Below are 70,349 nucleotides of genomic sequence, written 5' to 3' on the forward strand. Positions count from 1 at the left end.
ATTCGAAATGTTCCATTGCCAACCATCGGATCGCTCGTACGAGCTTGTTAAACTTGTGAGCTTGTTAACGTGTTCTATTGAGCGTACCTTTCCCGTCTATCGCATTCGCATCGACCCGGCCAAGAGACTAATTAAATCTACTTGATTGCTTCACACCGCATCCGTTTTAAGTGCAATTGTCACCAGCCTTTGTTGACACAGCTTTTTTTTTTTTTTCCTAATACATTAGAGCTCAATCAAATAATCAAAATGAAAATCTCTCACTAACCAACAGAAACAAAAAAAATGAAAAAAAAAAAAAAAGAACCTCAAAGATTTCGAAATTGGGTAACTAAAAGAGAGAAAATAATGCAACCAATTAATATCTAATATGCTTATTTTCCATAGCTCCTGCATGTATGTAATTATAATATTAGTTTCTACATGATAATCCATGAAATCTGGATCAAATGTGAAAAGAGTGAAAAGATCCAAACATGAAATGTAGGAGTCTGTATATACTGTAAAAATCAAAGAGTAACAAAAAACGAAATCCGTTGAGGAAGAGAGTACAAAACCTTCACAGGAAATACTTAGTAGGAAGAGGTACAAGGAAATGTTCAAATTTCTAATGATAACTAATTTGCACGACTAAAACTCGTTGGAACTATTTTTTTTTTTTTTTTTCACTAACAAAGCTCATGGAATCGAAAAGCACATGTCCTAAACTGGAGAAAAACGGGGGCAAAATGTAAGAAAGCACCCCTTGCAAGGAGAGTAATCATTCTCTTACCGATCATAGTCTTATATGTCAGCCTCAGTAGCAACTCTTAGGAAAAGACATTTCAAATGCTACTTCTACTTTTTCTCTCTCTCTCTCTCTCTCTCTCTCTCTCTCTCTCTCTCTCTAAATCTCTGTAAATCGATAAAATGGACACCAGCGGTCATAAATGTTCAGAGTGCTAATATGTACAATTTTTTACTTTTTTTTTTAGTTTTTCTAAATTTTATAATTTTTTTGGGAATGTTTCTTCTTCTTTTTTCAGTTTTTACTTTCCTTTCGCTTTTTATTTTCTTTTTCTTCTTCCTCGTATTACCATGGCTAGTCATTAGCCACAGTGAGGTCGACCCTCTCTGAGGCTTAGTGACCAATGAAAGAAGAAGAAAAATTTTTAAAAATAGAAAATTTATACATATTCAGAAATTTTTTCAAATGTAAAAAATTATTCGCATCAGTATGGGCTGTATCAAGTAAGACGACTAGCGTCCACCTTAGTAGTTGCCAACCAAAATTAACCGGAATGACTATATTAACAAATCATCAAATGGTTTAAATTTCAGACGTCCAAATTGAAATGTTTGTGTAAAATAAATCTATGATCTTCTAGAGAGAGAGAGAGAGAGAGAGAGAGAGAGAGAGAGAGAGAGAGAGAGAGAGAGAGAGAGAGAGAGAGAGAGAGAGTGTGTATGTGTGAGAATCATTAAAAACTACATCTTTACTCAAATGGCTTATCATTACACTTTATTAGAGAATGGTATTTATACCTGAATAATATGCATAGGAAAAGAAATAATCTATTCTAATAAGGAAATAGGAAATCACGAAATATCACATAATATCCCTAATATTCAAGAATATCTCTAAGAATATTCTCCAATAGGGAAATCTCCAATATCCATAAATATACTTCAATACTCTCCCTCAAGCTGTAGCATCCAGCTTGGATATGATAAGTGCAACTTTCATCAAAAGTGACCGAGCTTCATGTAAGCCGAACCTTACACTAAACAAGAAATGCAGACAAATCAAACCGGATTCAAGATGACAACAATTGTGAAAGCCGGATCTTACACGACAAATTAAATGTAGTCCATATCGTCACCGGATTTTACAAGCACTGAAGAAACGCATAATCAGAAAATTGACACATCTTTCTCATACAACCTTGATAGAATCGTGTGGAAACCCAACTTGAATTGCGGCAAACTAAATTGCAATAACCCCGCGGCACTTAACTTGAGCTGCTCGATGAAGGTGTGCTTGTCTTCGGCACTCACAACTACTTGGATATTTGACGACCACTTTGCTCATCGATGATGCTTGCATTTGAAAGATGGTACCACAACGAATAACATGGTAACGTTGTTGAGCTTTGACAAAATAGAGATTTTATTGAAGATGAGATGACTAAAAATGGCATAAAGGAAGAAAAGGCTAGAGCTTAATTTGGCTCCTTATCTCTTGGTGGCTCTAATACCATGTAAAATGATTCTGTGATCTTCAAAAGAGGGGGAGAGAGAATCAATAAAAACTACATCTTTATTCAAGTGGCTCGTCATTACACTTTATTAGAGAAGGGTATTTATACCTGAACAATATGCATAGGATTGTACAACTATGTCTCAATACACAAGTCACCCGCCCATTGATGAATGTGTAGAATATTCTTTATACTGATGGTGGATCCAATAAAAATACAAAAGGTGTAACAAAATAATGAGAGATATACTAAAGTGGCTAGAGGATTCTGTTGCTCGGGCGAAGATTGTATTGATAAGTAAAAGTAGAAAAGTAAAAAGAAAAAGTATGACCACCTAATGCGCTACTTTAGATAGTTAATAAAATCACCCTACAAATCAATAATGTTGTCAAGTGAAAGTCAAAATAAGTTTGAATTCGCCAATGGTGCAGGTCATCGCATTACATGAGAGATAGTGGAGGTTCCTCCACCCACCAGTATCCAATCTCCTAAAAGACATACCGCTACAGGCATCTTATGGACCGTCAAGGGCAAAGGAGTTTTGGATACAAACGGATGCCAATGGTGGCAGGATCATTGGGTTTGTCTCGTCTCGATTCGATTGGAGCACATTCAGAATCACATAATGAGGATAAATTATAGCATGTTACCACTGTGGATTACCGTTTCAATGACATTTAATGTGAGATTATCGTAAGCGGTTGCTTTGCATTGTGATGCTTGGTTCAGTTCAACGTGGTCAAACGTAATGTCTTTCGTAAAGCCAAAAGAATGTGATCCCACAGTTCCTTTTTACGTACTTGCTCTAGGTGTCTCGAATCATTTTCGATAATTACTTTAAAAAACTATACCTTGCGATGCAAGAAAAGCATAAATGATTAGAATTTATACTTGGAGTCTCATTTTTTCCCTCCACTTTAGTTTGAAAGAAAAAGATGGGATTGTAGAGCATGCTTTCGCTTTTTCTGCTCCCTCGTTGTTAGGATCAACTCTCATTTTTTGGGTTTAGTTACTTTTCTTCCAGCATAGAGGATTCTCGTTTGAAGTGCTTTTTTTTTCCCTGGCCAATAAAACTTGACATGCTCCTCAGCTGGGGCCAACTTTTCTAAAACAAGCTTGCTTTCACTTTAGACTAGAATAACCAAGTTTTCCTTGGGAGAGAAAATTTGTCTTCTTCTCAGAGATTTTTTTTTTTTTCGGAATTCTATTTTGAGAGCTAATTTCAATGTCTACCTAAATGCATTTCCTATTGTGTTCTTCTGCAAGCGAGAAACATGTAATTGTAATGTTTTTAAATCCAAACAGAAAAATTGACTAAAGTACACTAGAAGTGCCAAAACTTGTGTATGACACTCATTTTAGTGCCAAAACTTTCAAAACGATCACTTAAATGTCAACTCTTTTTAAAAAACGATCACTTAAGTGCCAACTTATTCTAAAAACGATCATTTCAATGCCAATTTCAATTTGAGCTGACATGGCTTGTCAGAAATCCGACACGTGTCATTTTTTTTATTAATATTTGAGTTGACGTGTCTCGATAGAGTTGGCACTGAAGTGATCTTTTTTTTTTTTTTTAAATTGACACTTAAATGATTATTTTAAAAAAAAATTGGCACTTAAGTGATCGTTTTGAAAATTTTGGCAATGAAGTGATCGTTTTTCAAAAAATTTAGCATTTAAGTGATCGTTTTGAAAGTTTTGGCACTAAAGTGAGTACTACACACAAGTTTTGACACTTGTAGTGTACTTAAGCCCAGCAAAATTACCTCCATTGTTAGTGCACAAAAGACAAAATCAAAAGTAGTTGGCCCAACATGACGTAAAAATATTAAGTGTACCATGGACTTTGGTCTAAGATTAAGCTTGAAAATAGATACTAACGGAGGCAAATGATGGGTAATGTAAAATTTTGCGTGATTGCTACTGCCTGTTTTGAAAACCTTAATTATTAGCTTAATGCGTAATTTAATATTTAACTATCCCGACACTTGATTAGAGGATCATTCCAACCATTGACTGTAACAAATGAAATCATATTCGTATGAGTAACTTTAGTCATAACCCGAAAAATAATGTTTCATTTATCTATATCATCCTTCCTGGATAAGCTCATCCACCCCTACGATCACTCCGCCATTGCCCTTGCTGACTTCTCTGATCATCATCATCGTCAACTCCCCACCACCTTGCAATTCATCACGACTTTTCTAGTGTAAGAAATGCATCTCAATTAATTAACAATGGTTCCATTTTCCTCACATAAACTATTCGCACTAAACCTTATCAGGGATTTGACAACCCGACGTGTTTATTTAGACCTAAACTCAATTTGGACGAGAATCAGCAGGCATATTTCTTTTTCAGCCTAGATCCATTCACTTAGGTCCCATCAACCTTAATAGCACTGTCAGAATCTGCGTAGGATGCTTCTTAAATAAGTCTCTCTGCAATGTCTTGATCAACCTTACCTCATATATAGCCCGTCAAATGAAGTGTCTAGTTACATAACAAATCACCATAGGAGCATTAAATCTATATCCGAAGCCATGTTTCCTTCCCCTTTTCTTCTTCCACCACCACCACCTCCTCCTCCTCCTCCTCCTCCTCCACGTCCTCCTCAATGGAAATATGATGTCTTCGTGAGTTTCCGAGGCAAGGACCTGAGGAGAAACTTCATATCACACCTCTTCTCCGCTTTGAAGCAGGCCTCGATTCGATGCTTCAGAGACAACGCGAGACAAGACATTGGAGAAGAAATCAAATCCAAGCTTTTCAAAGCAATTTGGCATGCGAGGTTTGCCCTAATCGTGTTCTCCAAGAACTATGCGGACTCAAAGTGGTGCATGAACGAGCTGGTCGAGATTCTGGAGTGCAAGAAGAGGTATGAAAACCATGGTCACCTAGTTGTTCCTATCTTCCTTGATGTAAAACCAGAAGACATTTCGAAGTTGACGAGCGGAAGCGAATTCGCTCAAGGTTTTGAGAGATTGAGTGGAAACGAGAGAGACGATGGGCAAATACGAAAATGGAGGGCTGCCTTGATAGAGACTAAGCATTTGTCAGGAGTCGACTTGAGGAATGACGCCAGAGAGTACGTATCTCTACTTCATTTTCATTGCATCATAATTTTTGTGAGTCTATCAGCATGATTAACTTATGTGATTAGTTATGTGCGCTTGAAGTCGCTTGTGAGATTTAAACTCTTTGAAGTGTCGCCATTTCTGTGTCAATGATGGGCTCGTACGAACCTTATCCAGAGCCACCATATCAAAGCAAGTAAGTTAAAAGCCGAGAAGCTTAAGGTCAAAGACGGATACTATCCAAATACGTTGAAAGAGAGTTGCTTTTATAATACATTATTTATTTCTAAAGTAAAAGGAGACAATTGTAGCTATTGAGAGATGTACTTTCTTCCTTATCCTCTTCTTCTAGTATTTGCAACTTTCTAGGGTTTTAACTGTCGGTGCATATATTTACGTTTATTTCCCTTGTATTCTTAACTACGCTTAACACCAGGGATGAAGGGGCACTCGTGGACATAATAGTAGACTACCTCGACGAGAAAATCCGTGAAGCACGGCTACTCGACTTTGCGAGTAACGCAATTGGAGTGGAATTGCTGGTAGGCGAGGTGATTTCTTTAATCAAAACGGGCCAAGAAGAGGACGTGCGCGTCATAGGTATATGTGGAGTAGAAGGAATAGGCAAGACGATGGCAGCCACAGTCATCAGCGAGCGCATTCGCCGCGATTTCGAGTGTTTCGTCTTTCTTGATAAAATCGGAGAAGCAGATCGCAACAGTCTATTGGGCCTACAAAAGAAGCTGCTCTATAATCTCATAAAGGTGGAAGGATTGAGGATGTACGATGACATTCAGACCAACATCAACGAAATAAAGAGTAACATGCGCCATAAAAGGACTCTTCTTGTTCTCGATAATGTCACCGGGAAAGAACAACTCAACTACTTCGGAGTCGGAGAGCGAGACCTGCTGTGTCGAGGAAGCAGAATTTTGATCACAACCAGAGACCAAAACTTGCTGAAAGATCTCAAAGTAGATGACAAGTATATCGTCACAGGATTGGACCCGAATGAAGCGCTCCGTCTCTTCTGTCGCCATGCCATAAAGAGAGAAGAACCTCAAGAAGGCTATGAGGAGTTGTGCAAAAATCTAGCTCATTATGCAGGAGGTCATCCATTCTCTCTTGAGAAGTTGGGCTCTTCCCTATGCGGCAAGTCCAAACATGAATGGCATAAAAAACTGGAGCAGTTGAAGAGATGCCCTTATGTCGATTCGCTCTTCCGTTCATTCCGGCCAGTTGGGCCATTTGGAGGTCAAGGCGGTGATGCTTTTGATGACGGGAGACACACTGGCGTGAGGCAAATTAGGATCTTTGGACGGTCAGTTATTGATTCCATCACCGTCGACTATGACCTGAACGGGTGTTTTGTGAGATCCTTCCAGCGGGGTCGAAATGACTACTACACTGACTATGCAATGGTCAGTTTTCTACCACTGTTAAACTAATTAGGCCTACTGTTACTACTTCATGTAACATAGATTATCTTGCCTTTCATTTGCAGAGAATGCGGGATCTGGAAACCTCTCATACCGATTTGCTCGCAGACCAACTTATAGGAAAGAATCGAAACAACCTGATGCCGACACGGGGAAAAATAGATGCCGTAACACCTCTCTAAAACTTTCCTTCTTTTTTCATTAGTGACGAGTACCTAACCGAGTTCGGTTAAGCAATGAGTTTTTCACAGTAAAGGAATTATACTGATCCAAAACGCTAGGCAACATTTATTAGACGTTAGATGGATGTGTTGATGGTAACACTCATAAAACCTTGTGCACTTCTTGCAGCTGGTGAGACTGGATCATCCAAGTGAATACTTGGTATCCGTATCAGGCTATATTGATGATTTTGGAGGTCGTGATGTTGTTCGGTCTCTCAAGCTCCACAGCAACAAGGAGACGTATGGACCATTTGGATCCGAGAGAGGACAGGCTTTTGATCTCTTGCAATTTGGCGGACAGATTATTGGGTTTCACGGGAGATGTAGCAGCCATCTCGACTCAATCGGAGCCCATTTCGGGCCAATTTCTCACACGTATCCATTTGATGTCGTGGGACCATTTGGGGGTAATAGTGGTATGGACATTTGGGACGATGGAAAACACACAGATGTGAGGCAAATTGTCATAGGCTTTGATTCGGCAATTAAATCCATCTCTATCTTATATGATGACCATGGGCGACCAGTTGGTCCGTTCACATATGGCCCAAGTGGAGGAGGAAAAACATATACGGTGAGCTATGATATAAATATTATCGACATTATCTTCAAGATACGATGTGATTTTGTTGATATCCTCGATACTTGGTAAAGTCTATTTTTTATTGTTAAAGTAGATAGTTGCTCTTGAATTCTTTAAGTTATATCATTTTCCTTTCTCAGATTAAGCTCGACCATCCAAATGAGTACTTAACATCCATCTCGGGCTACACTGAAGAAGTTTCCGGACTCACCATTCTCCAATCGTTGACAATCCATACTAATAGAAGGGATCATGGACCAATCGGAACAGCTAACATAGGGAGGCATTTCTCATTCCCACACACCGGTGGCAAAATTGTCGGGTTTCATGGGAGTTGCGATGGCCCCCGTCTCGAGTCCATCGGAGCTTTTTACGAGCCAATTGCTCATACTCATCCTTTTAAGGATTTTGGGCCTTTTGGAGGTGACGATGGAGATTATTGGGACGATGGAAGATACGTTGATATAAAGAGCATTACTGTGTGCTTCTCGGACTTCGTTCGATGTATTGATTTTGATTTTGTCAACATAGATGGTTCTATTGGACACACTAGTCATGGTTCTCAACAAGTTCTAGAATTTGACCTAACTACTGCTCAGGTTGGTAAACTAATTTGCTTCATCATAAGTAAGGATCAGAATTATGGAGTTTTTGATTAGTTAATCGTTTTGTTTTGAAATTGATTGAAGTGATAGTTTGATTCACATCCATTGGACCCCTGAGTGATCTTGCGTAGTGACTTCTAATTTGCAGGTTTACTTTGATTACCCAAAGGAGTATATAACCTCAATTTCAGGTTTCTTCACTGGCGTTATCGTTTCGCTCACATTTCGAACCAACCAAAGAATATGCGGACCATATGGTAGGGAGGAAGGGGCTTACTTTTCATCACCACCGGGAGCTGGGAAAGTCGTCGGGTTCTTTGGGAGAAGTAGTGATTGTCTTCTTCATGGTCTTGGAGTAAGAGTCAAGCTTTACTCCAACGAGCTCTATCCCTTCATGTCTGTGGGGTTATTTGGTGCTTTCGGGGAAGGCTCACGTTGGGATGATGGCAATAAGCATACCAATGTAAGGAAAATCATCGTTGAATTCGAACCAAGTAAAGGGTCAGAGGTTCGATCGATCACGTTTGAGTATGAAGAGGAGGATAGAGAATTGGGGCAGTTGAAGACGCATGGTGGCATTGATGACAGAAAGTTCCATATAGTACGAAACATCGAAATCCATACGGTATGTGCCCGTGCATGCATAAGCTTTTTAAGATCCTTACCAAAACTTGCATAGCCTACGTTAGCAAGAACTCTTTCAAGACTCAAATCATGAGTTTGATGGTTGCTTCTATAATTGCAGATCAAAGTACATGATCCAGATGAGTATTTGACCTCAATATCTGGGTATTATGACATGGGAGGCATTACTTCTCTCACGTTTCAGACCAACAAAAAGACGATGGGACCTATCGGAGGCGAAATCGGACGGCACTTCTCATCTCCTGCAACTGGTGGCAAAATTGTTGGATTCTTTGGAAGAAGTGGTGAGCATCTTGAAGCAATCGGAGCTTATTTTGAACCGATCGCGCATCTCTACCCAATCAAATCAATTGGGCCATTTGGAGGCCTAGGTGGATGTGCTTGGGACGACGAGAAATTCGACGTCTTGAGGGAGATTGAGGTAATGCACGGCGATGAAATTCGTTACCTTATGTTTGTGTACGACAAGCATGGGGAACAAAGTTGCTCAGGTATGCACGGTAGCTACACCGAAGAAGAAGGGGTCAAGGTCACCTGGGTTAGTGTCTTGCTCCCTTTCCCATTCATCGATGTTTACCTACTCACATCTGATCCGTCAAGACGATAATGTGATTTAGTAATCTAAACTTGATAGGTGGATAGATGGATAGATCTTTTTCCGACTCTTGCAAATTTTAACAGGTACTTTTGAAATGGCACAGATTACATTGGACTATCCGCGAGAGTACTTGATATCAATCTCTGGTTACGTGCAAGAGGACGTTGATGGAGGCATCGATGATGCTATCGTTCGGTCGCTCACATTTCACAGTAACAGAGGAATACACGGTCCATTTGGCAAGGAGTCGGGGAAGTACTTTTGGTATCCATCAACCGAAAGCAGAATCATCGGCTTTTACGGAAGGAGCAGGGAGACTCTCAATTCTATAGGAGTGTATGCGGAGCCCATACCGCACTTGTATCCTTTTAAGACCGTTGGACCCTTTGGAGGCTCTGGTGATTTTCAATGGGATGATGGAGCACAAAGTGATGTGAGGGCATTTGAGATCAGTTTCGGCGACGTAATTCACTCCATCAAGATTGATTACGACGGCGATGGTTCCTTCTGCGGACGCCATGGTTATGGCCGTGGTTACGGGCCGCTAAGCGCCTCGGTTAGTCTATCTATCTATCTATCTATCTATCTCTCTCTCTCTCTCTCTCTCTCTCTCTGTGGTTGTTGCTTCTTCTTCTTCTTTTTTTGTGCATCCAGAAGTCATTCATGTATGAAAAACTTACCAAAAAAGCCGTAAACCTATTACACTTATGCCAATTTAATACTAAAAATTTCAATTGTGTCAGTTTAGTCTTAAACATTTTCACGTTTTGCCGATATAGTCCATCCAGCCAATATTGGCCTAAAATCGCTGACATGGATGTCAGCCGTTTTACATGATACGATCGGTGCCAATACGGATAAAGGATAATAATTTTTTTTATTAATTTTATATTTTCCTTTCCTTTTTTTTGTTTTCTTTTTCTTTCTTCATTTACCGATTATCGGGCCTTGGGATTACCGGCGATCGGCCAAAGGCAGCTACCGGCGAGGGGGCGACCTCGCCGAATACCAGCAAGGACCGGCCTTGCCAGCTTTCTCGCAATGTTGCTTTTCATGTACACATGTTGCTTTTCACAATGTTCTTAGCTTCATGTGGCACAGTTTCTTTTCAACGGAGACTGAGGAGGCACTTCTTCTTTTGGCATCGCGAGCCTTCACATGTTTTCCCAAGTAAAACAATGATGCGCTTTGCTATTCTTTGCAGGTCAATCTGGATTATCCCAAGGAGCGTCTAGTTTCGGTATCAGGCTGCATGAGCGAACGTGGGAACACTCCACAGGCACAAGTTTTCATCCACAACTTGAGCATACACACCACGAAGACCACTTATGGACCGTTCGGATCAGAGGACGCTCTCGGAGGGTTAACGGGATTTCGTATCCCGCCGGCGTCAACCGGCGGCAGGATTGTTGGCTTTTTCGGAAGTGGGGGATCATGTCTTAATTCGATCGGAGCGCGTTTGGAACCATATTAGATTAAAAACCCTTTTTCTCCCCCAAGCTTTATTTTTGTTTGTTTGTCTGTTTTTTTTTTTCCTCTTTTTTTTTTTTTTTTTTTTGGGTCTTTGGGTTGAGATTGTAAGAATCGTCTTTTTTAATTTCTTTTTTCTAAAATGATGTTGAAATTTGTCTCTCTTTTTTCAAGCGTTGGTCATAGCAAGTTTTGCGTAATCTAAGTATTAACTATGAAACTTAGCTGAGATTATATTTGGTTGAGATTACTGGTTGTCTAAGATAAGAAAACCAAGAATATAAAGCTCCGTTTCTTTCGCAGAAAATGAGCAGCTTTTGAAAAATGTTTTCCGGGAAGTCAATTTCTAGAAAAATGACCATATTTTCCGCTATTTGGTTGAAATATGAAAAAGACACAAAAAATATTTTCCGTCGTTTTACGGGGAAAATTAGATTTGATTTTCCTTCATGCACACCATTTAATAATTATTTTTATATTTTCATTTTGTAATATTTTAATTACATATATAATTTTTCCTGTTTTCTTTTTCCTGTTTTCTTTTTCCTTTTTTCTCTTTTTTTTCTATGACTTTTTTACTCAGCCACCTGCCACGACGATGGCCTGCGAACAGCAAGAACGCCTTGCCTTGCGCTAGGCTGGCAACACCAAGGGTTAAGGAAAAAAAAGAAGAGAAAAAAATTAAAGAAAGTAATTAAAAATAATTTCTATTCTTTTTTTGTTCTGGAAAATAAGATAATAATAATAATTAAATATTTTTATTCAAAAAATAAATTCATTAAATTTTGAATTTTGAAACAAAAAAAATAGAAAATGAAAAGAAAGTAACAAAATAATTGAAAAAAAAGATGTGAAAGAGTGGAGGAAAGGAAGATGAGGAAAATGTTTTCCTCTTCTTAAAAGAGGAAAACATTTTCATCACTTTTAAAGGAGTTTTTTTCCATAGGAGGAAAATGTTTTCCATGACTAGCTTACTTTTCGCCCCCCAAATGTCGGAAAATCCAAAAAATGTTTTACAGAAAGTTTTTTTCCTTGAAACAAACAAAACCTAAATCACAAATTGTTATTTGAGGTCTATTTTTAAAGTAGAGATGGAGATGCACATAAATACATGGATAGAACTTCTCAACCAAAACATAACCCTTGGATCTATAAAATCAAGGGTTAAACCCGTGATCCATTTTCACGTTTGCTCATGTATTGAGAGTGAAATTATCAAAATTATTAATTTCAAAAATATATTCGTATATACAGCATGCGTAATTTATTGTGGCAGACAATGCACACCTGTCATAATTCACGAGTCATTCTTTTGGAGAGAAGTAAATTTTTTTACTTCTTCAAGTGACTCCAAAACTACTTTTGGAATAATTTTTTTTTTACTTTCTTTTTGCTTAACTAAACGAATTTCTACTCTGTAACTTGCATTAACCAAACGAATTTTTGCCCCAAAAATATTGTTATGTGCGCCCTTACTTTCTGAAATATGTCGGTCATGATATTTAATTTTGTCCGTTGGTTAATCCAAGAGTTACGTGCAAACGAAGATGGAATGGCCAAGGCGCACTCCCGCACTATCCAATTTTAATCTATAAATTATATCTTAAAGTAATAAACTTGAACATAAATATAATCGGTATGAGTCGTTTTACTAAGCTCCTCATCACCAAATTAAATTTACTAGCCATTTCTATTCACAGCTCTAAGGCTAATTTATAGATAGTTTAACCAAAGAGAATTTAATAAATGTGAATTCATAACTAAATAATCATTTTTTATGTCACTATTACACCTTGTGTTTATCATTGATTAGCCAATGTGGAAAAAAGTTATTATTTTTTACCGACTATTTAATTTAAAAGTATCATGCTATAATCATATTTCATGGATAGTAATTATGACTACCTTAAGGGACTGATGGAGTTTAAGGAATATTATTAGTTTCAGCTAATCAGCGTACACAATGTAACTTTGAAAATAACTTTTGTAGTTTTAAGCTTGAATTATTGCTACACTGCACATGTAATCATTGCTAAATTGTAGGGAGTAATCATTTACAAAACTCATGGAATCAAATGAGCCAAGCACGACTCCTAGTTTGACGTAAGATGTGTCGAAAGTGTAAAATATACATTTGTAAGGAGAATAGTTGGTCCTTTGCAAATCATATGATATTTCGTTCTTATTCGTGTGCCCTATTCTATTCTCATAGAATAGTTATTGCATTCTTATCTTATTTTAATTTTGCAAGCTGAAGGTGTTGGTTTCTATGGTCGTGCAAAAGAATTCTTGGACCGAATGTGTGATTTTCTTTTGGCACCTTTAGAAAATGGATTCTGAATTCCTTTTTTGCCCAAAATTTGCTCATCTTCTTCACTAAGGTAAAACAAAGGTTTTAAAAGAACAAAAACAAAAAAAATTGGAAGGATAGGGTCGGGTTTGGGTTTGGGTTGGACCAAGAAATTGAAGGCGACCGGTGAGTAAGGGTGAGCATGGTTTGGGTAGGTGGCTCCCACCCTAAAATTGGGATCAGTCCACTAAGGAACGATTCCAAAAAAACGAGAACCAGATGTCGTCCATTGATTACATGGACCCACTCGGGAATCGGACCTACGGTCCGATCCGATTTCTAATCGGGTCCATGAAATCGATCCCACCAAGCTTCACCGATCAAATGGACATTGAAAATTAAAAAGATTTGGTGAGTAGATTGAAGATTAAGGATTTGAACTTATATCAAATGGAGGCGACCAAGAGCGAGAGACGGAGGTGATGAACGGCCAAAGGCATGGCGGTGAGTTGATGGCGGTAGAGACCATGAGTCTATGAGAGTCAAGAGACGAACATGAAGACGGAGATGAAGAGAACGAGGAGAGACACCCGGAGTCCGAGACGAGAAAAAGTATAGATCGAGGTGAGAGTGAGAGTCCGAAACGAGATGAGTCAATTTCAAATTAGGAATTTAGATTTTTTATTTTTTTAAAAAAAGTCATAATGGAATAATGATATAAATGATCTTTGAACTTTAATTCAATATGGAATGTGATCTTTGAACTTTTAATTTGACCAATATGACCCCCGAACTTTAACCTAGTATGTAATGTAGTCCTTGAACTATAGAAAGATATTCAATGCAATCCTTCTATTAATTCAAGTTCAGAAACAATATTGGACATGTTCTTATAGTTTAGAGAGGGTAAAATGACACTTGGAGTGCCAATATTTATATATGAAGCTCACTTTATTGTCAATATTTTTTTTGGATCACTTAAGTGCTAAATCGAAAAAAAAAATGATCATTTAAGTGCCAATTCAGTTAAAAAATGATAACTTAAGTGTCAATTCATGCCAAACAGTACACGTGGCGTTTTTATTAATTTTTTAATATTATGTGAAATTTTTTTTAAAAAAGTCAGTCCAAATGGCATCCACATGACAATTTTTTAAAAAAAATCAGTCCATGTGAACGTCACGTGTAATACCTTTTTACAAATAAACTAAAATATTTTTTAATAATTTAATTTCATTTTAAAAAAATAGCTAAATAACTAAAAAAAGAAAAAAAAAATTACTAAAGATCTGTTGTAGCGGCGAGGGCGCCGCTACCCACCATCGCCGGCAATGGTTGGTGGATCGGGGTCGGCAACCCCCGGCCACTCTAGGCATTGCTGGCGACGATAGGGCAATGGCGGCAAGGGCTATGCAAGCCGTCGCCACCGCAACGGATCTTGAATTTTTTTAAGTTTTTTTTGTTATTTAGTTTAATTAACAATAACAACCATTGAAGTCCTAATTTTTTTGGGTACTTTTTTAACTTTTTTTTTTTTAGTTTTTAGTTTATTATGTGGAATTTTTTTATTAGTTTTTGGTGTTTTTTTAATGTTATTGGGATCTTCGACAAGCTACGTATGCACCACGCCTGGTTTTTAGCAAGTCTCGTTGGACTTGGTACTGAAACAACCATTTAAAAAAAAAATTGACATTTAAGTGATCTAAAAAAAATATTGACATTAAAGTAAGCGTCGTATATAAATATTTGCACTTCGGATATCTTTTTGTCATTTAAAGAGTAAATTGAACATATTCTGAAAGTTTCGAAATTATATTAAATAAATTGAAAGTTCACAAAACAAGTCTCGCTTTAAAGATTATTTGTGTCATTTTTTCAATTATAATATATATTATTGATCCGGTTCAGATGGACAGATGGGTGGTTCCATGCTTTGGAACTTAAAACCGGGTCGATTTTCTTGAGAACCGCCAGTTCCGAGCCAATCCGATCCGGGACATGCCGAGCAGTTTCCGATTCTTTTGCACGCCCCGTCAGTGGGCTGGTGATGGTTGTGAGTATAAACCCCCAGCTAAACCACAATTTCTGCATCACAATTCAATCCTCTACGCAGTGATCGCATGTGGTGACTCGCATGGCTTCGTCGGAGATCGAAGTCACCGAGTCCTCCGGAGCGGCGAACACCCAAAACCCTCCCAACGAAGCGGCCGCCGTCGACGTGTTCTCTGCCTCTGCGTACGGCGATTTGGAGAAATTGAGGGAGTTCGTTGAGCAAGAAGGAGCCTCTCTCTCGAGTCCCGATGCTAGTGGGTATTACGCTCTCCAATGGGGTGCTCTCAACAACTTCGCCGACGTCGTTCAGTACATCATCGAGGTATTGCTTTTCATCGCTCGTTTCTTCTTCCTTTGCCCGCGTGAAAGATTTTGCCCGCGAATTGTGCATTTCTCGCGACATGGTCCTGAATTTGGTGTGTAAGTTGGTGCTAGAAGCATTTGCTTCCTACTTGTGACTGTCTTAAGGTACTAATTATTGTTGTTCTTCATGTAACTGTTTTTGAAATGGCCATTGAAGCATGGGGGTAATGTGAACGCGACCGACAACGTGAAGCAGACCGCACTCCATTGGGCCGCTGTCCGTGGATCCGTTGCAGTTGCGGATGTGCTTTTGCAAAATGGAGCTTGGGTAGAGGCGGCTGATATAAATGGGTATCGGGTACTTATTCATTCTCTCATTTTCCTTTTGCGATATTGTTGTTATTTAATTACTTACCATAGTTAGAGGAATTATAGCATTGGCATGAAGTAAAGAACAAATTCGATTATCATAGCATTGGTGTGCTAGGTTTTGTCTTGAGTTAAGAAAGGATTTTGAGCTTTTCATAGGTGACTTTTATGCTGTACTGATGAACAGTAATGTGTGATACCACTAGGTATAGTGGTCATTTCAATTTTGGCGAAACTTCCTCTGCCAAAGATCATGTTCTCTGGAGTCGTGATTTAGTATGTTTAACTGTATGTTCTCCATTTGTTTATTGAGAAGGGTTGTTTCTTTCCTTACTTCCTCTAGTGTTAATTTTTTCTTTAATGACCATTCTTCATTTGCTAGCCTCTCCGCTGCAGGCAGTTCATGTCGCTGCCCAATACGCCCAGACAGCCTTCTTAAATCACATTGTTGCAAGGTATCATGCTGATTATGATGCACCAGATAACGATGGAAGAAGTCCTCTTCATTGGTATGTTAAAATTGCTCTGGATGTTAAGAAGCATGAACATCGTGAAACTGCCTTCTGGAAAATAAGTAAACAAAGTTGGACGCACTCATTTCTTGACGTTAAAACTCCATTTTTTTATCATTGATGGGCTCATCCAATAAAAATTCCTTTGATGAAAAGGATCATACCTATGCTCATTGCTTCGAATGCTATTTCTACAGAGTTTCATGACATCGAAGGAGTAAATTATTTGCTTACTCTGCAATGCATATTTGATGTAGCTGAGCATTGTCAGATGTGGTGTCTTATGTACATTCATAGAAATATAAAATGGTAGTTTCTCTCTAATCTCTCTAGAATCTCTTCTGCTTGTGAATTACTTAAGCCTCGTTTTACGGCCTATTACGATTTGAATGTTTAGGAGGTGTGAAGTACTCTGTCGATAGTAATTTGTCTCTGGAATTCATCTTGATCGATTTTTTCCCCCTTTTTTGTATGATTAACATCCTGACATTGTAGAAACCATGGTGGAAGATTGAGAAAGCTGTATGAGGTGGCCATAGTTTGATGAGATGCTCTCATATAAATGAAAAGAATGAATAGTTCGATAAGGTGCTTTGGTGCCTGACCTAATTTAATTATAAGTCGCTTTAGCATAGAAGACCTCATGATTTTGAAATCTCTGCATTGAATTCAGAGTCTAAAAATGTTTGAGAAGTCATTGATGCGAATTAGTTTTCCAACTGAAACTTTTTTATGTCTTGTTTATGGAGGTCGCAAGCTGAACTATTTCTAAACAGTACTGCTTGCTTGTCTGAATGAGTGATCTATGATGATTATAGATGGTTCAAGTTGAAGTTCCTTGTTGTAATGAGGGATGATTGGGAAAAAATTTAGTTTAAAATGATGTGAAAGACAGTTCCCATTTCATTTCATATTACTTTAACATGCAGCTCTCATTCATATCATTTCTGATAGTAATTAATTGTTATGCCCTGCTCGATGTTCTGTTATATATCTGTCCATGATAGAATTTTTGGAATTCAGCATCTTCTGATTTAACTATCCTGTAATCAACTGGAAATTTTCTTGTAATGACAAAAAGACGTTATTATACTATTGTTGTTATTATTATTGATGTTGTCATCATCATCATTATCATTATTATTATCTTGAAGTTAACTTGAAACTTTCTTTTAATGATAACAGCATATCCATCCTCCTTATTGTCCCACATTGTACTTTGTGATTGGTCATGCTTATTCTTTTGCTTTGATCAGGGCTGCGTACAAAGGATACGCTGACACAATCAGATTACTTCTTTTTAGAGATGCATCCCAGGGGAGACAAGATAAAGAAGGTGTAGTGAGTATACGCATGGCAATCACTTCCAGATGGCAGGAGAACTTCTATATTTACCTATTTACTCTTTAGAAGTGGTTTCTTGTGGGGACTTTTAGTTGTTCTAGCAGCGAGTGTTCCAGAAAATGCTGCATTTTGATTGTCTTTTCTCATGTTGCATCTGGTTCCAAACATGGAGTTTGCAGATGAGCCTGACTGGACCATACCGTTGGTAGTTGTGGTAGATGGTTTGTGATGCATGATGAATTGCCTAGGCAATGGTATTTTAGGCTAATTGAGTCATTTCTATATAATAATGAAGGAAAATATATTAGCTCAAACCTTGGGAATCCCCATACATACTATTAACTGGATAGATAAGTTTCTCTCTGTTATGAATGGTGAAGACAAAACAATAGGCTGTGGTGCAGCAGCTCAGAGGAACTTAATAACGGTTTAGCAGCTGGTATTCACAAAATTTGACTGTGTCAACCAACTTGACCTATTTTTTAGGTGGTCTTTACAGAGTGTTGTGCGGTATATGTTACTTTGGTTTTCTTTTCCATCTTAGGGTCTATTGCATGCAATGCACATGAACTTGTTGAGATTTCTTAGTTGCTATCTTACTTCTGTTTTTTTTGGCAGAATATGTTGTGATTTCAGCATGCTGTATTAGCATTTTGTTCGATCAAAGCAGTTTTTAATGGTAAAAATTGGAGCAGTCACTTTTTCTAATGTGTTACTTTTTTGGATTGTGTGTTGTTAGGTTGTACCCCATTGCACTGGGCCGCATCAAGAGGAAATGTCGAGGCATGCACAGTGCTTGTCCTTGCAGGCACAAAGGAGGAGTTAAAGGTGAAAGATAATGCAGGAGTTACTCCAGCCCAACTTGCTTCAAATAGAGGTCACCGGGCTGTCGCTTATTTCCTTGTATGTATCTTCCTCACATCTTTGTGGCTAACTTTGAAGGAAATTAATGTCTAACCACTATTGCTAATATGGGCTTTACTTATGTAATAGTACATTATTTGATTTTATATCTTTGATCACGCAATTCCTTGAGACTTGCTTGGTGGAATAGTATATTTCTCCAGAAAAGTGTATTCTTTTGGCTACCCTCGCACATGCAATCACTCACCGCGTTTGTTTTCAATTCATTCAGTCCAATGCGGAGCGGGCAATGAGCAATCATTGGACTGACAAAATTCGGAGTGGGAAGATTGGTGATACTGGTTATGCTCCCGTTTTATTGTGCGTTATAATCAGTTGTACTATACTCTTCATCAACTCAGTTCTTGCCGGTAAAAAGCTAATATAAATAATTTACTTTTTGAAGATCATTATGCCCTTGTTTGCTTGTTATAAATCAATGCCTTGTTAATGTTACCAGCACCTGATCTCCCAAAGGTGACTGCATCTGTTGGCCTTTGGGCATGGACAGCTATCTCACTGGCAGTTGGTTCGCTGATAATGGTCCTCAGGTGTTGGAGGTAACTCCTTTTTGATGCCACGCTTGATTTGAAGTTTGAACTGTCTTTCTCTTTTCTATCGTAGATCTTTTGTTTTCTTGTCTGAGGTGAACTTTTCATCCAAAAAAACAAATGTCTAAAGTGAACTTTGGTAGGAATTGGCACCTGTCTCTTGTTAATCTTTGTTTGATGGAGAGTTCAGATTCATCTCAACCTGCTGTTAGCTTCCTTAATTACTTGTTCTTTCCTCTCTCCTTAATAGGAATTGTATAATTTCTATGAAAGAGAGTGAGCACACATATGGGAAAAAACTTTTCTTCTGCGTGAGAGGTGTTGATGCTTTGCAGCTTTTGTTTGTATTCTTCATAAGAACATAATTTTAGATTCTGGTTTTCATTTAAGTATCTTTTGACTATAGACAGCAGTTCATGGAGTCAATCTCCTTTGGTAAGACAGTTTTGGACATTTTCCTGCTTCACATAACTTACTCCCTTTTGATTCAATAATCTAAAGTATAAAACTCAAAAGAACAGTGTGGAGTTTACATTATTGTGGATAGGCTGTCTGCATAATGCCCATAGTGAAATATTTAGAGTTTCATGATTGCCTTTGGAATGTTTATGTGGGTGTCAGCTTTTAATTGCTTATTGCCTGTGAATGCAGTAAAGACCCAGGCTATATAAAGACACCCAGGAAGCTGGGCAATCAGGATGCTGAGGTACAGAATGTCTCTACAATAATGATTGCTGATGTGATTATATGACAGTAATTTTCGGACAAAATGGTTGCATGGATTGAAATGGACAGCTAGGAAGGAAAGAGGCATTTAAGCCAAGCATCCCAACTTTCCTCAAATGATTCTAACTATGATATCCTCATGTCACACAATAATGGGTGCACTTGGTGACTCTGTAAAGCACTTTTCTTAATAATGACGGCAGGTGTCTTGGTTGAGATTATGAGGAAAGTATGTGGCCTGACGTCCGAAAGGTCCAAAGATTTGGTTGCAGAACTTTTTTGGGCCAACATATAGTTTAGATATTTTCTATAGAGGAACTATCTTTGTTAGTGTTCTATAGTAATTTGTAATTTTGCAGGATCCATTGTTAAGTATTGATGTTAACAACTCTCTACGGAATGGAAAATGGTCTCAGCTTTGCCCAACTTGCAAGGTTTGCTTGATATGCCTTTGGGGGCATAAGTACGGTATAAGTGCCATAACTTTTGTACGGCATTTACTTGAGTGCCATAATTTTCAAAACGTTTACTTGAGTGCCATGTTGGAATCGTTCACTTGAGTGCCATTTTTGCCGGAAAAGGCGACGTGGACTTTTTGTTATTATTTTATTAATTTCTCAATGACACGTGGATTTTCTTTACATTTTCTAATATTTTATGAAACTTTTTTTATTTTTTATTCATTTTGATGTTTTTATTTTTATTTTAATTATTTAATATTTCAAAAAAAAAAAAAGAGAAACCCTTAGGTTTCTCGGTGGTGGCCGACGAGGTCACTAGCGAGGGTCTCGCCGGCCACCACCGGTCGGCCCGGCCGTCGCGAGGTTAAGGCGACGACCCTCGGGCCATTGGCCGGTGGGGGCGTGAGGCCCTTGCCCGCGGCTGTCAAGGCCGCGATGGCCGTCGAGTAAGCCGACCCCGGCCCCCGGGCCGGCCGGTGGTGGCTAGCAAGACCCTCGCCGGCCACCACCGAGAAATCAAGGGTTTGGCCTTTTTTTTTTGTTGAAATTTTCAATAATTAAACAAACCAGAAAAATAAAATCTGCTAAAAAAAACAAATTAATGAAAATTTCCATGTGTACATTAAATATTAAAAAAAATCAGTTTGCCGGCGCCATGTCAGCTTTTCTGGTGTCCACGTCAACGATGGTACTCAAGTGAACGATTTTTGAAAGTTATAAGTGAATGTTTTGAAAGTTATGGCACTCAAGTAAACGCCGTACAAAAGTTATAGCAGCGATAGTGTACTTATCCCGCCTTTGGGTTATTCCCTTTTTATCTTCACGAGTACGGATTTGTTAATGTGCATTCGACTTATTGTCATGGTTTTCCATTCAGATTGTTCGACCTGTCCGCTCAAAACACTGTCCTTCATGTAAGCACTGTGTTGAACAGTTTGATCATCATTGCCCTTGGATATCTAACTGTGTTGGGAAGGTAAGAGTTTCTTCTTGCTGGTTAGACTGAGAAAAGAAGCATAGAAAATTTTACCATCAGTATGTTCATGGCTTCCTCTCACTATGTTCACGTGACAAAGTAAAACAATAGATCTGAATATGCTGTTTTATTACAAGACCTTTCTGTATTTTCGCGAGATCTCTGTTCATGGTTGTTTCTTTGAGGCCTGAGCTTTTAATGGTCATTGTTAAGAGTATCATCTGAGTTCTGCTACTCGTTTTGTTCTCCTTTCTCCAAGAAATTACCCATGTTTTAGCTCTCTATTGCATAATGTTTCTGCACCTCATTAAAAAAAAATTTGTTATTTTTTAAAGTTCTCTTCTTACTCTTTGTTTCACAACTAAAATCACTTGCCTATTGCAGAAGAATAAATGGGATTTCTTTGTTTTGATTTGTATGGCCACATTGACGTCATTTCTTGGCGCAGCCATTGCAGTTCAAAGTATGTTCTACTCTGTCTCCCAATTTTTTCTTACATTGCCGTCAGGATTTGTTGTTGACTCATGAAAATAAACTTTTGGCAGGGATATGGACCGCCACAGCCTCATTTTCAATGGGCAAGTCATGGATTCGTTATGTCATGGTTCAACATCCTGGAATTGCTGTTTTTCTGTTCATTGACGGCATTGTTCTGATTGCTGTTACAATTTTGACAACTGCACAGGCATCTCAGGTACTTGTCTAGATTCAGGCAGTTTGTAACCTATTTCTCATCCATAACAGTTGATAGTTCATATCCTTGACATTGTGTTATTTTGATTTTGGTTGATCTTTGTCCATCTAACGGATGGTTGATCCATGTGCATTACTTCGTCAGTCGGTAGAAGATAACGCGGATGCCGGACTCTCTTCTGAACTAGCTGCACTGTAAAACAGAATCCAACATAATTTGTTGATGCAAATGACATATGACATCCGAATCATGATAATTGGCTTATACATATACATATGGTATTATTTAAATGTATGTGTGTTTGCATCATTCCTTTTTGCATTATTCTTAAATGATTGTTCTTATTATGCCTGCTCATCATACGTACCCTTCTCTTGCCTTTACTCGCTCGAGCAATTTCCTCTGTTTGTTGCATTGTCTGTTACTTCTTCAAGAATGTAACAAGCGATTTTCCGACTTTCATCTTTGATGCAGATAGCCCGGAATATCACCACCAATGAGCTGGCCAATGCCATCCGGTATGGGTACCTTCGTGGTCCAGATGGTCGTTTCCATAATCCCTACAACCATGGGTGCCGGAAAAACTGTGCTGATTTTCTTATCCAGGGATATACTGATGACAATGAGATTGCGTGGCCTTCATTACCACAAGTTCACAGTTAGCACCATTCGGGGAGGATTTGTCAGTTCATGCATGATTAGTACGGAGTTCCCCCAGACCCCTAATTATATATCAGCTGACACCCAGATGTGACAACAGTTCTCTACAATTTAGTTTGTGTGTATCTATTCAAATAGTTGCGGGAAGATCATTCCGAGGTCCATAGCTCATATCCATATACCGTAAAGGGTGTCCCTTCACTAACACCAGAGACGTATAGAGTTGATCCCCAGTTGTTGTACATGTAAACATGAATTTGATTAATTCGGCATGGCAAAGAAGCCACTGGAGTTTTCAGATTGTGCAACTGAATTTTACAATTTCTATCGGTGGATCTTCTTTTTGTAAGATTGTGTTTACGCATTATGTTCCATCTGTCTTGTTTTAGGAGAACGAGACGGTAGAGGGCTTAAGTATTTGCAAGTACTACAATTTGTGTACGGCGCTCACTTTAGTGTCAAGTTTTTTAAACATCATTCACTTGAGTGCCAAGTTTTTTAAAAATCATTCACTTCGGTGCCAAATTTAATTTGAAGCATACATGGCTACCGGAGAGTCTATGTGGAGTCTTTGTGAATTTTTTTACATAAAAAAGCAAGACGACATGGCTCGCCGGAGGCCGACTCAACAATTTGAAAAGCAACACGATGTCATTGAAGCTGAGTTGGCCCAAACATAAACCCTAAATTCCCAAATTGAACCCCAAATTAGAAATCCTACCGGGGCTAAAGTAAAATTGAGTCTCCATTTCGGTTTCGTCCCAAAATTAATAGTCCTAGGTCGAAATGAAGGGAAAGAGCTTCAGTAGCAGCTCGAAATCATTTCAACCAACTGAAGAAGATGGTGAGATTTACTATTATTGTGGATTACGGAGTCCAACTGAGTCCAACAAGAACATCTTGAACTTCGTTGAATCCGGGGAGAAGATTCCATGGATGTGGCGGGTATAGAGAGGGGTCGAAGTGCAAATGCTTCAAATGAGTTGATAAAAAATTCTCAAGTCGAGCCTCCGAGGTGATATTAGAGCTTCTTAAAAGACGGCATGAACCTCCACCTACATTCATGGATGACTTGAACGATGTTGATTTAAGGAAAGCTGAGATGAAGGCTGTAACATCCCTAGTCAATCAATTGAAGAAATAAGTATCAACGATGAAAAGACAAAGAAAGCGTCATCGAGCATTAATCGTGTTTTTGTTATGTTGTGTAGCCTATATAATGGTCAAGTATAAGGTGTGTGATGAGAAGAAGTTTATCGATCGACCGTAGGTGAAGTTCGATTGGATATGTACTTGTATTGGATAATGTTTAAGTAATTAATGATTTTTGTATGGATGAAGGGGCTTACTACAGTATTTTGTTGGAAATAGGAGGTTGTAATGCGGTGTTTGCTTAATTTTTGGTCGGTTCTTAGACTAGCTATGTATTGTCAATCTCTTTTTGCTTCGTTTTTGGTTTACTTGTTTGGTTTGCTGCAAATGTGACCGGTGGCTTGCTGCAAATGGGCTGCTCATTTGCTGCTCGGTTGCTCAAGTTGGTGGTTTGCTGCAGTAGTTGCATGGTTCAAATTTAGTGCTTTGAGTTGTTTGATTAACTTACAATTTGTTAAGTGTATTGTTCAACATTTGTTTGCTTAAGATGTTTGGTTACATGCGATGGAGCTATTTGGTTTGGTTGCAAATATTTGCAATAGTAGGTAATTGGGTTTGTGGTTTGCTACAAATGCTGGTTCCTATGGTTATAATTTAAGTGCCATAATTTATAAATGCTGATCACATAAGTGCCAATCGGGGTCAAAAAGTGATCACTTTCGTGCCAAGTTATTCCGAAAGTGATCACTAAAGTGCCAAGTTGTTCTGAAAGTGCTCACTTAAGTGCATTATCAAAACCTGCAATACCAATTCGTGCAATAGCAACTTGCTGGTGCATTTGACCTGCGAATGTGACCAAAATCCAGCAATTTATGCACCAACAAACCCTGCAGTACTATTGTGCCTTGGAAATTTGCTTGGTGTATGTTGTGAATGCACCATCAAGTTGCTAGTGCACCTTGCTACATTGTTGGTGCACCAGCAAGTTGCTAGTGCATTCACAACTTACTGGTGCACCAACAACTTACTGGTGCACCAACGCCCGCAATAGCAAATGTTACACTAGCAAAACCTACACCAAAATCTGCACCAGTAAGTACTAACCGCCTTCATGCACCCACCACATCCAGCAAGTATAACCAACCGCCAACAACATCCATAAATGACCAACAACATAATAAGAACAACCACCGGAGTAATGTAAATAACAAAAGCATAATTCAAAAACAAGAAGCCCCGTTGACGTTGAACTCACAATTTACATAAGTTGAATAGACAACCATGTTCTTCGCATCAAAACAACAACACACAGGCAATACGAGTTCCCAACAAAAAATAAATACTAACTGGCAACTACGGTTCCACTCCCCCCTCCTTCCCAATCAGTCAAACATTTACAACCCCGAGCTCTTTTTCCTTTCGATGGCTTGTTCACTTAGTTCATAATCCTAGCACTCTTTCTAATATATGCAAGTTCTGATTCTTCAAGTGGCCTATTGGCCATTGGTTAAGATGAAACTCTTGTTGCCTTCATCCTTGGTGGTTGTTTGGGAGCTGCATTTGTTGTCTTCTTCTTTGGCAAACTCTTCTTTGGCGCTTTGTTGACTCTTGGGTTAGCCTACCTTTGGAGATAAGCATTTCTGAGTTTCTCCTAGGCTACAAGAACATAATAACATAAGCAAATAGGCAACAAAATTTGAAATTGCTATCATTAAATGGACAAATCCTACCAAACAAACTTGTCGAATAGTCATTCCAGTACGTTCATCGATGAATAGGCCATAACCATATTCCTTCAATCTCTTCCCAAGAGCCCCTCTTGTTAGCTAGGGAAGTGGTAGGCGTGTAGCAGCTTCTATTGGCTACGGAGGTGGCGATGCTTGGGCGGTTCACTTAGTTCTTGGCCTTCTTCTTATCTGAAGTGTGGAAACGAGGCTAGACTACTGGCCATAAAGTAAGACAAACAAACAATGTACATCTTCTTGGATATTTTCTCCTCGCTTGTTCAACGGTTGATTCAATGTGCTCTTGTGTTAGCCCTTGATGTGGTTGCACAGCATCCCCTCTTGTTGGCACTTCGGATGGTTGTCATATTTATCATTTTGTTGGCCCTTGAGGTGGCTGCACAGCAAATTGTATTGGGTCTTAAGGTGGCTGCATAGCATTCCCTCTTGTTGCAAGTTCTATTAGCTCTTGCGATGGTAGCGATTAGGCGGTTTGGTCGGATCTTGGCCTTCTTCTCACTCGAAGTGTCGAAACGAGGTTAGACTATTGGCCATAAAAGATGACAAACAAACAATGTACATCTTACTAGATATTTTCTCCTCGATTGTTGAATAGTTGATTCGGTGTGCTCTTGTGTTGGCCCTTCAAGTAGCTGCACAATGTCCCCTTCAGCTGGTTCTTGTGTTGGATCTGCTGTAACCTATTGTTTTTAATATTGTTTCCTCACTTGACAATCTTTTTTATTGTGCCCGAACGTACGGCATGACGAGCACGTCATCTTTGCACCAGCCTTGCTCATCCTTTGCCTAGAAATCTCTCATTCTTACGGTCTTCATCTTCGCTTTGGCCTTCCTAGTTGCTTCTTTAGTGGCAAAAGTGTAGTGGCATCATGATTTGTTAGCTCCCAGAATTTACTACTTCTAATGGATTGCATCATGAATTTGTACACATTAAGATATGACCTCTTGTTGTAGCAATCAGCTAGGTAATGTTCTAGGTTTTCTTGATTCGTTTGGATGGTAGAAACGGCATGTGCGCAAGGAATTCCAGTTAGTTGCCATGTTCCATATGAACACTTCCACCTCCAGAGATGAATGGCATGCATATCGTCATTCTTTTTTATCTCAAATCCGTCATCCCCATTCCAAATTGGACAGCAAAACCCATTACTAACCAAGTTCTCATCTAATGTCTTCGTAATTCTAGGACCACATGCTTTAGTCCACTTCGCAACGTCATCTCTTTTATTGCGCAGCCTAGTCATGACCATAAGTAGTATATTCTCGGACATCGCAATGATTGGTTTGCACCTAGCGGGTAATATCTTGTCATCGAAAGCTTCGCTAAGGTTGGTGTTAATGATATCGCACTTGAATTCTTATTTGAAGAAGGCCCTACACCAATGCTTCGCTTCAGTTTGGAACAATGTTTCAAAACCATCCTTGTTTAACTCAAGCAAGCCCTATTTGGCTATCCTAAAGTCGGTCGTGTTAGTGCTTTTTGTAATTTGTCAGAATTGCTTCTACCACTTATCCCCTTTGTACTTATTTGACCGGTTTGCATATACGTGCCTCGCACACATCCTATGCTCGGCATATGGCATCAAGTCAGCCAATGCAGGAACAAGCCCTTACAATATTAAACCAAGAAACAATTGTAAGAAAAGGAAAAACACAACATAATGCAATGAACATTAGAAAAGAATCAATTGACAATGACATTACCTTCTGTTGATCGCTCATGAAAGCCCAACATGTCCCATCGGTTATCTCCATGTCGGCCATCATATTTTTCAAGAACCAGGATCAAGTATTCTTATTTTCTATCCTCACAACAACCTAAGCTATTGGAAACATTTGGTTATTCGCATCTCGACCAATTGCGGACAACAATTCACCATTGTATAAACCCTTTAGAAAGCACCCATTCAATCCTACAACTTTTCTACAACCTGATAAAAATCATCGCTTGCATGCATCAAAGCACACATAAAACCTATCAAACATGGTCACTTCATCGGGTAATGGCTTCTCCACAACCTCCGCATACACTCTACTTTGTGGGTTTTGAAGGCTACATTTGTAAGCATAATCCCGAACCTAGGTATATTCTTGCTTGTCTTGACCCAAGAGTGTTCTCATGACCTTATACTTGGCTCTCTTGCACTAATTCTCTGACATGTTAATCCATACACGATCTTTGACCAGTTGCTTTAAGTGAGGACTCCTAATCTCGGGCATCGCCCTGATTGTGTTGAAGAAGCGCTTCGACAACCACTTACTTGTAACCCTTTTGTTATAAAAAACAATTGAACATGTATATTCCTCTTGGAATGATCTAATTTGGAATGATTCGCTCCTCTTACTCGGTGAGGCATAGATCTTCCATGCACAATTACATTATGGACACCTAGCTATCACAAACTCTTTCGTATTTCTAAGAAACTCAATAATCCTCTACTCTGTAGTAGAGTTCTTCACAATAGCATCCTTAAACTATTTCGCATCCTCAAATTTCATGCCAACACATAAAATAGGACATGTTACGGTTGGATCATAGGAACGGTACTTACTTTTCATTCTACCCACGGGTGCGGCTACTTATTCTTCTTGAAGCTCATCATTGGAAGTACCAATCCAATGGTCACTCCCAATTTTGTCATCGTTACCAGTAGGTGTAACAGGTGTAGGTTCTTCCCTATTTGCTGGTCCAACCCCCTCTACTTCTCCAAATCTTGTACCTTTTTTCCTCGCAAAGTCCTTGCGATTTTGCCTTGACCGTGCAAGCTCATCATCATCATCGTCATCATCCTTGGATTATGCAATATCCCAATCTAATCTAGTGATTGCCTCATGAACTATATGGCTTACCCCCCCTCCCTGTCCTCCCTTTCCTCACTATCCTCCCTGTTCTTACAATCCCGCCTATTACCCTAATCCTCCCTACCTGCCCACTCTTTATGTTCTTCTACAATAGTTTCATCTCCATGAGAAGTGAAATCAAGGCTTACTTCTCCTGTTTCGGGTATGTGTTCATGTTGAGCATCATCATCATCTTCATCATTGCTATCACTATCGACATACACTTTCACTTCGTTGCCATGAAGATAGTGATAAATCGGATCCTTAAACACATTCTCATCCCAAAACTGTCTCATTCCATCCCTCAAACCCTTCCTAGGAACACAATAAAGCAATTTACCTACTTTGCAGCCGTACAAGTGCACTATATCACTCACGAAAGAAATATACGACGATGTCCTTATATCGAGGAAAATGGTTCATTTATTTCCACTTTCGTAGTCTCACTCATTGGTGCCAATCACAAAATTCCCGCCATAACAAATAATGACAGCAATAGGACTCTTGTCCATGCCTACACCAAAGGAAAAAAAAGTAAAAAAAATATATCAGCTTTTGGGACCACAATCAATAAATTCACATGGAGGTCCCCACCGGCCTGCTTTTGATTAAAGAGTCATTATTTGCCGTCTAGTATCAACAAAGCAACAGAAAAACCAATGCATAGTATTTTAGATTCAAGAATTTGAGGTCCCTACGACATTAGCTTCATTAGTTCCTATCAAATAAAAAATATTTTCAATCTGCAAAGGCATCGAAGGTTGTGATTAACCAAGCGGACCGAAAGGGATCCAAAGAATTTAACTTCCAAAGGGACCGAAGGGACCTCTGTTTATGGGGGCGCAGTGTATTCCTTTATCAAGAAACCAAAGGCAGAGGCTGTTATTAAACAAATATACGTCTCCAACGCATCAACTTGGAGCTTTAATTTTACCATATGACCCCTAATTTTCCTCTCCAAACCCTAATTTTTCCCTCAGAGCCCTAACTTAACCCTAATTTCGCCCTAAATTCACCTCGAGGTCTAACTTTCAAATTGAGACAAAAGACACATACCTCACGACGGCGAGCGGGCGACGGATGATCGGAGACCAAGCGTAGCTGTAGTGACGTCCCAGGCTTACCACGTACACTGTTGAATAACAATAATTAATTAAAAAAAACACAGTCGGATTATCAAAACACGACACTTATTTATTAAGGGCCTATCAAGGACGAGTTCGTTTTACGTACAACCTGGGAGACACATTGGGAGGCATCAAAAAGTAGTCCGTCGCCCTACCCGATATACCAAAAAAAAAAAAAAAAAGATAGCAGCCATAACAATTGTACCCAACAAAACTCCCACCTCACAAACCCATCGACTTGTCCATCTCCAACCTTGGCTCGCACCGTACAAACATCACTCGACTACTCCACCCTAGCTACCGAGGCCTCCTAGGGTGAGTCACCTCTGACCACATAGTCGAACGGTATATGGCCCACGAATCATAGGCCATCCTCAAGGCGGCCGTATATGATGACGAACCCGTGAGGGACATCCGCCACATCCAAGCCCCCATGGATCCATAGCGTGATCGTAACTCCGACAAAATCTAGCCCAAGCGGCTACGGGACGGTGAACGGGGCTAGGCTCTAGTGCATCTGAAGTGGTACCCCATACGAAATGGATGGTAAACTAGCCATGGTTACCTAAAAAAAAAAAAAAACAACGACGAGGCGAGATAAACTCAATAAGTCAAATTCCTAACACACCGACTAATTCAATCAATACGAGAGTCAAGCAACCGTATAAGCGGTAGAAAGCAAGATTTAAACTAAACTATCATTGGTACTTTACCTAGGCAAAATGCCAATGGCAATTCATGAATTCGGTTATCAATGAATGCAATCGTGACCCCATATGTATATGCATCATGCCCAACATTACCGATCGCATTCAACCATTAGAATTGAAAAATGTCGATTAATGTCTCGTATCACCTCAGAAACCGGTCCAAATCACACAACGGGACCACCTAGATCATATAGTAGGGTCTTCTCATACACTCCATGGGGATTAACTCGAGCACGAAGCTCTTAATTCGCGAGCCTTACTCGGCCCAAGATTACAATATGATGTCACATTTTTCACAATAATGCATGAGTTATGCTACACGTCACACTAACTGATTTGGTCAAGTAGAACGTTATAAACTGTATGCAAGTCGCAAAGTCTATACCACAACTAAACCATCACAAAACTATCCACTATAATTACTACTCCATTGGGAAAACACGGGGCCCTAAACCTTCATTACTCGGTTGCCCTTCCTCCGTTTCGGTTCATACGGTCCAACATGATTTTCGGGTACCAATCCGATTTACTTCACTGTTCCTCGTTTCCTCATTAACCTCTCTCGGCCCCTCTTAGTCCACAATCAATGCTGTGTCCCTTCACTCTCACCTCAGCCCTACACTCACACAAACTTGTAGAACCAAATAGTGCAATTCCTTTGTACTACACATTGTGCACTGCCCCTAAACTCTCCACCCCTCTTCCCCCTTTCAAATAACAACCTGTTTCAATCTCAAAAAGCGCAATCCAAAGTTACCAAGCTCAACACGGTGGTTCGAAAATCTACAGCGTAGTAGAACAAACTCGGCACCACCTTCTCCGTTCCACAATTTCACATGCCCACACACACACCTCCATGACTTTTCCATGGGACACCCAAAGCGTTATGTCCGTGACCCATACATGACATGCATAGGCTCGGGTTTCGCTACCAACCACCAGCTACGCCGAACCAAGACCGGCCAGCACCTACCCACGCACCAACTCACCGTCCCCGTCCCCATCCTCGTCCCGCATTCAAAGAACTAGGTAGCAAGTTAGAGAGAACGACTCACCTCACGCTAGTGGAGTGTCCAAGTTCTTATTTGCCGGTTGTCGTTGGATTGGAGTGTCGCGGTGCACAAAACCTGCCAAGAGGAAGCCAAAACGTCGTGGTGGTGTTCGTCGAGCAAAGGAGACGAAGTGCAGCAGAGAAAAGATCCAAATAGGTCTGGTTCCACTTTTTCTTGTTGAAAATACGGGCCGGAAATCATCCTCAAAACAGATCGATTCCATTTAAAGAGATTGTGGGGGCTTCGGGCCTCCTTGGGCGCATCTCGCTGCCGGGAAAAGAAGGCTGGTGGACTGGCGGATTAAGTCATGCGGCTTGAGAATTTGCACAATTGCTGCTGGCCCCGTGTTTTAATTAGGCCAATATTCCAAATGGCCTCTCACGTGGCCGAGCTTAAAAAAGCTGAGATTCTCATAATGTGCATCGCCCAAAATTTCAATTGGATTAAAACTTAACGTCGGGCTAGATTCCAAAATTGGTCTCTCGGTCACCGCCCGCTTCTTGGGCCCGTTAATCCTTTTGGCGATTAAACCAAGATCATCCGCTGCTTCCATTAGTATAAATCAGCTTTCCAATCCATATCATCCAATTTCTGTTTATTTAGAACTATTTACGGGGGCGTTACACTAACGATGACGAGCAAGCGACGGCGGTGACTCCACGAGCGACCGAGCGACCGGATTTCCATCTTCGCACGAGACGGCCACTCCTTCGCAAGAGAGAGACAACCAATCAAGAGTAAGAGAGATCGAGCGACGTCGTTTGTGTATCATGACACAAATACACAAATGTTGTTTTTTCATTTCTGCCCTTGCACAAACCACGTCACATTTCCACCGTGGCGGATGCTTGTAAAAATTTGCCACATAAGATAATAAAATAAATTGTAAAATCCACGTAATTCATTTGCCCGGATTGGCACTGAAGTGCACGATTTTTTTCGAAATTAGCACTGAAGTGAGCGATTTTTAAAAAAATTAATAGTAAAGTGATCGATTTGAAAGTTTTGGCACTAAAATGAGCGCCGTACATAAATTGTGGTACTTGAGATGTACTTAAGCCGGTCCTGAGGTGTAGTTTTCCCCCCCATCCGCAAATTGGCTGGAACCGGAAAATCCTTGATCTGACTGTCTGTGGCCAGTGGTGTTCTCTGTTCTGGGCTTTGTCATCGCAAGCTAATCAGCGGTTTTGAGAAGCAGCAAAAATGAAAACCACCTGTTTCACGAATATAAACAGGACGGATTTGGGACGACTGATCTCGTCGAATCGGGTCTCGGCCACATGTAATGACATTGGTGATTACATTTTCAAAATTACAATCTTTCTTACTTACAAATCTTGCCAGCATGATCCATCTCGGAATTACCGTTCGTGATTCGTCCCGAAGTAATTGGAGTGCCCAGCCTTTGATTGGTCGTCGTCCGCTTCTTCGTGCAAAACCACATTCAGTGAAAAAACTGAAGGAACCAGAACGAGTACTTTCAGTCCGTGACAAGGACACCCCCGCAATAATTGAAGTTTGAGCTTGGACCTACAGTGAGATCTGCCGTAGTTTTTTGATGTAGTGAATTATACTCGAGGATCCTTGACGATGGATAGATTAAAGCACATCGTCCCGATCTCAAGAAAGCTTGACCATCATATTACACAACCTGGGAAGCTTGGACCTGATAGAGATAAAAGAACGAAAGGCTCTTCCAGCTTCAGTAATTGTCCCGTCTCTTGACCCTCCGATCGCTATTGCCAACTGTTTCTTAGCCCTGGTCAGCAATGTGAAGAGGGAAAGATGTTATTTTTCCGAGTGGGGGACAGGCCATTGCCGACCCAAGAATTTCTTGATTGGCCGTACGGCCATGGGTGACATCAAGGTTCTAGAAAAACCCAAGAGCTGTCTGGGGACACGTCGTTGTTTCATTGGATGGAGGGAGGTGAAGAAAATTAAAAAGGGAACCTTTTTGTGATTATGGGGTCTGCCTTTGTTCACATGACCACAAACTGTTCGATGATTGGCCTGTATAAGACTGGACGCTCCAATTATGTCGCGGGTTGGGTTGGCTGGCTCCCTATGTAGCTTCCCTAGTTTCTTGTTAGCTTTTGAACGCATGTGTAAGGTGGCCTTGTGGGTGATCCCCGGCGGGACCACGTTATTGTGCTACCTGTTTGTGAAAATTTTAGAGCTTGAACGAGATTTCAACGGCTGGTTGGTGGATAAAATCTCCTTAACTTTTGCTGGGGCCGGTGATGGTTATGCTTAAAAAAAAAAAAGGTCTCGCTAAGCAACAAAAGTGACTTGCCCATGAAAGTAACATTGTCAGCAAAAGCGACCCACTAGTATAGAATATGGGTTTTCTTGATTAAACTATGAGAAGCATCGATGTCAAATGGAGGCGGCGTTTTCACATCAGCATATGTGGGGGAAATTGCGTTGGGCAAGAGCTATAAGATTGAACAAGCACAAGGTCTTCTTCTTCAGAGGGAGGAGCGAAAGGGGTAACTTTGGTCGCCATCTAAGGGTGAGGACTTCTAGTCATACTCTTAGAGTTCTGCTACTTAGCTGATTTCTTGATTGTTTAGCCAATTAAGTTGATTACTCTTCCGCTTTCGCGTAAGTTCAATAGCTTGTCCACATTTATATGATTGGCATGCTTTTCGGGAGACGCACAAGTTTGAATGCAGCATCTTCTCCAATATTTACGTCCTCAAGATTGAGTGACATGTTCGCTTAATTGACCGTAGGGTTCTCCAACTTGCTCTTTCAATCTGAAAGAAGCTTCATCAATGGAAATAACTACCATGAGAGGACTCCCGGATATGGTAAGTTTTTTGTTGATCTTCTCTTATACAACTATTTATCATCATGAGGGTCCCTTCAAAGTACTGGAAAAATCTGGCTATATATTCAACCAGGACAAGTTGAACTTAGGTTAGATTTGAGATAGATGAGATATGAATGTGCAACTCCTGTATTTGTGATGACTGCAATCCACGTAATATGTATGCAAACAAGATAAATTCCACGTTGATTGCACAGGGAATGGAGGATTCCGGCTTCATCAATCCTTGGCAAATGCATTCATTTGATGAGCTTAACACACTTCCGCTGGCAGCTGCACTCGGTGAACATATGCAAGGCTTTTCCCCTCAATCTAACATCAATTACAAAGCTTCGGTGGATGCTTCTAACTCCGTGATCAACAGGCCAGTAAAACAGCTCAAAACAAATAGCTGGAATTCATGCAGAGTTGATCCTGTGTCAACTCCTCAATATTTTGCTCCCTCCAATGTTCTTTCTTTCGTTGCTTCCAACTTCACAAATCAAAGTAGTGTTGTGAAACCTAAAGAGGAGGCAATCGGTTCAAAGGGCACTGGAAACGTCTCTGCTGATATGCTTTTTCCTCAGGGTTCATTTGGGAACCAGAATTATGTACTCAAGGCTTGTAATGGGGGTAAAAGGGTAAGTACAAATAATAGGCTATCTCAGACGCAAGATCACATCATGGCAGAGAGAAAACGGCGAGAAAAGCTCAGTCAACGGTTTATCGCCTTATCTGCCCTTGTCCCTGGACTCAAGAAGGTCGGGAATTTTTTCTTGTAATGCCTTTTCCTAGACATAATCCAATATTATCATATGGAAAGTATCTTTAGTGGAATTTTTCTGGGCAATACACGTTAAAATTAATGGAGCGGTTGGACAGTTGGTGTTTTGGTTTATATGTGTTTTGCTTGTCCTCCTCCCTCTTCAATGATAGCATCTCATGTTTAACCTGCTTGGCCCTGTCATTAACAGACGGACAAGGCTTCCATTCTTGGTGACACAATTAAGTACTTGAAGCAACTCCAAGAAAGAGTCAAGATACTTGAGGAGCAGACTCGAAAGAGAAGCATGGAGTCAGTAGTCTTTGTGAAAAAATCTCAGGTATTTGATGATGGCATGAATTCTTCTACAGACGAGAATTTCTCTAGTGGCCCTTGTGATGAGCTGCTACCAGAAGTTGAAGCAAGAATCTGCGACACCGATGTCCTCATAAAAGTTCACTGTGAGAAAAGTAAGGGAGTTCTGGAAAAGATACTTGGAGAAGTTGAGAAACTCCATTTGATCATCATTAATAGCAGTTTCATGACTTTTGGGACATCTGCTGTTGATATTACCATTCTTGCTCAGGTAGCTACTCTCCTTCCGTTAGCTGTACTTCGTAATGGGAAATGAGTGTCTATTTGGGAAGAATATTCTGCAATTATCTTTAGCGCATCAAATGAATCAGATATTCCTTCTTTTGTCCATGAATTAAGCAAGTCACTGATGCAACATATTCCATCATCTCCTGTAACTATTGCAGATGGATCCTGAATTCTGCATGCCAATGAAGGATCTCGTAAAAAATCTGCGCACAGCTTTCAAGTCATTCATGTGACGGAAAAATAACTCCTTGCTTCTGTTCATATACAGAATAACCGCCATTAGCTTTGAGGACAAGGAAGAATCCATTCAAACAATTTCGATATCGTCTATATTAATCTGTTTACAAGGCCTGTGATGCTCTGTGCTCCAAGACCATTTACCATCAGCGTATTGTTTGCCGTGAGATTCATTTTGCAGGAGGGTCCTCCATCTGATTTTTGCGTGGTCAATCTGTTGATCACGTTCATGGCCATCCTGTTCAAGATTGTTCTTTCTCATGGCTCTTTAAGGTTTTTAAGTGGGAGGTTGATAGTTCAACCAAACTGTTGTTTCTCTCTGAAGAGACTGGTTTTTTAGGTGTGGGGAGCTCGTGGCCTTTTGTTTCTGTACTTGGTTCCGTCAGTGTCTTAGAGGCATCTTTCAATGTTGATGAGCCTCTTTGCCTTGTAATAGTTTGCTTCAAGGTAGTGAAAATAAAGCAGATGCCTTGGTTGTATTTCCGTGGTATCGTCTGCTCTGCTGCATATGAAAGTCTTTGCCAACAGGAGTTGTCCAGTCAGTTCTCCTACCATGCACCGCATCTTCCTGAAGGTCCCTTGATTGTGGGGTAAATTGAAAGCAACGTCGACAATCTTTGAAGTTTTTTTAGCATATAATTTCGACAATGCGGTACGGCAAGAGACCACGGCTTACTGTATCAAAGTGAAAGCAAAAGGTTTGGGCTCGTGTCGAATTAACAGGGGATGTCTAGTCGCTTTCGCTTAGGACGGAAAGAGGATTTACTGTATAACTTTCTGCAGTTGCTTATGACACAAATGCTGTGATAACTCTGTAGTCAAACTTAGTTCAGTATGGAGATTGAGGGAAAAGTGTGAAAAAAAAAATCCTAAACTTATTGCATCAGTACAAATTCAATCCTAAACTTTTTGTATTGATGTCAATTAAGTCCTAAACTTTTATTAGTATCAATTCAATCCTAAACCTTTTACAATAGTACCAATCTAGTCCTAAAAATTTTACATTTATGCTAATTGAGTCAATTTCGGCCAATTTTGATTAGAAATCACCGGCATGAATGTCAATTATCTTACGTGGCACGGTTGGCGCTAAAGTAGAATTTTTTTAAAATATTTTTTTATATTTTAAATAATTTTTATAAATAATTTTGAAAAAAAAAATGCTTAAAAAATAATAATATTAAAAAATGTCCAAATCGGCGCTAGCCGTGCCATATAGGACAATCGATATCCACGTCAGCAATTTTCGCTCAAAATTGACCGGATTAACTCAATTAATATAAATATAAAAGATTTATGACTGAATTGGTAACAATACATAAGGTTTATGACTAAATTAGCACTAATAAAATGTTTATGACTAAATTAGCACAAATGCAAAAGGTTTAGGACTTAATTGGCACAAAAAAAAGATTTATGACTGAATTGGCACTAACACAATAGGTTTAGGACTTTTTTGACACTTTTCCCTGAAGGTTGATGTCAATTAGGTGGGGTGTAGGATTATAGCCAGTGCTTCCCTCAATTAGTTTAGTGATTTGGTAGTTGAACATTGACTTGCAGAAAATGACAGCCCCAATACAATAGAGTCTGATACTAGAATATAAGAGTTGAGCTCTACAGAATACAATCAAACCATGAACTAAAACAATAAACTTAATGCGATCATCTGTCATTAGAGCTGTCCCCACCAAAGATTGTGGATCTTGATATCTCCCTCATTGATTAATTAAAGTTGCTTTCTTCATGGAGTGCACAACTTCCTGGACTAATCAGACCCAACATAAACTTCAAAGCTACAGATCATTCATCCGCTTCGTCATAGCACCATTCTTTTGGTGCTGTCAACGCGGCATTACAAGATTGGTTGCTGCAATATAAAAGTCTCCTCTCTGAATTGCTTGCTTTCAACTTCATTCCACCGAGTTTGAGAGTCAAATGTCCAGCTCAATTGCTCTCACTGCGTTGACAAAAATATCAAGAGCTCCACTGATTCTTCTCCAAAATGCCGAATGATCTTTCAACTAAGCGAGGTGTGGTTTCTTGACCGAGTAATCCAAGCTCGCGATATGCGGTGAAGTACAGAGTACTCTCATTGGGCATCCGAAATAAGCGATGAAATAAGGCATATAGAAGTTTTATATAATATAAAGATAATACGTCGACAGGAAAGGTGTCGTGGTGTAGTTGGTTATCACGTCAGTCTAACACACTGAAGGTCTCCGGTTCGAGTCCGGGCGACGCCATCACTCCTTTTGGCATTTTCACGTTTTTGTGCTCAAGACGACGTCGTTCCCCTCATACGGTCTGATGCAGACGAGTGGGCCCCGTCCGGCCCATTCAGCGGCGAAAGTTGCGGGCCCATTAGAACCCAAAGCCACAAAATCTCCGGAAATTGCTGCCACGTCGCCGCCCTCGCCATTCGCGTTAGCCGACCAATCACGTGCGCTCTGTCGCATCACTTCCTCTTCTCTCATTGGTGCGCGCGCTCCACGTCATCGCCTTCCGCGTGATCCTCCGCCGCGTGTCCAGAACCATCCTCCCCCATGTAAATATCGGGAAATTGGAGCCGCTGGGATCAAACCGGAGTTAGAAAAAACCATCGCGGCTTCGGAGATCTCCCTCCTCGTTCCTGAATCCTAATTCCAATCCGATTCTGAGATCACCGGCAAGATAAAAACTCTCTCTTTCTCTCTCCGTCAAGCTTTGATTCTGTCGCCTTGCTTGCCCTTTGTTCCAATGGCTTTCAAAGCGATTCTGCTTTGCCCCCTGTTTCTGGTGCTTTCGACGATTCAGCCGCTCTCGATGGCCCTGACCACATCGCCTGGTGTTCAATCTGCCTACCCCAAGGCCATATCCGTGAGTGCTACCTTGTCCGATTCTCTTGATCTGGTTCCTCTCGAGCTGATTTTAGCGGGGTTCGGATGGCGAGACGATATTTGCTGGAGTTTTCTTTGATTTCGCGAAATTAATGTTCCTTGATAGATTGTTTTCAGCTTGACCGAGGTCGAGTTAGTTGTTCTCTTAGCTCGTTTTATTAACTGCGATATTGATTTGGAAGATTGGGGGTTGTGTAGAATGATTTCTGATTGTGGCATTCTCTTGTGCGATTTGAAGCGGGCGATTGCTGAGGGACTCGGGGGATTTGATCTTTGTTGAAATATATGGTGGGATTTCGTTATCGGATTGGAAAATGTTGACGTGATGTGTGTGGCCTTGTAGGATTTGAAGGAAGCAATTGTTAAAGGGCTGGGATTCCAAGCAGATGATTTCAAGGTGTCCGGGTTCGACATTAGGGACGCGCTCGTGGGCCACGCCGTGGCCTATGAGTTCGACGTAGAGATTGACGACAAGGTGCTTCCGTTGAAGCTCTTGGAGGATGTGAACCGGTGGGAGTATGTGGATTTGCCCATATTCCGGGTTGAGGATGCGGTTGGAGCTAGTGACGAGAACGCGTTGATTGAGAAGAGGAAGTTGGATAGTGCCCTGCCTGTGCTGGCTCCATTTCAGCTGGCCGGCCCAATGGAACTGTGGATTCAGGATGCAAAGGACATGCGGATCTCGTTGCCAGTAAGTGATCATTTGTTAATATGCCCTTATTAATCCTGCTTTGCAATGCTGCATTTTTCCATAGTTTTTGGTAAGGTCAATCCGGTGAAGCGACATGGATGATGGATGTAGAAAATTCATTTGTAGTTGATTCGGCAATTGATGGTGCGAATTATAGAGTTATTTGAGACGGTGTTAATGCATAGTCCTTTGGCAGTGTTGTAGGTTTAAAGTGAGCTGACTGCAACATGCGGAACTTAAAAAATGATTTCTTTCAGCTGTTGAGATATTCTTTGGTGAAGTGCTGTGATCATGCAATAACAATGCCCTTTCTTTCAAAGATACATCCACAAATTGAACTCTTGATTTGAAAATTGATCATTTCGACCCTTGAAGTTTCTCTTGTTTCGACATTATGCATTGCGGCAAAGCACTGTTTGTCTGTTGTTTTTGAGAATGGAGCTAAGATGGATGATTGTCATTGCTGAAAGTCGATCTGTTGCCAGTTATCATTTTTGTCCTGGTGTTCTATGCAGCATGATGTGGATGCTGGTGTCCTGAAGAAAGTAATCTTAGCAGAGGGTGCCGTGGTCACTGTCAAGGGTGCCAGATCAGTGAGCCTTCGTCAACCTGTAGAGCTGCCGCTTCCTTTAAATAGGACCGGCGATGAATTTGCCTCTGGACTTCTTGCTCTTGCTGAACAGCTGCGTCAAGCATCGCGTACTCAAGATGAAGCACTCCTTTCCCTCCGCATAGTTGGCCCAACCTCCCTTGCCTCACCATCATCATCCTCCACCTCTTCGAGCAACCGGCTCAAGCTCAAGCGTCTTGCACCTGGCCTTGTGGAACTGTCCTCGCCATCAAGAAGCAAAGCTATTGAACGTGTCGATGACATTGAACCTTCAGAAGATGCTATGACCCTGCTAACCCCAAAACATTTCGCCACCATGTGGCCAGTTACCTCAGTGAATGGTTCTAACTCTAATCTACGAGGCTTTGAGGCGCTGCTATCTTCTGTTCTGGGTCCTAAGGCTAATGAGGAAGGTTCCTTCAGGCTACTGAAGGCGGATGTATCTGCTCAGACATTTCTGAAGATTGGATTCGGAGTAGAGAGGAAATTGAAGGCAGGTGACGGTGAACTGGAAGGTTTCCCTGAGTGGAGGACAAAGCCCGAGTCAGTGAGCATGCACTTTGAGGTGTTGGCCAAAGTCGACGGCGAGAAGATCGTGCCGGAGAGGGTGATGCAGATCAATCCTGTCATGGTGGAGGACACGGTAGCTCCAAGCGTGCTCACGAACAACATGACCATGTCAACAATGCCCATCGTCCATCCTCCTTCCAGCCCCTTCACATTATAAATTAGTCAGGCCTGAGATATTTTTTTCATCAAGGTGCTTGAAGAAGATCAACTGTAAAGTTTTCCCCCTTTCGCCCCCCTTGTCGGCAGCGTGAGATTAAACGGTTAAAGAACTTCATACACTGTAAAGACATGGATGAACGAAGCTTTAACTATTACTCACAGATAAATCTTCCTGTCTACGATGTGCTAAAAATTTCACGGTATGATTAGCATCCGTCAAGATGCTGCTGTTTCATTTTTCTCGTTGCACCATCTCCGCACGTTTTCGGCATGACCGATTTAACTTCTTTACCTTGAATAAGCGAATGTAAACGTACACGGTTATACATTAGTTTTACTTTCACAATCTGAAAGATCGTGTCCCCTCCTATCCAAAAGGTTAAATAGGAATTAAATTTTCTTGATTAGTCTAATCTTGAAATTGAACTTAAAATGGTAATTAGGGATAGCTACTCCTTTAAAAATGTGCATAGATAAGATTCATCTGGAATTGGATGTGACAAAAAAAGGATCAAATTGAATAAAAAATTCGAACCCAATTACGAAATAATGGATTTTCGTCCGGCCAAAAAAAACAAATAACATTTTTTTGTTTGGTCGAGTTGTTAATTTTTTTTTTTATTTTAAAGGAGGCGCATTTTGACGGTCGGGAACTTATAATTGACAAGGAAGGGAAGAGAGGCGCTGATTGGACATGCGAAATGATAAAGTTGCGACGCAACCTAGGCGAACAAAATGCGGAAGAATTGCAGTAAAAACCATGAACTCGTCTGGCCTTCCATTTCGGACTCCGAATCTCTCCGTCTCCAATCGACTTCGCTGCCTTCGACTCCTCTCTCTCCCCTTTTCAATCAGTACCAGTCACAATCTCGTCCTCTCAGGTTTCTCTCTCTCTCTCTCTCTCTCTCTCTCTCTCTCTCTCTCTCTCTGTGGAATGTAGCTTGTTGGGGTGATTTGACTTGATTCTATCAATGCTTTACGCCACAAATGTTGCTGATAAACGAAGCTAATACCTCTGTTTGATCTTAATGGTGTGGATCGTTTCGGTTTCGTTGGCCCTTTGTGTCTATATAAGTCTTGCGGTGTCAGTGGAGTGTGCTGCTCCCAATTACAGTCGGTCAGTTTCTTCTCCGTCGTTCATTTGCGCCTCGTGAGGTCGCGACTGTGTTTGAATTGTCCAGGAAGAAGGAGCTTCAGTCTACGCGTTCAGAATTCGAGCTTCGCTGCTGAGACCCTTTCGAGCGAACCCATGGAATTACCGAACCAATTGCCTGAGGTGAACCGGGAGCTTTATCCTCCTCTAGAGCCGTATAGCACGGGTTTCTTAAAGGTTTCCGATCTTCACACCATCTATTGGGAGCAATCAGGAAATCCCAGTGGATATGTGAGTATCCACTATCTGCTGCTGACGGGTTATACGATTGTCCATTTCTCTAGTTTTCATGGATTTAATTTCATGAATTTTTTCTTTTAACTTGATGCTAATGGTTAAATTTTACATATTTAGTACTACATCGAGGAGGGTTGCTATCTATATTTGCTTGCCTTACTCCTGTTCTCTTTCCTTGCTGAAATATCTTGCAGCCAGTTGTTTTTCTCCATGGAGGTCCAGGAGGGGGCACTTCCCCCAGCAATCGTAGGTTCTTCGACCCTGAATTTTATCGGATAATACTTTTTGACCAGGTAACCTCTTTAGATGATTGCGCAAATATATGTTGTATCCCCCATCAAATTGTCTTTCACCGAGAAATATCTCCTTTCCCCAGAGAGGTGCGGGAAAAAGTACACCCCATGCTTGCTTGGAAGATAACACCACATGGGAGCTTATTGCAGACATTGAAAGGCTGAGGGAACACTTAGAAATTCCAGAATGGCAGGTAAAATTTCATGTTTAAACACCGTCTTAAAGTATGATTGCAGTTTGGCGATGTGAACAGGGGATCAGGATTTCCACTATCATGAAGTCTAAAATGAACGGACCTCAGAGTAATAGCCTTGAGATGGTGCATCAATTTACCTGAAAGTTTTTGGAAATGATTCAGAATATAGTGCCGTTAACTTAATTGTGTACTAATTCTTTTCAAAGCACTTGGCAGAAAGCATAATTCTCTTATCTTATGTATGGCTAAAATCAACAAGATTAACACCTTTTAAAATATAAAGGGAAAAAGCCACCAAAAATCCCGAACTATGCCCACTATGGCATATTTACCCAGGACTTTTTCTGGTAATACCAAAAACCCCAAACTTGTACCTGTGTGACACATTTGCTCCAAGCTTTTTTTTTTCTTTTTTTTTTTTGGTGTGACACCAAAAACCCAAAGCTTTAACTTGTTTGACACATCTACCCCAAAATAATTTTTTGTGACACCAAAAACTCCAAACTTGTAGGCATGTGACACATTTATCCCAAATTTTAAGGTAAATGTGTCACACGGATACAAGTTCAGGGTTTTTGATCTCACAAGAAAAACTTTGGGAGAAATTCGTCACACTAGTACAAGTTTGGCGTAAATGTGTCACAAGGGTACAAATTTGGAGTTTGTTGTGTCGCCAAAAGAAGTTTGGGCTAAATGTATCACATTGGACATAGTATAGGGCCTTTGGTGGCTTTTACCCCAATATAAACTGTCACTTTGAAAGTACACGAGTATTTTTTTGGTTCATGGGTCTAAACTCTTACATTCTTGGAAAATATAGGACGCTAGCTGCATTAATACTAGCATGTCTAAGCTTAATTTGTTTGTGCATGCTAACAGGTATTTGGTGGGTCATGGGGAAGTACTCTTGCCCTCGCATACAGCCAATCACACCCTGAGAAGGTTTTTCCTTTGCAGTGCGTTTATTCTGTCAAGATTACACTCCCAGGCGATTTCTTCTTATTGCCCTGATCTTTGTGTTACTTGAAGGTTACGGCATAGGTACTTAGGGGTATCTTTCTGTTGCGGAAGAAAGAGATTGATTGGTTTTACGAAGGTGGTGCATCTGCCATATACCCAGATGGTATGTCAGGGAAACTTGTTTCATGCCACTATTGATGACTTTACTTTTGTGTCCTGCAGAAGTGAACTTTGGTTTTAAAATAGTAGTTACCTTTAGGTTCTACTGGGCAAATGGTAATTGTTTAAGCAGTAAGCTGTGAATGCAGTCTGCCATGATATGATCATGGCACATTTATCTTCCCTGGAATTTCAGTGAGAAAATAGGTTCATTAAGTTAGCAAGGTGTTGTCAGTCTCGTCAAATTTCAGATTGGCAGAATTTACTAGATATGGATGATTACATGTGTACATATGTGTGTGTGTATTTTTATGTGTATATGTATACGCACGCATGAACGATAGAGGAGTAAACCAAAGAATAGCAAATTATCTTAGGTCGTCTTTCTGATATTATGAACGTTCAAGAGGCTTTTTAGTGATGCTGCATAAAAGAGCACTCAGTGGAATGTAGCTGTGCAACTTAGTTTAAATTTTCAGTCTTTATTGCTTAGTTTGACATGAAACAACACCCCGTCTTTTCTATGCAGCCTGGGAACCATTTAGAGATCTTATTCCGGCAGATGAGAGGCAGTGTTTCCTTAGTGCCTATAGTAAGCGATTGAATTCTGATGATTTGGAAACACAGGTGAGGGTGTTTTACAATATAATGATATCTCCTTTCCCCTTATGTCCCACATGTATGCATTTATAGGGTACTGGGTTTTTTTCAATGAACACAAATCAGGTCAACTTACCTACGCATCTCATAACAAATAACATCTCCTTAGATTCTGTGCCAAAAGTAGATTAGAAACAGTCTGATGCCAAAATATTTATTTTCTGTTCCGTGACTGTAGCAGTAGCCATAAACTTATTGTATATCTACTGCACGAACCCATTTTCTCATTTCAGGCTGTGAAAATTAGGAATTTGTTTCATAGTTGACCAATTTGATTTGAAAAATATTTTAGCCAATAAGTGGAAGAAAAAGTCACTGATAACGAGAGAATGTCAGAGTAATTTTTACTGGAAAACAGAAAAAATAACTAAGCAGATAGCTGTTTCTTGTCCAAGATGGAAAAATTGCATGGCTTTGCTACCATCTGTTTCTTGTCCATGACGGGAATGGTTAATGAAATAAGTGCTGTCCCTATTCTACCACAGAAAATTGACTGTACTAGATCATTTAGTACTAGGACATGCCGGTATACACGTATGATATTCTCACTTCTCCCTTATCTACTTAGTATGCAGCAGCAAGAGCATGGACGAAATGGGAAATGATGACTGCACATCTACTTCCAAATGAGGAGAATATAAAGAGAGGGGATGATGATTATTTTTCACTGGTAAGTCCACGAGATATTAAAATCATGGTTTCTCCCATGACATGCTTAGACCATGTCTCTAAAGTCCAAGGCTGCTTCTTTTGGCCACAATGTTTGAAGCTGCTTATATGCTGCATTATTGCATATTGATTGTCTTGATGAGCTTTTCTAATGAATAAATTCCCATTTGCACCAAGTATTGTGAGTGCTTGAAAATCCAAAGTGTCTTTTGCTGGCATATAGTTTAGATGATATGTAGATGCTGTACAATGTTCTAAATTGGATATAGTCACATGGTATCTCCTACGCCTATGTGTGACATGGTCCTTGTAGATTATTTTATGGCTATGAAACTCCTTGTAGTGTCATGTTTCTATGGAAGTCATGCTGTAATTTTTTGGATTGGGAAATCTCCAAATAAGGATGATATATGTTGACCAGCTTCACCGGTGGCCATGACTTATAATGGTTTTGCTCCAGGCATTTGCAAGGATTGAGAACCATTATTTTGTCAATAAGGGGTTCTTTCCTTCCGATTCATTCCTGCTGGATAATGTTGATAAGATAAGGCACATCAACACGGTAATTGTGCAGGTAATTAGATTACTTCATTCTCATGCTGCTTACTTCTTGAACTGTGAATAACACATGGACAAAAATCACTAATTGATTTACACCTTTTGTGTCCTTCAACTCTTGAAGCACAATACCTGCTATTTACACAGAACTGGTAGTGTCTTACCCCAAAATACTTGCAGGGAAGATATGATGTTTGCTGTCCTATGATGTCTGCTTGGGATCTTCATAAAGCATGGCCAGAGGCAGATTTTAGGGTAAGCAGGAAGTTTTAAGCTAATTAGGTGTACAGAAACTAACCTTCTTTGCAATTGTCTTGATTGAGTAGTCACATGTCTTCTTACCCGTTGTCATTCCTCTTTTACTTTAAGTCCTTTTTGCTCATTTATATGACTTGTCAAGATGTCCATTTTTCTTATAGTTATAGACAGTGCACTTTGTTGGCAGAGTGCCATTATGCGTATCTGCCCTTCAGCACAATCTACCATGACTTACTTTTGTCAGCAGACTGATATTGACAATCTGGGGACCATACTTCGACATCTCCATTTTTTATCATAGAGTTATGCGCTCAATGTGAAGAGTAATAACTTTGGCTTTTCTTGGTTGTTTTTGAGTTTCTGTATTAATTCTTGCATTTAGAAGAAAGAATGCCTGTTTCTGTTCGATTTCCTTGAGGCACACAATTTGTTAGTAGTAGAGGGTTAGACTTTGTGCATGTAGTGTTGCAGCACAGGTTGCAGGGAGAGGTACATGACATACTGTCTGTCGATTAATTGAGTTTTTTTTCCTGTTTTCAACTTGTTTGCATAGGGTTTATTCGTGCCATATGATCAGGCAAAGCTATAATCATGATGTGGCAAAGTATGAGTTGTATGAACTTACCAATCCTTTTGAAAAACCTTGGTTAAAAAAACAAGATCTGATCAATGGCCAGGCATGAGCAGATTGTGTCTGGTACTGGCCCTAAAACCCAGCCCAGGCCCGACCATGATCAAAACTTAATTAATTTTCTATGCAAAAACTAATCGGATGGGCAAGATGGTCCAAGAAGGAAACAACTTGCGGAGGGCCACCCAGTTGCACTTTGGGCCTAGGATGGCTTGGATGGGCAGTTGACCCATGATGTAGGTTTTTAAGACGCGGAGTTCAAATTTACAAATGAATTTCTTACAGGACAATGAGGCCAGTTACTTCGGAGTGAGTCATGTTGATGCATTTGTAAGGTTCTGTGGGTGGCCACTTCAAAGAATTCTTGCTTATGATTTCATGATTTCAATTCTGCATTCATGAGATTTATGATAGAAACTCTTCATCTATTATTGCTGTTTAGTAAATTGCTGCACTGTCACCAGGTGATTCCAAATGCGGGACATTCTGCTAATGAACCTGGCATTGCTGCAGAGCTTGTGGCTGCAAATGAGAAACTCAAGAATATAGTGAAGAACTGAGGTTTATCAACTTGATGTAAGATGCACATGACAGGGTATAAGCATTTTTCCCAACTACCTCACTGTTGACAATTTTCACGTTTATGCATCCATAAATGGAAGGTGGTTGCAAATAAATTGAAGATGGTTTGGTGCAATGGCTAGTAGACTTTTGAGCTGTTTCCTAGCGTTTGACGTTTTATGCTCTCGGTATGTGCCAAATGCCCCACCAAAGCCTGATTTTGCACTTGCATATTTCAAAATGCTAGTTGACTTGGAATGTCGAGGATATTCACAATTTGCTAGAAAATGAGCAGTTGGGTGTCCTAACTGCTACCTATACTCATTTCGAGGCTTGTGCAGTGTTTGCTGCACAAATAGTTTGTTAATGTGACTTCTCATAGTCAGCTGGAAGTCACACAGCCATTTGAGCAACAGAACTATGCCAGCAAATAGCATTTTGAACTCATGGCTAAATAAGCTAGATTCTGTTGATGTTATTGAGGATTTTCTGCGTGTTTATCCTGTCGGGAAAAATATCCAAACAGTCATAAATTTACGGCACTTGTGACTATTCAGTACTCAACCTTTTTAATTTGGCAATTGATATTTTAATTGGAAATCATTGACGTAAACATCGGACGTTTTATATGACACAGTCCGTGCTAACGTGAATATTTTAAATTTTTTTTTAATATTTTTCCAAGTTTTTTATAATTTTTTTTTCTTTTCTTCTCTTTTCCTTCTTTTTTTTTTTTTTTCACACTGTGGCCAGCTAGGGTCGTTGAAGCTCATTGGCCACTGGGAGAGGGCCACGAAGCTCTCGTTGGCCATTGGCAAGGTCGTGACCCTCGCCCGACCTCCTCCGGATCTAGGCAAGGCGGCCTCAATCGCGGCAACCATGGTCTAGGGGAGCCCAACCTTGCCCGCAACAGCAATGACCTCGCCAGCCGCTAGCAAGGGTTTTGCAATCCTCACCTAGTGGCCAATCAAAGAAGGAGAAAATAAAATTAATTAAAAATTCAAAAAATATTTTAATATTATTAAATAGTCCTTGCCACGTGAGGCAACCAGTGTTCGGATTGACTCAATTGGCAAAAGACACAACCAAAAATTTTAAAATTGAATTGGCATAATTATATTAGATTTAAGACTTTTTTTTTTACTTTTTCCCCGTCACAACTGGCGATGAGTGTGCACAATTGATACTTAGCTCCTAAAAGGGACAAGTGCAGATTGCCTGAAAGTTGTCATATGGTGTTGGTTGGGCAAGAATTCGTGTATATATGCATCAAGCTGTGCAGAAGAGGTTGTAGAGTTTGTGCCGCATCAAGCTGAGTTCCACTACAACCACAAGACCCTTGCTTAGCTTTTCAGTGAAATTTTTGAACTAAAGGTTAACTTAACGCTAACTATCACAACACGTAAAGCAGGAAATTTGTGTTCATAACACCCTAAGCCCTCGCTCAATACCGACAGATATTTAGCACTTAAATGGTTGTGCTGATTTTTCGATTTTCGCATTCAGGTCATTGATGAATGTTCGTTCAGACAAAAGGCTATCTTACCCGTCTTCACTAGGCTTACGTCGTGTAAGCAAAACAAGGGAGCATTAGTCATTATGCGCTAGCCTTGGTTGAATAGCAGCTGACATTTCACGCTAAGATTGAGCAATAAGGTTCACAATGTCATTGCTTAGTTTAAACAAGAAGTAAAAGGTTGATTCTACTTTGCGACAATGGTCATGATTTTGCTGCTTGTTAACCACGATATGAAGCTAATTGCCTTGAAAAAAAAATCAAATTTGACAAGGACAAATAGACTCTCCGATCTAAGCACATTTAGAAAGCTGGGTAAGATGGGCTTCGATAATTGGCCCACTTGTCAGAATTCTGTGTATTTTCGTCGTTTACGCAAATGGATATGATTTTTTGCCCAAGTAGGCAAGTAATATGTAAAGAGCTCATAAATTTCTATTTAATTTTATTTAAAAAGAATTATTCAATTAAATGAAGCCTGATAAAAATTAACAAGGGATTACTATTATCAATCATTAATTTTCTAATTAGTTAAGATCGCAAAAAAATTCACTCCTTATTTAGGAGTGGTTTTTTTTTTTTTCGCCTGCAAGTGATGAGAGCTCCTGAATTAATAATTGGACACTATGATCATGTTGTTTGATCTTCATTGTTTGATAAATAAGTAGTTAAGGGATCACGGCCAAGAAAAAAAGAAGAAGAAGAAGAAGAAACTAGTTTAAGTGATACATATTTAAGGACAATTGGCATTTGAATATTATGTTACATGTTACAAACAATTCCCAGAAGGAGCCACCAAATTTATCTGAAAGCGCAGATCAACGAAACAATTGAACAGCAGTACACTATCACACTGAGCTAACCAAAGAAATTTTGAAAAGGCATACCACTCTCATGTCAGTTTCTTGATGCAGCTTTTTGGAACATGGATATCATGGAAGTTCGGTTCTTTTGGGATGGTTGGGCGCCTTCTGGCTCGTGACAATGACCTCGAAGTGCCAGAAGCAGTAGGTTTGGTTGCTGAGGAAGCACCGCGTTCTCGTATCTTTGCTGCTTCTTTTGAATCGCAGTCCATTGCAGATGTCTCCTTTATGACACTCAGTTGACATGTTACTTCCTTTCTCCTTGATGGCGCGCTATACAAGTTCAAGAAAGACAAAAACAGCAGTGAGCTTCTTGTTACCTGTATACTCCTTAACCCTCAACTTCGTTGCCTACAATGAATTTTCATGTTTTTTCATAATTTCTGCAGAAGCATTGCGAAGATGTACCATAAGTCTATGATAATGAAAATCCTCTCTCTGAACCCCCTATGGTTTCGACCAAAAAAAAAAAAAACTATGGTCTCCTCTAGTAAATCAGTTTTCCAACTAAAGCAGCCACTCACCTTCCAGGCCCTTCAAGTCGTTTAACTGAGAGTATTCTGGTCTTTTTTGTGCTTTCCCTGGACCGCAACACTGCATGGGCAATGTTCTTTTGCTGTTTCGACATAATGTATCTATCAGGAGTAGATGCAGCCATTTTCTGTCCGACTTCTCTTTGTGAAATAATGGATTCAGGAGCTTTGATCCTCTGCTTCATGTCAGTAATAGAGTTTCAGCCACGTCAGTGTTGTTAAAGCAATCTCAGAAAGTAGTAACAATTACTATGTCATCAAGAAATGCTTAAGTGCTGATCGCCTGGCATTTCTCTGGTCTAAAGTCAACTAGTTCATGACAACAAATGCTTGTCAGAGGATTGTTCATTTTTCTGACAGCAGGAGTCAAAGAAATGACTTTTGAGTTGTGTAAGTATAAGGGGAAAGACACAAAACAAACCCAACGGAAGTCTTACTTTCTGAATATTTTTCTTGGATGGAAACCCTGGCGAAGTTGCATTCTCTTTCAATGGCGTAGAAAGCTTTTTCTCATGGTTCGCTTCCTTGAGAATTCTCCGTTCCTACGATAGCTAACATTTGTCAGAAACCATCAATGAAAATTCAACTTATCAAGTTATTTGGAGTCCACATACATCTGTTCTAAGCCTGAAAGGCTTGGGATTAGTGGGTTTTGGTTTTACATACTTCCCACCCTGGCCACTTCTTTTGTCTGCGATAGAGCTCTTCTTTATCTTCATCAATGTTCGAGTGACCTGAAGATTTTTGGTCGCTAAAAAATTCAGATGCTGAAATATAGTAGATGTTGCAATTTGCAAATGGATCAATAGAATGAACCTTCTCATATTTCTCGTGATTATCAAGCTTTTCCAGGATTTTCCTGTTGCAGTCACCATTCTGTTCTCTGCAACAAATGTGAGAAGCAAATTAAACACGAGGACAAACAAATGACTACGGATCAAGGTTTAGTTATCAATCAGGAAAACTGAGCAAACTATAGACCAAGAGTAGCAAAATCATGACAAAAATTGGGTGCAGAGGAGCTCATACATGTTATGATCAGGGGCCATGGAATTTTCTTTGTTGTCATTATCTATGACATGATCCACAATTTCTTCATCATTGGCAGGAACATCACTCTGGTCACTGGTTTTGCCAGTGTTTTCTTGAATTTTCTCCTCTAAGCTTGACACATCCTCTACCTGAGAAGTTAATTCAGTCCTCTCCTCATCTCGAACTGCTTGAACGGTAGGAACTACATTGGCTCGTAAACCCAGCCCTTCATCAGCATTTTCAACTCTCACTGTACTCGATGAACCTTCAATTATACTTTCTCCTGATTTTTTCTCCGATGTGCTTACATTCGTCAAAAGTTCTTCATGTACATTTAGTGCGGTATTCTGGGAGGTTTCTTGTAGAAGACATGCTTCCAAAGATCCACGTGTGGACTTATGATCGACATCCATGTCACTTGAGTCACCTGAAGTTCCTTCAATTGTGGCTGAACCAGAACAGTTTTTCAAATCTTCAGCTGTCTCCTTTTTCTTCAGACATCTAGAAGCTTTATCTGCACCCTTGCACTTTTGCGTCCGCAACGAATCAAAAACCCGACTCTTGACCTCCCTGGCACCCATTTTTTTCTTGGAGCCACCAAGAGGCGCTGGCGTATCATACCCCAGTATGTTCCTCTTTTGGCCTGCGATCTCCAGCTTCTTCATCCCGGCACAAATCTTTCTCACAGTAGTATCCAACTCTGATGAGATTTTACTTTTCATGGCCTTCTTGGGTGAAGGAAATGCCAAAGCTTTTGCTACCAGTCTCTTGTTCTGCCCGGCAATAGTCTTGACCTTTGGGTCCCTAACACTCCGAAAGAGTTCCGGATTCGAGACTCTCTTGTTGTTTCTAGGGGTTGTTAAAGCCTTGGCCACATTGGATGGCTGCTTTGCCTTAGTGTTAGGGGTTGTAGCCACTGGACGAGTAGATTTGACCCTCTCTTTACCACAATTAAATGTCTTTCCAGAGATCGAAGATAAAATGGCCATCCTTGGTAATCTAGATCTGGATGGTTTCGCAGGAGCTGACATCGGACATTTTGCCGTAGAACTGAGGATCAAAAGCAATAAAATAACAACAACAAAGAGAAAATGAGGCACATCATAAGCTGAACCTTATTGAGATGGATATTCAAGTCTAAGATGTGCGATGGGTACATACTTAATCGGCTTTCTAGTTAAAGCTTTGTGGAGTCTTAAATTGGGACTTCTGGCTGCCAATACCTGGAATAGATCAGCAGCATCGTGGCGTCGACTTAGAGGCCTCCTACTCATGATAAATAAAGTGAAGATAGTAAAAGGCATAGTAACTGACCCTAAGGACGAAATTCTTGTAAACTGCTTCAGCGTCCAGTTGTTCTTCATGCTTCTGATCACATCCTGTAACCCAATGAACCCAAAGAACTAGGAAAAATGAAACTTCTGCATCTTGAGCTCTATAATTCAAAAACGAGATCTCGAACAGTCGACGCACTTTCAGATCAGGCAAAATTTGGAAACTATGGGCCAGTAGATTGGACCAACTCGAGTGAACCAAAAATGCAAACTTGATGAGTCAAGAGCGACTAATGACGAGCAAGAAGTGAATTCCCCAAGGGCTGTTCTAAACCAAAACATCAAGCTCACCACACGAATCTGAGATTACCGAATTTCCCAGATCAAATGAACGACAGAAATAGTGTACACATCGGACTTTACGAAGTGGAGTGAGGGTGAGGGGTCATACCGACGCGCAAGCAAAACCAGTAACGGTCGGTGTCAGGAGAGTAGCGATCGGGTGCGGTGAAGTCCACGAACTTGGGCGCCTCTATGTCCTCGTAGAATTCATCTCCTCCCACTCCCCCTCCTCCTCCTCCTCCTCCTCCGAGGTTGCTCACCTCCATGCTCGATTTCGACATTGACCCGTTTCAGAGAGAGAGAGAGAGAGGAGCGTTGTTATTCTGAGTGAACGAATCAATCGCAGGGGCAAAGGGGTGAGCGGAAGCGAGAGCTTTGGCACTTTTTTAAATGTCTGCTGCGTCTTCTCTCTCACGGATCCTGCAAGTAGCCGTTGGAGAAAGAGAGGTCTCGTGAAACGGCACTTGCTGTGAGGGGCATTTCCGACATCTCACCCACCACCCCGCGTTCTCCCCGACCCGATCGTCTTCATGACGGGCCTGTCGGGTCGCACATCTAAAAGCCCATGAAGAACAAAATCCAACATGCCACGTGTTGGGCCAACAAAGTATTAAAAATCACAAAAACCAAAAAAGCCCAAAACAAACACCCGCGTAACAACTGACAAATCACAACCAAATGTAGTCAAACGAGTGGGCCGGATCGAAAATTGTCCGACCCATATTAATCCATTTAATTCATTTTGACCCATTTTCATACGATGCAAATTTAACGATTGATACCCAACTCAACCCGTATTACTTAAACACTTCTAAATTTAACCAAATCATCAAATACGTATTTCTTATAATTCGTTAAAAAATGATATTTCTAAAACATTTTCACGCAATATAAATTTAGTAAAAAGAATTTATAAGTTTTTTAATTTTTTTTTTTACTTTATCCCCAACGGGCCCAACTATAATTTTATTTTGCAGAAAGGGCCCCGCGTCTTGTTAAATTTGCAGAGCGGTACGCAAACAAGAAATATCCAACGGATATTAAACAGAAGGACCTGAGTAGTTTGCAGGTTGCTAATTGAGACCTGCATGAGTCCCGACCCCCTCCGACCAATTACGGAACCTCCTCCTGTCTTTTATATGAGTAAGCCTTGTACTATAGCAAGGCCACGTTATAAGTAAACAGCCATCAACCGGCGGCGGAAGGCGGCGGTCGACGCGACCGGCGACATTCTACTTATTTGAGCAGTTTTTATATTTTATATTTATATTTTTATTAAAAAAAAAGAATAAACTAATGGCTTTTACAAGCTAAATGAATTATAAATGGGTTGATATTGTCTAAGCTAAATGGATTTAAAGACAAACTCATTCACAACCCACATATAATTAGGCTTAAACTCATACCCATTAGCAACCCATTTATTAAAACTTGGCTAATTCATATTTGACCCATTTTATTGAATATGGGTTAAAACTTGGGTTTTCAACCCATATTCACATCTTTAACATTTTTTCAACAACATAGAAAGTAGAAACTCATCTCAAACTAAAAAATAAATAAGATTCGATATTCCGTGATATTCTCGTTAGTCGTATGATCTGATGAATTGGTGAAGTCAAGATAAGAGATGTACTAATCCATGCTACGAAGTTCAATTTATTTCGCCAAGAAAAAGGGAAATAGAAAAGCGACAGTGTGATTTGGTCTTTAGTTATGTTAAGATTAGGTGCACAAACACAACGAAATAAAGAGTAAAGGTGATAAAAGAGAAATCGATAAATAAATTTATTCTAGTCACTCTTAGTGACAAGCGGACATCATAGAAGGAGGGGAACTCCAAATCCACTACTAATTGGCTCTACTCTTAATTTAAGACTATATTCAACAGATGATTTCATTATAATTAGTACCACTTACCTCTATATTACAACTGTCAACTACAAGTTTAGCAAACAAAAAAAATTCAACTATAAAAGAAAGAAATTATATACAACAATAGCAGGATAATTGCCAAAAAAAATATTAAATCTATTACGATTGTATCAATTCATTCCTAACTTTTTTTTTTGGCCAATTCAGTTCTAAATATTTTAGATTTGTACCTTTGGTCAATTTTGGTCGAATATTGCTGACATAGCGCAGATGGTGCTAACGTGGCAATATTTAATAATATTTTATTATTTTCACTTTTTAATTAATTTTTCTCTTTTTTTTTTCTTCCCCAAGTCCGACGATCGGTCAGAAGTGAGTCTCGCCGCCCCTAGCAAGCCCGACCTCGCCCGGTGATGGCAAGGTCCGCCTCACCCAGGCCAGATGATAGGGGTGATCGGTTTGCGGTTCGATCCAATGAACTGGTAAACAAAAAAAAGGAAAAGAATATGGTCATTCTTTAAGTCGTTCTTGGGTGGTCCGACATATTATTTGATATGGGCGTGCGTGACAACACTTCTACTTTTACTTAGAAGCCAAAGTTGATTAAAAGTTGATTTTTGTACTTCTGCTCCGGAAGTTGATTCCTGATTAGAGAAATTCATTTAGTAACAATTGAAAATTTTTAATTATGGAACATTAGTAACACAAGATCTTTCATGAAAAATTATTATCGGCGGCCAAAAAAATTCTACTTTATTTTTAACATTTTAAATTTTTTTTAAAAAATTCATTTTTATTATTAAAAATATTATTTACTTTTTAAAAATAAAAATTATTAATTTATTTTTTACTCCGATGGTTGGAGGGAGGTTGTGGCGGTACGTGACGACAGCCGGCGGAGGTCGGTGTTGGGTGGCGATGACGATAGTTGGCGGCGCAAGCAATGGTGGTCATTACAACCGTCGGCAAGGGGCAGTGGTCAGCAACCGGGGGGTGGAGGCCGGGGGAGGTTGGCGGTGGACAACAACGGCGGAGGCGTGATTGAGAAAGAGAGGCGCATAAAATGAAAAGATGCTTAAGTGATAGAGATTTCTGCTTCGGAAGTTGAATTATCAAATGGATTTCTGTTCTAGAAGCACTTCTAAAGCAAAAATTCATTTCCAGAAGTGTTACCATACGCCCTAAACAAATCCATCTCTTGGGCATGCTTCTCAAGTTTCTTAGGAAACTTGAGTCATCGTTTGGTTCGATTGGAGCATCTTCATCATTTTTCTTTTCGTTCAAGATCAAGAAAGCAAAAAAAGATGGTCGGATTTATTCAACGAGAATGACTCAAGCCATGGATGACTATTATCTGTCCAGTTCATATTAGGTTTATATTTAAAAATAAAAAGAAAAAGACAAAGAAAAATTATTAGTCCGGTTGGGCGGTTCATCGGTCCGATTTCCTCTAAGAACCGGGGAATCGAATCGCCGGACATTGGAACCGAGAATCGAACTAAACCATCCGGTTCGGTCTAGTCTTGGCGGTTGTCGGTTTGATCAGTCCATTATATTCATCCCTACTTGGCGTGGTCGCCCGGTCATCGGCAAAGCCGACCACTTCGTTGTTAGATGAGGCTCGCTCTCTCTAGATCTAGAGATAGCAAGGCCTGACCTTGCTGCCCCTCATCTCTGGCCGATCGTCGAGGTCTAGCAATTGGTTGAAGGAAGAGGGATTAAAAAAAGAAAGAAAAAAAATAATCGATAAATATTAATATAATACTAAAAATTGTCACATTAGTGATTTTCGGTCAAAATTGATCGGAATGACTAAATTGGCACAAATACAAAAGGTTTATGATTGTATTGTTAGAAAAAAAAGTATATGATTGAATTGATACAATTACAATAAATTTAAAATTTTTTTCATACCTTCTTGTCGATGAGAAGTACGAACCATACTCTAATAAGTTAGCCCAAAATAGACATAATTAGAGGACACGAAAGAAGCTACTCGAGGATGCCGATGAATTGTGGCGCGCTCTTTCGTCAAGGGAGAGGGTTGCCCCGTTGCTTCTCTGAAAGCGCGATCGTGCGTTTTGATTTGATGAATGCCGCAGTCGGAGAGGTCTGTCTCCATTGTCTGCTCCAGATGTGATCGACGGGAATAGACCATTTTAAAACTCCCTCGTTGAGCAAGAACGTGTCTCATGTTCCATGCACGGCATAAGATAAAGGGCATGTTTATCAGTAATTCACACTACTGATAATGGTTAACAATGATATTGATAATAAGTTGCGTCCCACTCGCACTGTACGGGGGCCATAGCTTCCTTAAGAAAATCCTGCATCTGTCCCGCAGAAATCTCATATTTACATGGGTCGTTTTCAATCTATTAAATATCACCAATAGGTCGTACAACTTTCGATCTCGATTTGTTTATTTTGCATATGTTGTATGCACATTAGATGGCAAGCACCTGGGAGATTAGATGCACAAATAAAATGAAATAGAAAGAAACGACGAGAAAGAAAAATTGAGACACTAAGATTATCGTAGTTCACCCTTAAATTTAGACTACATCTAGCAAAAAATTTCACTATAATTAACATCTCTCAATTACAAGAGAAATATTATATAACAGTAGTTGTTCGTGAACTCAAACCCAAACTACCAATAAATTACGGACTCAAACTATAAAAATCATTTGGGGTCTAATGGGCGCTGCTCCCTTGAGACCCTTGCTAAGTTGCCCTCTCGGACCCTTACCTGCTCATAGAGGATACTTTCCTGTCGATAGGGAATATGAACCACACCTCAATAGCATACGCGTATCATACCCTTCGCCAACATAGTGTATGATTATATACGAGCAATGTTACAAGACGCGGTCTGCCAATGGTGTAACGTTAATGAACATAATGCAACAGACTGAGTCATATTCCCTATGTTCATACCCAATACATCAATCATGACACGAACACCCGGAGACAGAGCTGGTTTTCCATGTCCCTTGTGTGCACACCATGAGTGATAATGGGGGCGCCTGGCTACCAAATTCCTCAATGTTCAATCACTTTGCAACTGACTTCTAATGGGAAACCTTCGACTTTCAGCTCCTCATCTCTCTCGTGTCGAGTGTTTCATCGCTGTGGCCACTGGTCTCACCACATGATATTTTACTTCATTTTGACCAGACTAGGGTTTCTTGGGGTTTTAATGAAGATGGACCGTCGGCACATGTTTACTTTCTAGAAGCAAATAACACAGAGACTGATGTGCCCTTTTTCCTCTGTTTACTTTGGTGATATAGCGGGTTCTTGCATCGTGCGGGATTCATTGAAAGACGCAGTCCCACCGGACGGGCAGAGAAAGCTTTTCAAGTCAAGCTTGTCTTTCCTTGTGGCTTCTATTATATGTTGCCAATCTGATATATAAAACCTCGGACCATGTTCGGGACTCTTGACGACGCCGTCATATGCTATGCACCCGTGCTTTGACTCGGTTGTGATGTCTTATAATCGATTCGGGAAGATGAATCTTAGCTTTTGATTTTGCTCGTCCATATCAATGTACAGGTGATATTGCCTAGATCAGGATGGATTTTTTTTTTTCTTTTCAGGTCGGAAGGATGGAGATTGATTCTCTATCCTCTTTACTTATCCAAATCCATCTCTTGCTTAGGATTGACCACACTTACAAGAAAATTTACGTTACAATCCAAACGCATGTGACAAAAACCTAGATACGGCAAAAGGGATGGAGAATTCACGCCCTCGGTCATTTCATGTACAAAAGATGAGGAGCAACTCTGATGGTAACATCGTACATACAATTTCATGCTTGTTGATAGCACTCCTCAGTAACATGGGTGGAAACAAAATATCTTGTGCGCCAAGCTGCTGCTTTTTATTGTCTTTCATGTTTAATCATTTCCTTCGCTTTTAGGGTTTCATTAATGAGTTTTGCTAGAATAACAGATTTTGAGTGACTATTAAAATAACAGTATGTTGTTGGCCATAAATCTTATCGGAGCAAACCCCACAAGAATTTCTCATTATTATTTTTTTTGTGGCCCGGAACATGTTAATCTCATCATGGATTAAGGGTAGTCACACAATTTTTTTCTTTCGAACCGTCCACTCCAATTAGATGATGGATGTCATAGCGTCGATGACGAAGACACGCTTTGACGTTGCCATTCTTCTTTACGTGGATATCTTAGTCAATCGACAAAAAAAAAAAAAAAATCTTGATCTAGGCACATAGTTGTAGCACCTCTCTTCGATTTGTCCTTTCATGGAGAGAGGCATGTTCAAGAAATAGACAGAAACAGACAACGCGGGAGAGGGAAAAGAGTCAAAAAAGTCCTAAACCTATTGCATTAATGTCAATTCAATTATAAACCTTTTTTTATGCCAATTCAGTCCTCAACCTTTTGTATTTGTGTCAATTCAGTCATAAACTTTTTATATTAATGCCAATTTAGTCTTAAATATTTTGCATTTATGCTAATTGAATTAATTCGGTAAATTTTGGTCTAAAATCACCGACGTAGATATCAATTATCTTACGGGACATGGCTAACACTAACGTGGATATTTTTTTAATATTTTTTTGATATCTTAATATTTTTTAAAAAACCAAAAAAGGTTAAAAAATTAGTTAAAATATTAGAATAATATTCAAAAATATCCAAGTTAGCGCTAACCGTGTCATGTAGGACAATCAATGTTCACGTCAACGATTTTTGGCCAAAATTGGCCGAATTAATTCAATTGGCATAAATATAAAAGATTTATGACTGAATTGGCACCAATGCAAAAAGTTTAGGACTGAAGTAGCGCCAATAAAAGGTTTAGGACTGAATTGACACCGATGCAAAAAGTTTAGAACTGAATTGGCACTAATGCAATAGATTTAGGACTTTTTTGACACTTCTCCTGCATGGGAGAACTATGCACATATGGTTCAAACACAATGCGGGAAATGTTCGTGAAGAACAAAATGTGCGACTTCAAACATCTTTTCACTCTCGTCCTCCTACATCATCATCGGGCCAGAGCAAACTAGCTGCTCCTATCCGCGACTAATCTATTCATTACATTATATACGCTCGCTCCTTGAAGCCCTAGTTGCCCATGGCGAGTTAATATGAGATCCGGAAAATTGTCCAAAAAATATTTAACCTATTATAAGGCGGCCAATTTAGTCTTAAACCTTTTGATGATTTTCAATATAGTTATTTCAGCCAATTTTAATGGGAAATTGCTAAATTGGATGCCAATCGTGCCGGTTGTCTTACGTAGCATAGTCGGCACTAATATAGACAATTTTTGCAGCTCCATGAATTTTCTTTTCTTTTTTGTGGCTTGCAAGGGTCGAGCCCCCATCAAATTCAATGAGGGCAAGCCTTGCTCAAGCCAGGGCAGCCCATGCTAGATACTAGGGAAAATTTCAAAAAAGAGCTTCAACTACTCTCATTTTCTCAAAGAAGGGCATGAAATGGATCTTGTTTCAAATAAGAGCTTGACTGAGAGCTTTTTTGTCATTTCCTTTTTTAATTTCTTTCCCCCCCTTTTTTTTTTCTTTTTCTTTTATGTTTTCTCATTTCTTTGCCCTTTGTTTCAAGGCCAATAGGGGTGGCATGTTTCAGGGCGACGAGGGTGACGACCTCGCTGGCCACTAGGCGATACTAATGAGGGCTCGCCGGCTGCTGGTGACCTGGCGCAGGCCCTCTTCGGCAGCAGCGAGGTCACTCTCGCCCAGGTCTGGCAAGGGCCGACCTCGCTTGTTTGGGGCGTGGGCTCGCCTCACCAAGCGAACCGTCCCTCACGGCCGTCAAGGGTGGCCTCCCCTCGACGGCCACAGGCAGAGGAGGTGTTGTTGTCCCCGAAAACCCTACTGGAGTCGAACCGGTATGTGTGCAAGATCTGCAACTAGAGCTTCGACGATAACCTGCAGATACACCCTCAGCGGACCACAATCTCCCTTTGTAATCAATGGCCGGAGGAACTCTTACACTTCCCTCGAGCGAGGCACCCGCTTCTGCTTGCTGAAGGAAATGTAGGAACGGAGGTAGTTGGATACCTTCATGCTGATGATCCTCTATCTCGGCACTCTACTCAAATTTATGGTGATGATTGTCATTTTGACGATTGACCATCCATGATGAGCAGCCATTACCAACCTTCGATTCACCTCCATGATAAGTGCGCTTGGTGTCAGGAAGGATCTGAAGAAGTCGGAGTCGCGTTGCCATCTGGCATAAGGAAATGTGCAGGAAACTAGGCATGCGGCATGACTTGGGCCTTCCGCTTAGCTTCCTACACCTCACCACATGAATCAAGTTTCGTCTCACCAATTCTTCAAAGCACTCCACGGCGGTCAACCGGAGCACTTGGACCAATCCTTCGGCGAGCCATAGCGGGAAGAGCCTCCTTGTTGATATCTCCGACTCTTTGGGAAAGAGGCACAAGTACAGCAAATGGGGCTCGAGCAGGGAAGGCAATATGCGGTAGCTCAAGGCCATGATATCATGGAGGGTGGGATTATCCATGTGCGGGTCCAACATGACAAGAGAAGAATCGCAGCTCACCACCACAAATCCTTCAAGCAGCAAAATCCTCGGAGGAAAACCACTGCACTTGCTCAGAATCCTTGCTGAGAGTTCCGGAACTTTAGCAACAGAGCCGTATTCCCCTAATAGGCGCTTGCTCTGGTCTGCATCTAATTTCTTCAATTTGAGAGTTGAAGCTCGGTCTAGAAGTGATGGGATTTCAGGATCCCGAGTCATGACAAAGACTGTGCTTCCACTCCTCGAGTCTGGGAGAAAAATCATAAGCTCGTCCATGACCTTGACCTCATGCAAATTGTCAAACACTATGAGATAGCTCAGTTTCATCGGGGACTTGTGAAGGATCTCTTGGAGGTTTTATTGTTCCATGTGCTCTAGATCTTTCATTTCCTGCAGTGGTGTTTGCTTCAGTATCTTCTCCAGATTTGGGTGAGGGTGGCTTCGCCACTGCCAGCGAGGGCTTGGGCCAGGGTCCCTAGGGGCCAGCGAGCCCTCGTCAGTCTTGCCCAATGGCTAGCGAGGTTGCCACCCTTGCCAGCCTAATGTCACAACCTAAAATTTCAGGAAAAATCTTAAGTTAATGGATTATTAGGTTAATTAGATAAATTAACTAACCTAATACGGACTTTCCCAAGCCCCACCAATTCACAACTTAGTTTCCTTTGATTCTAATCAAAATATTTTTAATTTCAAAGCCGCTACTAATCTTTTTTGGTAGATAGATTCGATAACTAAATAAAGTACGGGAGAATACTTTATTTTCTGCTAACCATAGATTTTGGTTCGAGACTTGATTATATTAATTTTTCAATTAACACTCTTTCGGTAACATTCTTGTGACAATTTTCTTGATTGGCAAATTCAATCGATTTTACTCGAAAACCTAGGTGCAATATTTTTTTTTGGAGATTTTCTTGATTAAATAAATGTCCTGCAAATGCAACTATATGACATGCAACTATATGATGTGTATCTATATGATGACATGACGGAAATTATATGATATGAACAATGACCATGCATAATGACTTAGAAAAAAATTGGATTGTAATGCAAGAAAAATATGAATTCTACCCAGATGACATACGATATGAAATCTAAACTATATGATATGGCAAGATGGTGTTATTTTTTTTATTTTTTGAATGAATTTATTTCCTAAAATAAAACTATGCCAAAATAATGGCAAAAGTACAACAAGAGTGTCAATGTTTGTGTACAATGCTCACTTTAGTGCCAATTTTTTTTTTCGGATCACTTAAGTGCTAATTTTTTTGAAAAACGGTCATTTCAGTACCAACTCCGGTGAGCTTCGCTGAAAATCCTACGTGGCGTCCACGTGTCTCGCCGGAGCTTCCAAGTCAGCAATAAAAAAAAAAAGCCAAAAGTTAAAAAAATAAAAAAAGTCAAAAATAAATTTAAAAAAAAAAACACGTATGCTGCAACGGTGAGAGCCACGAGCCCTCGCCATCGTCGACAATGGCGGGCGAGGGGTGGCGAATGGCCAAGGAGGGTCGCTGGTGAGGCCCGGCCATGGCCGGCCTTGTAAACCCACGACGGCCTCTGCCGACCTCGCCTAGCCTCGGTTGTGCCCCGCCCCGGCGAGGCTCGACCTCACGGAGATTTGGGCAAGATCGGCCTCGCCGATCCTGGCGAGGCCTCGGCAACACCCCTCGGCCATCCCCCACCCCTTGCCGGCCATTGCTGGCGATGGTGGGGGCGGCGGAGACGAGGGCTCATAGTCCTCGTTGCTGCAAACTCACACTTCCTTTTTGTTATTTTTTTAGGATATTTATCTTTTTAATTTTAATTTTTTAAAAAAATTAACCATTTTTAAGTTGAACAGTCCACGTGGGTTGATTTTGTTAAAAAAATTGACACGTAGTATTAAGAATTTAATAAAAAAAATGCCATGTGTATTGTTTGGCCGGAATTGGCATTTAAATAATAATTTTTGGCTGAAATTGGCATTTCGGTGATCATTTTTTCTCTAATTTATCACTTAAGTGATAAAAAAAATATATTGGTACCAAAGTAAGCGTCGTACACAAATATTGGCACTCCTGTTGTACTTTTGCCCCAAAATAATATTTATCTTGCATACTTTAGAGTTTAAATTGGCATAAACCCTAATATATTAAAGAGAGATCATCTTAAACATAGTATTCCATTAAAACATGCAATTTCTATCGTAAATGACGTGAAAAGATTAAAATTAAACTAAATGACATGGCATCAATGACTTGGCAAAAATGTACTATAGACATGCGAAAATTTAAAAGACTATTCTAGCCTAAAGTACGTGAAAAATGCATGAATGTCAGATAGAACAATGCACGATTGACATGAAAAAATGCCTGATGAACAATATAAGACAACCAAACTATATGACATGTAATGAATATCTTGTTCTTTTCATGAATTTTCGGTTTTACCTTAAATTGGTCCGACAATTAACACAATTTGATCAATTAAAATCCAATTTATATTAAGAGTCAAATTGAGATGTAATTTATGAAAAAATTCATTTAAAGTCTAAGACAAAAAAATTTATGATTTTTATGAAAAAAGATCGAATAAAGTTGTAATAAACCTTGAGTACAGTACATATTTATGTTCCAAAATTCCGATGAATTCTCTTCATACCCGGGGTGGGGTTAGCTGGTAATTTATTCACGTTGTACCTCGGGGGTGAGTTCAAATAGTGAATTTATATATTATGAAATTTGTCGATCCAGTCCCCAAGTTATGAGATAGAATAGATAATTTCAATGTGTGGATGACGTCGTACTTCGAGGATGAAGTCAAATAGTCATCCATAATGCATATATTCCGAGGGACAAGGCACAATGGAGCATGCATTATGCTCAAGGAAAATCATAAAATATTTGATTTAGACTATAGTGTAAAAAAGGAAGTGAAATTTTCGGCCAACTAGGGGATTGCCGAAATTTTAAAGGGTATAAGACTCTATCCACAAAGGATTCACATATCTTTTCAAATTTAGAAAAGATTATCTCTTGAAATTTTAAAATGTATCAAGATAATTTTCCAAATTTTAAAAAATATATTCAATTCAAATAATATTTATTCACGAGATACCAATATATGCAAAGATAATATTCAAATTAAGAAACAATATATCCAATCAAAGCAAATATTTATCTATGGCATCTTAGGATAGATAAAATATAGAATCAAGATATGCAATCCAATCAAATTAAGTAACAAAATCAAAATTATTCAAAGAAGGAATTCATTACCTAATTTGACAAAACTTATTGCCAAATTCAAATTTCTAGAACCGATCCGTGGATGAAATGATCAAGCTTGATGACCAACTCATTGGGGAAGTCGCACAGCTCGTGGAGCGAGCTCGGTATGCTATGCACGAAAGTTAAGGCTCAAAGGAGACACACTTCACAGAGACAATTTTGCACAATTCTCGCCTGGAAATCAGTCTTAAACGGTGAAGAATCGTGCCAAAACAGCGAGGTAATCGACCCCGATTGGTGAGCAAAAACCTGCACTAAATGTCACGTGAGAGGGCACCCAAAACTGAGCTGATTTGGACTTGATCTTGCTGCGAATCAGCCCTAAGCTTGTCCCCGCACAACAACGAAACCTGCACTAAAATAATGGTGATAACATCCACTGTTTCTGCACCGAACAGTGCTGAAAACAGCCCCAAACAGTGACTAAAACGGCGGTCGCACAGCAACCAAATAAGCCTGGAGCAGCAGCAAATTCCAGCACCAAACAGCAGTGGAAAAACAGCGAAACAGTGGCGAAACAGCTCCTAAAACAGCCCTAAATCAACCTCAAACAGCAAGAGGAAACCAGGCTCCGATGACGACGGCTAGCGGGCGAACAGTTGGGCGACAACGCAGGGGCTGGTCGGTGGGACAGCAGTGTCGGGACGTGGCTGCAGCAATGGCGACGGGGCAACGACAACCACGGAGCAGCGGTGGCAGTGCATGGGAGGTCTGTGTCGGGGCGATAGCGACGCACAAAAGAGATGGCGACACACAAGAACAAAGCTGGACCCGAACCTCTCGTTTTTGTTCACGTGTTTTTGCCTTCAAGGACTCTTGAATATTCTGAATTTTTCTGACTGAGGACAACAATTCTGGTTTTCTAATTCTATTCCCTAGAATCATGTTTGATAATATAAATGATTCTGATTCTGATTTTTTTTTCGGAAATAGTTTTGGAGCAAAAATAAGAACAAAAAAAGTTGATTTTGGAAAACATAATAGAATCCTACATTTCTAACTTTTTCCTTTCGGTTCTCTCATCACTTTTCTCTCGACCTAAAACGGAATGAGTACTCATTTTCAAAGAAAAATATATAAGATAAAAAAAATAAAAAAAATTCTTAAAAATCCTAAAAACTCAGAAAAATTTTAGAAAATCCCTAAAAATAGAAGAAGCTTAAATTAGGCTAGTTTGACCTCATTTTCGTAAATTTGGGCCAAGATCTTATCGATTTTGCTCTTTTTTAGAAAAATCATAAACACCTTTAAAATTAAACCCGAACACATTTCTCTAAATCCTTAGGGCTTCATTAGGATTTTATGATGCGATTTATCAATGCCATGATTCCTTGATTATCCACTTCATTTCATTGATTTTGATTTACCTAGGTTTAGGTACTTTAGACTTAGTTTAGTTTTAGAAAATTTGAAAAAAAAACAGACAAAAACAACCTCCGTGAATACTTAGAATTGGCTTACCTCATACGTTTACAAATGAATTGAAAATTTGTATGAAACACATTTAGAAAATACTTAACTTTGGTACCGAAAGGGCATCGGTGGAAACATCAACATAACAAAGTCCCCGGACCCTAGATTTCTCTGGTTGTGTAGAATCAAACGGTTTCTCTCAATCGTTTAATAAGGTTTATGGTTTACCTTCCTCAAAGACTAGTGACAGTTCTATTTGCATGTACACATACACATGTCATCGATCACACTTAGATCGAATTTGATATTCTCTCATTGTAATTTGGTATAGGCTTAGGAGGGCCGAACTAATCTAAAATTACACACTAGCCTAACATGATTTCTCTTTTTTTAAGCTTAAAATGACTCGTTATGACATGACAATTAGACGAAATAGCAAGAAAAAAAATGTTATATGCAATATTTTATACAAGAGAATCAACATGTAGAATGAAATTTCACAAAGTAACTACGTAATTATTTGACTTAAATGACAAAAATTGGGGAAATAAATTATTTCTGGGAATAAAAATTTTGAGCAGTTACCAAATGCGTTTCTGTTCTAGGAACAGAAATTTTGTATAATTACCAAACACGTTCCGATTCTCTAAAACTCATCCAGAAACAGAATCGAAAAAAATAATTCTAATCAGAATCACTTTTTAAGATCAGAATTATTGTCATCCAGGCCCCGAGAGTCCCCCTGTTTTTGCCGTGGAGCGCTTTCTTTTATAGGTGAAGTAGTCAAGGTTCTCAAAGAAAGAGAGCAGACCTTCTTTCCTCTTGTGGCACCCTAAGATATTATATTTTTTGTTCTTTTCTTATTATTTTTTGCTCACAAAATTTCCTCCTTGCCCCTTGGATATGTGAAAGATCTGATGTATTTTCCTTCTTTTGGCTTCTTTGCAAGTTGGCCCTTCACGAGTATCTCCATGAGATATCAACTGATCCTTTATTTCCCTCCTCCGTATATTTGGCTCCTAATAATCAGACCACGAATTTCTCCTTGCCACATGTTTTTCGTGTCTTTCCTTCCCATAGCCAAAATTATGAAGCTTACACTCTCTTGACATCACGATCTTGCAGTTTTCACCCATGTGGATTTTGTCCTATTAAGCTTGCAACCTCCCCCGCCTTATTTCATTAAACCCAATGCAAATGCAATGCATGAATGATAAACATGAAAAATGATTTAATTATTTTGTTTAGAACTAAAAGATTAGCTCAAATTTTCTATGCAAATAACTGAAAATGATAGTCAAAATTTAGGTGTCAACACCTGAAACACACAACCCCCGTTGGCCTTGAAACAAAGGAAAAACAAACGAACAGAAAAAAAAAAAAAGGGAAAAAGAAATTAAAAAAGGAAATGACAAAAAAGCCCTTAGTCGGGCCCTTTTTTGAAACAAAAGGGCACTTCGGACCCATATTTGAAATAAAGTTCATTTCGGGCCCTTCGTTGAGAAAATGAAGGCACTTAAGGTCTTTTTTGGGAATTTTCCCGGATACCACGGGGGCCACGACCCTCGTCGGCCACACTAATGATGATGATCATGGCAATGAATGATAATACTCATCATAACAACAACAAAATCAGAAATATTTTTAAAAAATGAAAAAAAAATATCCATGTCAGCGATTTCTAATAAAAATTGACTGAAAGACTACATTGGCAAACTGTCAAATGGTTTAAAACTAAATATGTAAAATTAAGATATTTATGATTGAGTTGGCATCCGTGTATTAGGTGTATGGTTCTTTTTTAGTAATTTCCCCATCATCACGTGGGTTTCGTATAGCTTCATCGAATCACGCGATGAGCTCATAAGTCGTTGCTTGGGCAACGACTCTTTCTTTCTTTCTTTCTTTTTAATTTTTTGATTTTTTTAATTTTTTTATGCCAATTTTTTGGCATGTTCGGAACTAGCCCTGTTCAAGGTTTCAAGAAATCGTAATTGGACCCGTATGCCATGGGCTGGTTCCAGTTTGGAACCGTGGGCCCGGTCAACGGGCCGGTTCCGGGTTTGACTCGGGCCGGCTCCGGGTCGGTTCCAGGCCCAACCCGGCCTATGGCCATGACTAAGGAGGAAGGAGAAGGGAAAAAAAAGGAAAGAAAAAAATTTTCAAATAAAATTTTCAAATTTTAAAAAATAAAAATAATAAAATTATGTGCGATGGAAATTGATTTTCCTTACTAAACGGGGGAAAATATATTTCCAATTCACTCCCAATTCATGAGGCAACGTGAAGAGGGGGTGGTGATCCAACCCTTAGATCTATCCAAAATAAATAAATAAATAATAATAATAATAATCCAAGGGTCATGTTGTGATTGAGATGTTCTATTCACGTATTCATGTGCATCTCTGTCTCTAATTTGATTAGATGACTATTTATGCAATTATTTTCCTCATTTTTCTTTCTTTGACGGCTAGTTTTCACATCCAAATAATACCTCAGCTGCTTGTTGGAGCATTCTCACACTTAGTCATCCGATTACGCGAAACCTGCCATGACGAACGCTTTTTAGACGAAATCACAAGCAAAGAAGAAGATTCGTACAATCACAACCAGAGGAAAACAAAAGGGAAAAGCTTGGGAATAAGGGAGGGCATCTAATCTAATACGGTTCTAGACGCGCTCCGATAGAATTAAGGTGTGATCCCGCCCTTCCAAAAAAGCCTACGATCCTCCCATCGCCTGATATTGATGGGATGTGAAATTCCGTTAATCTTTCAAGAGCATCCTTTGACACATCTTTCGTTGAGAATGGCCCGTAAGTTTTTCTCGTGGTATGTATTTTCAGGCTGTGGATGACAGTGTTAGGAGTGTTTCCATCTCCGTTCATCCAACCCGATATCGAAACCAGACGCTCCTTGGGATAATCCAGATCGATCTGCAAGAACAGCAGAGCGAAACATGCTTTACTTGGGAGAACATACCAAGGTTGGAGATATAGGATGCCAAAAAGAAGTGCCTCAGTCTTTAAAGAAAAGATACTGTGCTACATGAAGCCGAGAACACCGTGAAAAGCAACATGGTAAACCTGAATGACTTCCAGAAGAAAGAGGGAAGATTTGAGATATGGACTAACCCGGGTGGATCCGAGGCCGTATTCTCCGCCATGACGAGAGCATTTGACTAAGGAACCATTGTCATCATACACAATCATGATGCCGGACATTACGGAGCCTGCGTAATCCATGCAAATCGACCTCACATCCGTATGCACTCCATCATCCCATGGAGTACCACCCGAGCCTCCAAAGGGTCTAATGATTCTAAATGGATACAGGTTCGGTATGGGCTCCGCATACACTCCTATGGATTTGAGAGTCTTATCGTCGCATGTTCCATAAAAGCCAATGATTTTGCTTCCGGTCGGTGGATACCAAAAGTACTTCCCCGTCTCCTTGCCATAGGGACCATGCCTTCCTCTATTGCTATGAAATGTAAGTGATTGAACAATAGCATTATCGATGTCGTCATTACTACTCTCTCGCTTGTAACCGGAGATCGATGTTAAGTATTGATGTGGATAATCCAATATAACCTGCGCAATCTCAGAATCTCTCTTAGAGACCGGATGATATTGAATAAAACAACACCAGCATGTGAGTTGCCTTGTGACCAAGTATTGCATATCGTTAACATAATGTTGTTTATTTGTTATTCTGTTACTGAGTCCTTAGCTTTTGTTATGCTGATCCAAGTCTATAGGAATTATGAGTTAGTGGATTTATTTCTTACTATTAGTGGTGGAAGTGGAGAACGTGTAAGTGCACCGTTTGAGCTATCAGCCTATATAAAGGCAATGACATGCATTGAATAAAATATCCTAGACAGCATTTTCTCTTCTATTGTTTACTCTCTCTAGAGGTTATTGAACCATCCTTGCTGCTTGTTCTTTCAACAATCCGGTATCAGAGTCGGGTTCTGGGCATTTGGTGATAATCTCTATTGCTAAGATGGGTGATCTTCAAGTCGTTGGCGGAATCAAGACGCTCAACAACCAGAACTACAATTCTTGGTCTACCCGCATGATGTCTTACATGCAAGGCCAGGATTTGTGGGAGGTTGTAAATGGAAATGATGTGAGACAACCGAAGGCTGAAGATGCGAATGGGACATTGCGGAAGTAGAATATTAAAGAAGGCAAAGCCATGTTCGTTTTGAAGACGACGGTTGAAGAGGATGTGCTGGAGCATATCCGGGATGCGGAAACTCCCAAAGAAGCTTGGGATACGTTCGCCAAGCTGTTCTCTAAGAAGAACGATACGAAGCTCCAACTCTTAGAAAGTGAGTTGTTGTCGGTGGCGCAACGCGACATGACGATCGCACGATACTTCCACAAAGTGAAGACGTTATGCCGAGAGATTAATGAGTTGGATCGGGAGGCTCCTATTGGCGATACTAGGATGAAGCGAATCATCATCCATGGTTTGAAGCCAAAATTTAGGAGTTTCGTTGCTGCCATACAAGGATGGCAAACTCAGCCGTCGCTTGTAGAATTCGAAAATTTGCTAGTTGGTCAAGAAGCCTTAGCTAAGCAAATGGAAGGAGTCTCATTGAAGAATGAAGAAGAGGTACTCTATGCCAACAAAGGCAAGTGGAATTCCAAGCAGCATGCTGACGGTGGATCGAAAAAGAACAATGACAAGGCGAGAAGTCA

The 70,349-nt window shown here is 40.0% G+C and overlaps 6 protein-coding genes and 1 non-coding gene across 10 annotated transcripts; 6 read left to right on the forward strand and 1 right to left on the reverse strand.

Moving 5' to 3' along the window:
• Positions 1-4,778: 4,778 nt before the first annotated feature.
• LOC115735774 (jacalin-related lectin 4-like) lies at positions 4,779-10,891 on the forward strand. The gene is made up of 9 exons (XM_048273069.1): positions 4,779-5,334; positions 5,760-6,744; positions 6,828-6,929; positions 7,114-7,560; positions 7,710-8,168; positions 8,323-8,799; positions 8,920-9,362; positions 9,526-9,973; positions 10,622-10,891. Exons 1-9 carry the CDS (start codon positions 4,790-4,792, stop codon positions 10,889-10,891), a joined length of 4,176 nt encoding a protein of 1,391 aa, XP_048129026.1. The 5' UTR covers positions 4,779-4,789.
• Positions 10,892-15,181: 4,290 nt separating this feature from the next.
• Positions 15,182-23,026, forward strand: LOC115736004 (probable protein S-acyltransferase 23). Its single transcript, XM_030667508.2, has 13 exons — positions 15,182-15,551; positions 15,750-15,890; positions 16,298-16,410; positions 17,670-17,749; positions 18,497-18,660; positions 18,893-19,031; positions 19,121-19,220; positions 19,863-19,917; positions 20,297-20,371; positions 21,276-21,374; positions 21,759-21,837; positions 21,920-22,068; positions 22,543-23,026. The coding sequence occupies exons 1-13, from the start codon at positions 15,312-15,314 to the stop codon at positions 22,729-22,731; spliced, it is 1,623 nt and encodes a 540-aa protein (XP_030523368.1). The 5' UTR covers positions 15,182-15,311; the 3' UTR covers positions 22,732-23,026.
• A 9,834-nt stretch (positions 23,027-32,860) lies between these two features.
• LOC115736006 (transcription factor bHLH18-like) lies at positions 32,861-36,193 on the forward strand. 2 transcript variants are annotated; one of them, XM_030667511.2, is made up of 5 exons: positions 32,861-33,807; positions 34,031-34,108; positions 34,326-34,868; positions 35,082-35,456; positions 35,632-36,193. In XM_030667511.2, the coding sequence occupies exons 1-5, from the start codon at positions 33,676-33,678 to the stop codon at positions 35,704-35,706; spliced, it is 1,203 nt and encodes a 400-aa protein (XP_030523371.1). In that variant the 5' UTR covers positions 32,861-33,675; the 3' UTR covers positions 35,707-36,193. The 2 variants fall into 2 exon arrangements, with proteins under 2 accessions (XP_030523371.1, XP_048129045.1); XM_048273088.1 differs by having other exon boundaries at positions 32,868-33,784.
• Positions 36,194-37,882: 1,689 nt separating this feature from the next.
• On the forward strand, positions 37,883-37,956 carry TRNAV-AAC. The gene has a single exon. It is a non-coding gene; the product is annotated as a tRNA-Val (tRNA).
• A 331-nt stretch (positions 37,957-38,287) lies between these two features.
• Positions 38,288-40,798, forward strand: LOC115736005. Its single transcript, XM_030667510.2, has 3 exons — positions 38,288-38,569; positions 38,933-39,280; positions 39,796-40,798. Exons 1-3 carry the CDS (start codon positions 38,450-38,452, stop codon positions 40,615-40,617), a joined length of 1,290 nt encoding a protein of 429 aa, XP_030523370.1. The 5' UTR covers positions 38,288-38,449; the 3' UTR covers positions 40,618-40,798.
• Positions 40,799-41,307: 509 nt separating this feature from the next.
• LOC115735777 (proline iminopeptidase) lies at positions 41,308-47,110 on the forward strand. The gene is given in 11 exon segments (XM_030667171.2): positions 41,308-41,500; positions 41,801-42,003; positions 42,204-42,302; positions 42,386-42,496; positions 43,379-43,441; positions 43,529-43,622; positions 44,148-44,245; positions 44,847-44,948; positions 45,408-45,521; positions 45,686-45,760; positions 46,859-47,110. Coding segments are annotated over 11 exon segments (1,242 nt in total). The 5' UTR covers positions 41,308-41,313; the 3' UTR covers positions 46,955-47,110.
• A 2,061-nt stretch (positions 47,111-49,171) lies between these two features.
• Positions 49,172-52,937, reverse strand: LOC115735776. 3 transcript variants are annotated; one of them, XM_030667169.2, is made up of 9 exons: positions 52,625-52,936; positions 52,214-52,278; positions 52,061-52,122; positions 50,897-51,949; positions 50,684-50,750; positions 50,482-50,601; positions 50,305-50,409; positions 49,859-50,043; positions 49,172-49,607 (listed from the first exon to the last, which is right to left on the reverse strand). In XM_030667169.2, the coding sequence occupies exons 1-9, from the start codon at positions 52,794-52,796 to the stop codon at positions 49,364-49,366; spliced, it is 2,073 nt and encodes a 690-aa protein (XP_030523029.1). In that variant the 5' UTR covers positions 52,797-52,936; the 3' UTR covers positions 49,172-49,363. The 3 variants fall into 3 exon arrangements, with proteins under 3 accessions (XP_030523029.1, XP_048128815.1, XP_030523030.1); XM_048272858.1 differs by having other exon boundaries at positions 49,859-50,046; XM_030667170.2 differs by having other exon boundaries at positions 49,445-49,607; positions 49,859-50,006; positions 52,625-52,937.
• Between the last annotated feature and the right edge of the window lie 17,412 nt (positions 52,938-70,349).

Source organism: Rhodamnia argentea, chromosome 11 (genome assembly GCF_020921035.1).
Source record: "Rhodamnia argentea isolate NSW1041297 chromosome 11, ASM2092103v1, whole genome shotgun sequence".
Classification (NCBI taxonomy): Eukaryota; Viridiplantae; Streptophyta; class Magnoliopsida; order Myrtales; family Myrtaceae; genus Rhodamnia; species Rhodamnia argentea.

Excerpts from the sequence above, each read along its gene's own strand:
- LOC115735774 (XM_048273069.1), top strand. The coding sequence starts at position 4,790 with ATGTTTCCTTCCCCTTTTCTTCTTCCACCACCACCACCTCCTCCTCCT. Across the intron at positions 6,745-6,827 it reads ACTACACTGACTATGCAATG|AGAATGCGGGATCTGGAAAC; the intron begins GTCAGTTTTCTA and ends TTTCATTTGCAG. Across the intron at positions 8,800-8,919 it reads GAAACATCGAAATCCATACG|ATCAAAGTACATGATCCAGA; the intron begins GTATGTGCCCGT and ends CTATAATTGCAG.
- LOC115736004 (XM_030667508.2), top strand. The coding sequence starts at position 15,312 with ATGGCTTCGTCGGAGATCGAAGTCACCGAGTCCTCCGGAGCGGCGAAC. Across the intron at positions 16,411-17,669 it reads GGAAGAAGTCCTCTTCATTG|GGCTGCGTACAAAGGATACG; the intron begins GTATGTTAAAAT and ends TGCTTTGATCAG. Across the intron at positions 22,069-22,542 it reads CAACTGCACAGGCATCTCAG|ATAGCCCGGAATATCACCAC; the intron begins GTACTTGTCTAG and ends TCTTTGATGCAG.
- LOC115736006 (XM_030667511.2), top strand. The coding sequence starts at position 33,676 with ATGGAGGCGGCGTTTTCACATCAGCATATGTGGGGGAAATTGCGTTGG. Across the intron at positions 33,808-34,030 it reads ACTTTGGTCGCCATCTAAGG|GGTTCTCCAACTTGCTCTTT; the intron begins GTGAGGACTTCT and ends AATTGACCGTAG. Across the intron at positions 34,109-34,325 it reads TGAGAGGACTCCCGGATATG|GGAATGGAGGATTCCGGCTT; the intron begins GTAAGTTTTTTG and ends TTGATTGCACAG.
- LOC115736005 (XM_030667510.2), top strand. The coding sequence starts at position 38,450 with ATGGCTTTCAAAGCGATTCTGCTTTGCCCCCTGTTTCTGGTGCTTTCG. Across the intron at positions 38,570-38,932 it reads CCTACCCCAAGGCCATATCC|GATTTGAAGGAAGCAATTGT; the intron begins GTGAGTGCTACC and ends GTGGCCTTGTAG. Across the intron at positions 39,281-39,795 it reads ACATGCGGATCTCGTTGCCA|CATGATGTGGATGCTGGTGT; the intron begins GTAAGTGATCAT and ends TGTTCTATGCAG.
- LOC115735776 (XM_048272858.1), bottom strand. The coding sequence starts at position 52,796 with ATGTCGAAATCGAGCATGGAGGTGAGCAACCTCGGAGGAGGAGGAGGA. Across the intron at positions 52,123-52,213 it reads ACAAGAATTTCGTCCTTAGG|GTATTGGCAGCCAGAAGTCC; the intron begins GTCAGTTACTAT and ends GATCTATTCCAG. Across the intron at positions 50,410-50,481 it reads CTTTCAGGCTTAGAACAGAT|GAACGGAGAATTCTCAAGGA; the intron begins GTATGTGGACTC and ends TAGCTATCGTAG.